Below are 68,500 nucleotides of genomic sequence, written 5' to 3'. Positions count from 1 at the left end.
AAATAACCCTGTGCTGGCTCTTTTCTGTTGCACAGGCCTTAAGAATTATTTTCATGGTGATGTTCTGTATTTATGCTCAGAATGTTAATATTTCCCATTTGTTTTTGCTCTTACTCATCCCTTAATTCTTGTAGATGCTGTTGTACAGTGCATTTTGAGTAGTTACTTCACAATGTAAATGACAATGAATTCTAGGAATTACTCTGAAGTGTTTAACCAGCAACCCTGCATATGTCAGTCCACCTCACATTGGTTTAGCCACAATCCCTGAGTTTAAGTATTGCTTACAACTATTTTTCAGTGTTGGTTTAGTATCCGAAAAGTTCTGCCTACTACAGAGTGGTACCTTCTGCCGTAAGTGCTTAGCCACTGTGAAAGTCTGGAGGTACTGAAGAGGTTTTGAACACATGCCATGTCTCTTGTTATATCAAGCAAATAAAATCCCAAGGGCAGTGACAAGATTTATTGTTGTAGTTTAACACTGTAGTTTCTTTGGTTCGAGTCTTTGTGTTAATGGAAACGTAGGATTTTACCACTCTGAAATTGTCTAGAAATGAAGTGAAAAAACTATGTCCCTTACTGAGCTTCTTTCTTTCTTAGAGTGACACAGTATACTATGAGCTCATGTAGTTTGTGTCTCTCCTCAGCAGAGCTTCTCAGGGGGCAAAAAAAACATTAGAGTTTCAATCCCTTACCAGCACTGGGACGAGTTCTCTCTACTCCCCCCTCCCCTTTCCGGGATCTGTTCATGCTTTTCATTTGGAAGATGCTCTTCAAATGAGCAAAGAGTTTCCAAAAGCTCAGTTAGGTAAGGCTGCTTTACCATACCACTCAGGTATAAAAACCGTAGAGGTGGCTGCTGGCTGGGGGTTAAATATTAACCACAACCTAGATATCCAGCACTCACCTCATTAGTCCATTTGAAACCATCTGTCATAAAAATATGCAATATGCCACATCACCTCTTCCCCCCCTTTGGCATCTGCCCATTAATTTTTAATCTCTGAAAAATGTGTTGTTAAACTCGGTGATGTTGTGGCCGTGCTTGTGTCAGTTTGGATATCTTGGCTAATATTAAGACTGCTTCTGTTCAAAGAGAATCCATTTGAAATCTTTTCTATATGGCAGTAGACAGTTCTTCCCCTGGTGTCACCCTTCCTTGCTGGGACAGGCTGTTCTGAACAGTAGCATGCCCAAAGCTGTGCTCCCCATGCTCTTGGGATCAGAAATGAGCAAAACAAATCCAGCCCATATGCTCCCTTCCTGTGCTAAATGTGTTCAGATTCCCACAGTGGTGTGGAGTGGGTGTGGAATGCAGTATTTTCAGTGTGCTGGGATCTGCCCGTGCATACTGTGCTCCATTCCTATAGGCATGGTCTTGGATGCAGACAGCACTAGGAGCTGTGAGCCTTTCAAAGTGGACATGGGGAATGGAAGATTGAGTGCTTCTGTGCTTTCTAAACTATTCAAGAGAGTAAGTCTGTATGCATTCCTAGGGCTACACACTGTTAGAGACTGAATGCCAGACTGTCTCTCTAAGAGTTTCAGTAGATGATAATTTCATCTGTTGTTACCTGTGGTGGTTTATGAAGACATGTACTAATGAGCTCTCAGAGGGCTCCTCAATACAAGAAAAACAAGGAGCTGCTGGAAATGGTGCAGCAGGGGCCACAAGGATATTTAGGGATCTGGAGCAGCCCTCTTATGGTGCCTGTTTAGCCTGGAGAAGAGTAGCCTGCGTGGGGATCTCATCAATGCAGATCAATAGCTCAAAGGCGGGTGCCAGGAGGATGGTGCCAGACTCTTTCCAGTGGTGCCCAGTGACAGGACGAGGAGCAATGACCATATACTGAAACACAACAAGTTTCACCTCAACATGAGTAAGAGCTGCTTTGCGTTGAGGGTCTCCCTCTCGGGAGCCGTACCAAACCCACCATGGACATGTTCCTGTGTGCCCTGCTCTGGGTGGCCCTGCCTTGGCAGGGGGTTGTACCGGATGATCTCCAGAGGGCCCTTCCAACACTGATCCTGTGATGCTGTGGTTTACATTGATGGGAATAGGTGTTGTTAGGAAGAGTGCTTGATGCACCATTATGGCTGCCTGAGCAGGGCACACTTAGATGTTTCAACATCCTTTCCTGACGTTCAATAGTATACTTAGATCTATGCTGACCCTTTTGCATAGCTCATCTGTTACTTTTTCTCATTGTGCTTTAAAGCTCTTGCTTGGTAAGAGAAGGCTGACATCAATGACAGTCTCCTGAAAGCTACATTTTTAGCAGAGCATTAACCAGCAGTATTGGTTTTCCTGCAGGTCACTGACACAAGCTTATTCAGCACTATAGACAGCCCAGTTTTGCTTTTGCAGATGGAAATAAAGAGATACTGTTTATATTTTGCCTTCAAATTCCTATGCCTATAATTGCAGTGATGATTTGCTAATTGCTTGCTTATTTTTTGGATCTACAAAAATAAGCAGTCAGAACCCAGAATATGTATCCTAAGAGAAGCTCTGAAATACGATTTCGTAAGAGGGAAGCAATATTTTAACCCTGTCAGTCCTTCTATTTTGATATCCCTCTTCTTTCAACTGTATAGCATCTATATTTGTGTTTCATTATAATAATGCTATAATAAAGCTGGATGGTTTCACCTTCATTGTCATGATCTTTTGACATAGTACAGCTTCTTATTTCTCTTATAATTGCTTAAAGGTGGTTTTTAATTGATGATCAGTCAGCAAACTGGTGGTTTAGTTTAGTAACCATTGTCTGCTCTGTGGAGAGGCTGAATTGAGTTAGCCTGCTAGAATTGAGTTAGCTTTACAGATAAGTGAGAAAGGCAAGTCTCCCTGATGAAAACCTTACAGTGACTTGCTTTTTCCTCAGGTGCTCACTGAAGCTTAGCCATGAAAAGAGCAGATTGACAGTGATTAGCATGAGCCCTCACAAAGACTTGCACTCACTTTTGAACACTGCACTAGGCTAAACAGCTTCCTTGGCTTTTGTTTGCCTTTGCACCAGATTGGTGGCATTGTTTGATTTCACTGAAGTGAAATAAGAACAAAAAACGTAGGGTAAATGGTTTCCTTTCAGCCAAGGAGTAGCCACGTGCTCCTCAGCCAAGCAGAAGAGTACTGCCCATGAGTGTGAATAATGCTTCTAGGCTCAGTGTTGCACAGTGCTCCCTGTTTATTTATTTAGGCAACCATGCAGAGTGAGTCTTCTGAAATGCAGTTCACAGAGATTACTTTATAAATGAATTTGACACTTTTGTCCCAGATTGGTTAAGAACTCTGAGATGGACATCCCTGATGAAATATGCAGGAGGGGTTTGGTTGGTCTGTGTAGTTCTCTCCTAGCCATTACCATGCGGTAGCTCTACAGAGACATAAAATACACTACAACCCGAGATTTTCTCACAGCACTGCACTGCTCCTTCTCTAGAGCTTATTTTACAGCAACTTGTGCAGAACCATTATGAATAAACATACTATGTATTCCTATATATACTATGTATTCCTACATATACTATGTATGCATCGTATATAGGCATCCTTGATGCCTACAAGGATGCTGGAGAGAGGGACTCTTCATCAGGGACAGTAGCGATAGGACAAGGGGTGATGGGTTCAAACCGAAACAGGGGAAGTTCAGGTTAGATCTAAGGCCAAAGCTCTTCCCTGTGAGGGTGCTGAGGCACTGGCACAGGGTGCCCAGAGAAGCTGTGGCTGCCCCATCCTTGGCAGTGTTCAAGGCCAGGTTGGACACAGGAGCTTGGAGCAACCTGCTCTAGTGGAAGGTGTCCCTGCCCGTGGCAGGGGGTTGGAACTGGATGAGCTTTAAGGTCCCTTCCAACCCAAACCGTCTGTGATTCTGTGATTCTGTGTGAGCAGGAAGAACGCTCTCTTGCTGGTCTAGTCAAGCTCCTTGATTTAAGGGAACAGTTTGGTGGTTCTGTAGTGCACAGGGTATAGACACACCTATTGCTGCAGGGTGCCAGTGCTGTTTGTAACCATAACAAAGAAGGGATAGAATGGTTCCAGACTGTAGTAGATGATACAACCATAGTGGAGAGGGGAGTACAACACTTGGACTCTGCCCATTTAAGATGCATTGTTAGAAAATGACTGGCTGAGAGTCAGATTTGCTTTTAATGCTTCTTTGTTTACATTTCAGATAACTAATTCTTGTTTTTTTGGGAGGGTTTGACTCCCTCTTCTGTTGGTTTAAACATTTGTGTTCTCAAAAATTGCTGTGATGTCTGATAAACCTGGCAATGAGAGCACATCCCTGGCAGGAGCAAAAATACAGTCTTCCAGTATCTGAAGGGGGCCTATGAGGATGCTGGGGAGGGACTCTTCATTAAGGACTGTAGTGGTAGGACAAGGGGTAACGGGTTAAAACTTAAAACAGGGGAAGTTTAGATTGGATATAAGGAGGAAGTTCTTTGCTGTAAGGGTGGTGAGGCACTGGAATGGTTTGCCCAGGGAGGTTGTGAATGCTCCATCCCTGGTGGTGTTCAAGGCCAGGTTGGACAGAGCCTTGGGTGACATGGTTTAGTGTGAGGTGTCCCTGCCCATGGCAGGGGGTTTGAACTAGATGATCTTATTGTCCTTTCCAACCCTAACTATTCTATGATTCCATGATTCTATAAAATGGCTTCTTACCAAGTTAAGTGTTGAATTTGTTTCTCTAGCTAAGGAATAACAACATTGATGCATGTAACAATATCAAGTGTTCTTTTTGTTTCTTAGTTGGCACATAACAGATTAGTTTTTAAGCACAGCATCTGTACTTCAGAATTCTTACTCCTCTGTAAATTTGGTACCCTGTTCACCAGGATTGAGGGATCAAATGACAGCTATGGTCAGGCCAGTAAAGTGCTGTGAGGGGTTATTCAGTTCAGTGCCTTCTGCTTGCTGCACGCTTCTCTGAGATTTCCCTTGATTTTCCTCAAAGCACACTGCATTTTGCTTCACTTGCTGTGGTTCTTTGTTAAAGCTGAGGATCTTTAACGTTACTTTGTCAAACTGTTAAGTTAAGCAGTGCCATAAAATCCTAGAGTCTGTTTTGAAATCCAGTAGCTGAATGACTTAACAAATGCAGCCTTCACAGAAGTTAATGAATTAAACCAGAGCTCTGTCTTGACTCTCACCTCTTAGCACTAAAAGTCAGTTGTCCATTTACTTGTTCTAGCTCATAGCTTAGCACTTTTCTGTCTTTGACCTGCAGAATGCTGAGCCACAGGACAAAATCTGAGTGAGAGGGTCAGTAGAGACTTAGCACTGAGAATGGTTTTTTTTTTGAGGGTATTTTTACATTCCTGCCAAAAAGTAAAGTAATATGTCACTTAAAATGCCTCCGAAGTGACAAATGAAGATCCCTGTGTTGTCTCTACAACAACCAGCACTATCTATCTAAATGCTTCTTTCTGATGCCCTGCAGTGGTCTTGCAAACAAAATCCCATCAGCTTTATTTATTTATTGAATCTCCCCTCTAGTTTTAGCACTATTTGTGTTCTTCCTCTTATTGGTCATATTTATATTTCTGAGGTTTTGAAAACTGTATCTTACACAACAAAGCCAGCTGGTTTCCTGTTAGTATTACAATGTGAATGGAGTGCTTTGTTCTCTCATCTTCAAAAGGGAGATTCTGTTGTTACTACTGTCACTAAACACTAGACATTAATATTCTAATGATTTAAGACATTTTGTCTTAACAGAGGTTTTAAAGTTCATCACTGTCTGCTGAATTATTTTCACTTGATGCAAAAATATTACCTAGAACAAAAAAGTAATGCAGTTAGAGAAATTTGATATATAACAATACATTGATTACACAAAGTTATGCAAGAGTGGGAAAGTAAAATGGTGAGATATATAAGCTCCACTCCAATGCATTTTAACTTGGGTTTGAGTTTTTGACTTCAAGATTTCTCTGAAACAGAATCTGGCTGATTTGGTGACAGCCTTCCCCCCAGTGCTTAGAGCAACTCTGAGCACCCAGAGTGCTCATGAGCGCTTAAGTGCCTGCAGGAAATAACATAGAATCATAAATAACAGAATGGCTTGGGTTGGAAAGACCTTAAGATCATCCAGGTCCAACCCCTGCCATGGGCAGGAAGACCTCACACTGGACTAGGTTGCTCCAAGCCCTGTCCAACCTGGTCTTGAGCACTAATCTTTGAGCATTTGTGAGTTCAATGGAAAAAACCTACAAAGATGCATCATATAAAAGAGACAAATTGTTTTCAAACAGAGGTTGTGAATCACATTTTCAAGGGCACAGCAGGAGTCTCATTCTCCCCACCTACTAATCTCAATATTGATGCATGTCACTGCACACGTAGCACATGTTGGACCATCTCTGCTTATTTGCCTTGTACACTTAAGTTCATTGTATGCACACATCAACACACCAGAGCAATGAGCAATGCAAATAGAAAATGGTAGTACAGTGGTAGCAAACAGCCCTCACCCTCTTCATCGTTTCAGTGGGAATAAAAATTGGGGGTAGAAGGTGTGCTCACTTCTTCGCATCCGGGCTTAGACCTGGATGCTGATGGTTTGGATGTGCTCAAATGGAGGTTTCTCATTCAGATCTTCAGCTCACTGCAATTACAGCACTGTCATCTCTCATTCTCATCTCTGCTGAGTTTTTTATGTTTTAATCTTACTCAATATGAAAAGCAGAAGCAAAGAAAAGCATCTGCTGAGGAGAAGATTCGGAATTGCAGTTCAGAGAGTTCCTGAATACTGTAGGCTTATCCCTTGTACAGAGCTGTGTAGGTAGCACACTGGCAAGACACACATGTAGGCAGCAGGGGGGGACTTCCCAGTGTGGAAATTTCTTCTAATGGCAGTGAAAAAATGAAGAAAAACCCCACCAAAACTGGAGGGCAGAGGCTTGATTTGGAGGGTGAGAATGGCATGTTGGGCACAAATTGCTGTATGAATTTAGGCAGATATGACGTGATTAAAAATCCATGTGCTTAATCCCCCAGGTCTTTATAGAGCTTGTTACCATTATGTGGGAAAATTCCATGGGCTGGTTTACAGGAGTAAGTATGAACTTACGGATCTCAGGGAACTGGCCTTTTTTTTTTTCAAAATCACAGGATCCCAGACTGGTTTGGGTTGGAAAGGACCTTAAGATCATCAAGTTCCAACCCTCTGCCATGGGCAGGGACACCTCACACTAGAGCAGGTTGCTCCAAGCTCCTGTGTCCAACCTGGCCTTGAACACTGCCAGGGATGGGGCAGCCACAGCTTCTCTGGGCACCCTGTGCCAGCGCCTCAGCACCCTCACAGGGAAGAGCTTCTGCCTTAGATCTAACCTGAACTTCCCCTGTTTTGGTTTGAACCCATCACCCCTTGTTGTATCGCTACTGTCCCTGATGAAGAGTCCCTCTCCAGCATCCACATCTGGCATTTAGATGCAAAATCTAAATTTATCATGCTGTTCCATGAACCAGGAAGGATTTGAAAACTCAGCTGTGCTTTTTCACTGGTAAAGCTGTGTGTTTTCTGATTCTCTTGGCTGTGTTTTCAGCTCTTTCATCAGTGCTTCTACCTGGCTTTGATGTTGCTGTGTCTACCAGCTGGGTCTCTAGCTAACTCTCAGGAAATATTAGAAGGAAGGGTTTGAGCAATGGGTGATTGGGCTGTACAAACTAAACTTTGTATGCTTGGGCAGAATATAAGAGATTACACTTGTTACCAGAGCACTCTTCTGATTTCCAGTGTAAGTGCCAGCTAGTATGTGTGTTCCAAAGCCCTGCCTGCCAAAGATGTTGTATTGGAGAACCTTTTTTCCTGCCAGTTGCTGTCATTTGGGTTGCCTATTATTACCCCCCTCAGCCCTTTTACAACGATTGTGCATCTTACACAAGTGCAGAAGTGAAGCTATTCAAGAGGCTGTTTTTGTGTTAAGATACTCTCCAGGCAAGTCACCTGCTGGAAATGAAACAATTCTGCATTTGTGACAATTTTCTCCCCTGCGCGTAGCATTTGTTCCACAAAAGGCATGATTATGGCTATAGAGTTCTTATTTGCTGAGCCATTAGTGAAAGTGAATGAAAACCTGATTCGTAGATGGTTTAAACCAAGCTGGGCAATTTTTAATGAAAGCAGTTTCTTTACAACAGGGCAGGAAATTGCTTTCCCATCCTGTAAATATTCACTATTTAAATACCTTCGTAACTGTAATGAAATTTGGACCCTAGGAAATAGTAACATAATTATGTTACGGGAAAAAAGTGCAGTCAAGAAAACTGAAACATTTAATTCAAATTCTTTTGGAAGATTTAGTTTCTCTCTTTATTACATATTGTAAATTCAGATGTTCAGCTATAAAAGGAAATTCTAACTCAAAATAGCATTTTGTATGATTTGGAGAGCCAGCATAAGCTATTTGGATGTCCAGAGAGATTTTCAATTGCTCTTCAACAAGGAATCTGTTCAAGTGTTTCTTTGCTGTTACATGTTTTAGCTCTGACATTATCATGGTTTTAATTGAAAACATGTAATTGAGTAACTCTCCTCTACCTCCAGTATAAGCTTTTGTATCCATTTCTGATCCAACCAAAGCTGGATTTAGTTACTTCAGTTTACTTGACAATATAGGACATTGGTCATACTTGAAATGACTTTAGGATTTCAAAACCAAGCAGAGCCAATGTGCTGTTGATCTTTGCAGCAGTTTAGTCACCAAAATATCATAACGAAAGCTTGTATAAGAGCTTTCACTGTGCTTAGTGATCTTGGACAGACTGTGACTATGCTGATAGTAGCTCTTCTGCTGAATACAGAAATGCTTGACACAGGTGAAGTGCTTTAGGGGTCAGAATGTAGCCCTGTCTGTCACAGAGGCCAGAGGGGCCCTCTACGCCATGATTTTGCTCCTGTAAATGTCTCACAAATAACTAAAAAGTGCTTAAAATTTGAATGGCAGATACGTCTCCAGATGAGCAACTTCCATGGCCAACGTGCCTTGCCAGGATAACTGAGCAACAAGGGGATACACACCCTAATCGACATTGACCACCTAATAGACCTGCCGGCTGAGCTGTTGCATCTCCACAGGCTCCTGGTATCATCCATGGAGAGAGGTCACATCTTCCAGGCAGTATGTTTGAGGCAGGAGGACTTCAGGGGCTCAGAATTGCTATTGGATAAACCTGCATTTTTCCATTGACTGTTAAAGTGTAGGATGACCTGACAGAGTAATTAGGAGCCCAGAGGTGGGGGAATGAATATACCTTACATGGATTAGCAAGCACACCTCCAAGAGAGCAGGGCCATGCAGCAGTCCCCTGCACATGTGATGCAATCTGGTTGCACTTAGTAGGTAACTTATGCAGTACAGGACCAGTTTCTCTGCATGTTCACTGTAGTTACTCTCTTGATGAGCTACTGCAGTATCCCTTACCTGAGACATGGGGCTATGAGATAACCCTTTTTCTCATGATTACAGTCTACAGCCTAGGCTTTGTGTTCTTCTAGATAGCTACTGGGATTGCTAGTTTAATTTTCAGATCCTTGCTAGTGGAAACAAAAGAGCCAGAATTATAGCTGTATTCTTTGTGTGTGTGGTGCAGTTATATCCTACAGCCTGCAACCTACCTACATACAGAAAGCCACCCACAAACTAACTCCAAAGTATCTGTTGTTCTGCCTGAGAAGATATTTCCACTAGTTCAGTTACTGAAGTCCATCAGCTGTCATCATTTTTTCATCGCATGTTCTTAAATTATAGTACTTCTAAGAAAAGTGAAGTTTCAGGCTGTTGCTGAAGTGTTCATGTAAAAAGCATCACTTAAGCATTTTGTAGGGGAGTGGTTGTGTGAAGTAGGGCAAGAAAGTGTCAAACATACCAAATGTGTTCTGCTTAGCTTAATAGTATGTTGTGTTTCGGAGGCACCAGTGCTTGGTTTGTGTGGCAGTGCTGAGTTCTAGCTGTCTCCCCTAGACTCACTTCTTACGGCACCCTCAGGCACTGCGCCATGATAATGCCATGCTGGTTGTGACAAGAGGGTGACTTCTTCGAGGTTGTTTTGGTGTCTTTGTGGAAGAACAGAAGCTCTTTGTCAGGTACCATGGGCTATAGTTTCAGTAGGTTCTCTTCAAAATACACTAGACCCATATGTGCCTTAAATTAGAGGTTTCCAGATTGATGTCAGATTTTCTGCCAAAGAATGATACCATAGCATGGGTAGTGGTTTGTAGGCCTGACAAATCCTGATCTTCAAATTCGTTAACTTTGCCTCATGGACACCACGGGGCAGAATTTGTTCCTCTTGGCTTGGAATTAAAATATTAAGGAGAAAATTTAATGAAAATCCTTCCAAATTCAAGGGTTTTAAAGATTTGAGTGAGCTCTGATTAGCATAAATCTTTCGGTCTCGGCTTTCTGGCCCCTCACAGCTGCCCATAGGTACCATCGTTTAGGTTACATGGTTCTCTGAGTAGCAAATCATAATCACTCAGGATTTGCCAAGCGCCTGGGGAACTCCTGCAATGGCAAAAGCTTGTAAAACCATTCTAATCCTTCCTTCTTTGTCTGATGCTTCCCAATTCAGATAATGCTGTCTGCTCTTTCTTAAGTGGAAGTTCATTATTTTCAAGGTTAATGCAAATTCAGGGATCTAAAGAAATAACTGAAGGGACTTCCAGTGCTTTCATAAAATTACATAGAAGGTGAAAGCATCCAGTGCTCTTGGAAATGAAGTTGGGTTTCATTGGAATTGGTAGCTAAAATGTAATTGCCTTTAGTTGAACTGTGAATTCCACCTGGTATTTAATTTTATGGCTGGTTTAAAATGACCATTTAATCCTAACTCTTTAAGACACAAAGGGTGCACACACATATATGTTCACACATAGGCACACAAAAAAAGCAATTGCTAGCATCTGTAAAAGTTTCAAAATTTAATTTGAATCATAGACTAAAATACAGTAATAATGTTTTTTCTTCTATTCTCATGAGAATCAGCGTCTCCATATTAAACAAATTGTTCATTTTGGTGCTTATAGAACCTAATATATATTAGGTATGTATTAGAGGAAAAAAGTAGGACTTCAGGACTTACAGCTGGCCTAAGTCATGTTTCTGCTGCTGTGGGTTTTGATCTTTCTTTACTTGTGACTTAGGTTACTTTTATTCTGTACACATACTGTTAGTGAAGATGTGATAAAAGGTAGTGGTGGTAAAGTGACATCATGGATAGATTGCTGGCTGTTTTTAGAATCCCAGACAGGTTTGGGTTGGAAAGGACCTTAAAGATCATCAAGTTCCAACCCTCTGCCATGGGCAGGGACACCTTCACTAGAGCAGGTTGCTCTGAGCCCCTGTGTCCAACGTGGCCTTGAACACTGCCAGGGATGGGGCAGCCACAGCTTCTCTGGGCACCCTGTGCCAGCGCCTCAGCACCCTCACAGGGAAGAGCTTCTGCCTTAGATCCAACCTGAACTTCCCCTGTTTCAGTGTGAACCCAGCACCCCTTGTCCTATCTCTACAGTCCCTGATGCAGAGTCCCTCTCCAGCATCCTTGTAGCCCCCTTCAGACACTGGAAGCTGCTCTGAGGTCTCCATCAGCTTCTCTTCTCCAGGCTGAACAGCCCCAGTGTTCTCAGCCTGTCTCCATACAGGAGGTGCTCCAGCCCCTCGTCATCCTCGTGGCCTCTGGACTTGCTCCGACAGCTCCATGTCCTTCTGATGTTGAGGACACTAGCACTGCACACAGTGCTTTTCTTCTAGGGAGCCAAGATTAAAAACTCTTGGCTGCAAAAGTGTGCCAAGTACACTCCTCTTCAACCCTAACCCCCCAACATGGGCTTATAGTTACTATTAGTGTTAATGTTGCTGCTGCTTCTGAACAGAAATCTTACCAGAATCATCATCAGTATTCCTATACCCTTGGTGGAGAGAATTTTGGATTAGCTCCATCTACTGTCTTAAGGAAGGATTTGACATCCCAGTCACAGCTCAAGTTTAGGAATGGGTACTTCAGTCTGTGACAGCTTAGACTGATGACAGCACTCCTCTTTAGCTACAACATCTTTCCTAGATTATCAGAGTGATCCTGTGCCCTCTGACCAGTGCCAGGAGGCTTTCTGTTACCTCTTGTATGGAAAAATGATCAAACCCACTGTATCTCAGTGCTAATATTGGGCAATTTGGCTGTTAAATTACATTTGACTTTCCACAGTGACTTGGACAGAAATTATCAAGTCTCTCGAGACATGCCAACCTAATATAGTATTACTTTAGCTCTGGTCACACCTGTGGTTATGAAGAAGAAAAGGAAAACACTTTGCAGGCTCTCAAAATCAGAAGGGAAAATGTTTTTTCATTGGAGTTCTGGCTATTTAAATGAATTGGAGATGTGTGCTGCAAAGAATTCTGTTTTAAGCAGCTCTTAGCATTAAGGGGTTTTTAATTACGTTTCCTTCTCCATGAGACATTTTAACATCACCAGGTGATTTGTAGAAATAGTGATTTTAGGCTGTGTCATGCTGGGTGGATGGATGAATATCTGTCATTGCCTGTGACAGGCATCTACTCTTACAGAGCTGTCAGCCTTGTGCTTTTAGTGCTATTGTTCCCCAGGAAGGCTGCTGCTGTTAGGAGACTCCTTGCAGCAAAAGGCAGCAGAGACAAGGTTCTAAGTATGCATAAAGCCACAATTTTTAGTGTTAATCTTTGGAGAGAAGTACTGAAGTATTGAAAGCCTTGATGTTCCCATTGATGCTGCATCTGCTTTGCTGTTATGTCGTACTTCTTGTAGTCATTTGTGCAAATTTCTTTCTAAATCTGTGGAGGTTACTTCTGAGAGCTTCTGGGTGATGGTGAGAGACTGTACCAAGTCTAGGGAAAAGGAGGATGACTTACGTTGTTTTTAGACACTGTATGGTATCCATGCCTTATTTCCTCATTCTGGTAATAGTTGGAATATGTTTAATATAGGGTTATTCAAACAAAAAGTAATCACAGAATCATAGAATCAGCCAGGTTGGAAAAGAGCTTTAAACTCATCCAGTCCAACCCTTACCCCAGCACTACCAAGGCCACCACTAACCCATGGCACTGAGGCCTCGTCTCCATGGTGTGTGAACACTTGCAGGGACGGTGACTCCAGCACTGCCCTGGGCAGCCTGTTCTAATGCCTGAACACCCTTTGGGGAAGGAATTGTTCCTCAGCTCCATCTAAACCTTCCCCTGGTGCAGCTTGAGGCCGTTTCCTCTTGTGCCATCCCTTGTTACCTGGGACACAAGCCCCCACCTCTTTATGTTTGGATCATGAAGTCCTAAACCAGTTTAAAGCTGAGTGTTGGATAAGAGCAGCTACATCCTGGGCACTGTAGTTTTCTGTCAGTGCTGCAAATTCTCACATTTAGGTGGCTTACTGTACGTTAATGACCACATGTGAGTAACACTCAGACAAAGGATAGTGAACAGCAGACTACAGCACTTCCAGATACTCAGCTCTGACCTGCACACCTGTTTTCAGGCCAGAATCAAAAGGGAGAGGTATCTAAATGATACCTTTGGTGGGCTGATGTTGTACTGGTGGAATACTGTCCTGGTCCTAGCCTGCCCTTCATGGCTGAGATCCATGGACATACATTCTGGAATCTGTGTGAGCCTCTGGAAGTGCTTATAAAGCTTTGTAAGTTAAATGTGGCATCTGGTTTGCCAAAGAGATAACTCACCTTAGTGAGTGTTCTTGTAGGTTTATATCATTAGGGATATGACAAAGCTTACAGAGGAATCTGTAGGTCTTCCTATATTATGCATGAGATCAGGCACGTGATGGGCATATAAGGCAAAAGCTCTTCCCTGTGAGGGTGCTGAGGCACTGGCACAGGGTGCCCAGAGAAGCTGTGGCTGCCCCATCCCTGGCAGTGTTCAAGGCCAGGTTGGACACAGGGGCTTGGAGCAACCTGCTCTAGTGGAAGGTGTCCCTGCCCATGGCAGGGGTTGGAGCTGGATGAGCTTTAAGGTCCTTTCCAACCCAAACCAGTCTGGGATTGTATGGTTCTATACTCCCTGTCCTCCCAGTGAGGAATTCAGATGTATTACCTTGGAGTTGCAAGCTGTTGATGTTCTCTGTTACTCCAGTGTAATTTTACTGACATATTGGACTTGAGGAGTGCAGTTACTAGTTGGTGTATTCTATAAGCATGTTTAGCACTGGTAACATAGCTAGAAATATGTGATTGGGATAGATTTCCAGACCCATGAAAGTTTTCTTAATAGAACTACCTGGATTCCTGGGAATTCTGTCTAATTTTGCAGGGAAATACTAGACAAGTTGTAGAAGGAAAGGAACTTGTTCTTTTCTTTAATTTGTGTAAGTTTCACATGTTAGTGATCATGGGAATGCCCAGTTTGTGTTTGCTTTTAATGGAGTTTATGTTTTGATGAAGCTCTTCCTTTTAAACAGTACCTGGTTGAAGCAATTTGCTTGTAAATCCTTTGTCAGGCACTCAACTGCTTTTAGTATCATTTTTCTGCTCCGGATGAGTTAAAAAAGCAGCTTTTTAATGTTTTGTGTTTCCCAAGTTGCCTTTTGGAGGCTTTCTGCAGGAGGATTTAAAAATAAGGTCTCATCTGCAACTAGAAAAGGGAAGTCAACATTAATATTGTGGTGCAAACCTAAAGCAGTCTGAATTTGTAATCATTGAGAGCTGTGCATTAGGACAGCCTAATGACAGCTTGGATGATTTTTATTCCTCATGTCTTTCTTCAGGGTGCTTTGCAGTTGCACTTTGGAGTGCAAGTGCTCGCCGGGGTAACGTGGTTCATCAGAAGTATCACAGAACATCTGTGTGAGTTTGTTCCTTTGTGACCGACATGGATGGAGAGAATGAACATGAAAATTAGGGCTTTATGCCACACTTGTCTATGGAGAGCTGCAAGGAGATATTTAAGGACAGCTATTTAATGAAGCCTTAATGGATTCATAGCAGCAGCGGCAGCAGTTTTCTTAGAACTGAATAGTAAGAATGCTGTATGTTTGGAATAAGAAAGTTTTATCATCTTCCCAACTGTGACCGAACAGTAGATGATAATAAATTGCATAGAAAATTTGAGGAAATTTCTTGGTAGATGCTCTTTCAAAGGCTCAAATCAGATATTAGGAAAAGTTGGCTCTGGTTTAGGGTATCACAGTCATTTAACAGTGCTGCATTAAATCCAGTTGGCATCAGGCCCCATGTATTACCACAAGGATATTGTTTGAGAACAATTGTTTATATCGTTTGATACTGCTAAGAAGGACATGGAGCTGCTGGAACAAGTCCAGAGGAGGCCACGAGGATGATGAGGGGCTGGAGCACCTCCTGTATGGAGACAGGCTGAGAACATTGGGGCTTGGTGAACCCAGAGAAGAGAAGGCTGCGTGGAGACCTCAGAGCAGCTTCCAGTGTCTGAGGGGGGCTACAAGGATGCTGGAGAGGGACTCTGCATCAGGGACTGTAGAGATAGGACAAGAGGTGATGGGTTCAAACTGAAACAGGGGAAGTTCAGGTTAGATCTAAGGCAGAAGCTCTTCCCTGTGAGGGTGCTGAGGTGCTGGCACAGGGTGCCCAGAGAAGCTGTGGCTGCCCCATCCCTGGCAGTGTTCAAGGCCAGGTTGGACACAGGGGCTTGGAGCACCCTGCTCTAGTGGAAGGTGTCCCTGCCCATGTCAGGGGCTTGGAACTTGATCATCTTTAAGGTCCTTTCCACCCCAAACCACTCTGGGATTCTGTGATTTTATCACCCTCTGAACTGTAGACAGTTGAGAAGTTGATGTTTTTCTCACATTATTGTACTGGTATTTATGCTGAATCTCTTATATACTCAGATACTTTTCTCCGTTGTCGTGGTTTAAACCCAGTCAGACAACTTGTTCACTCACTCCCCCCCCCCCCCCCCACTTCTTGCCCTCCCCCTGCTCCCGGAGGGACGGAGAGGAGAATCGAAAAGAATGCAACTCCCATGGTTTGAGATAAGAACAGTTTAGTAACTAAGGTATAACACAAATCAGTACTGCTACCACCAATGATAATAATGATAAAGGAAATAACAAGGGAAGAGAATACAACACCTCACCACCAGCCGACTGATAACTCACCCCCCCCAGCCTGACCAAGCACCGACCCATACCTCCTCCAACCCTGCAGTCTCCCAGCCCTTCCAGGTAACTCCCAGTTACATCCTGGGCATGACGTGCTGTGGTATGGAATAGCTCTTTGGTCAGTTTGGGTCAGGTGTCCTGTCTCTGCTTCCTCCTGGCTTCCCCTCCTCCCTGGCAGAGCATGAGCCTCACAAAGTCCTTGGCCAAACCAAAACATCATTGTTATCAGCTCTGTTCCCGAGCTGAAAGTCAAAACACTGCACTGCACCAGCTACCAAGAAGGAGAAAAATGACTGCTACTGCTGAACCCAGGACATCCGTCAAGCCATTCCAGCACAAATTCGTGCACCAAAACCACTTTAGTTTTTCACTTTGAGGCTCTGGTCAGGCCTCATTACATGATACATGAGCACGTAGGATTATTAGTCTTGAATGACTTTATAAATGTCAAGAAAACAGAATATGGTACCCTAGACATAGAATCAGAGAACCACAGAATGGTTTGGGTTGGATGGACCTTCGAAACACATCCAGTCCAACTCCCTGCAATGAGCAGGGACATCTTCACTAGATCAGGTTGCCCAGTACTACATCTAACCTGACCTGGAATGTCTTCAGGGATGGAGCATCCACCACCTCTCTGTGCAACCTATTCCAGTGTTTCACCACCCTCATTGTAAAGACTTTTTAACTCACATCCTCACATGCTGTGTATATCAGCCATGGATGATGGTAAAGATAGAATTTCTTAGGCTTTGCTTGGTTTACTGAATTAAATATGTGAAGAATGCTGAGGAGTGGCAGTAAGTAAAAGGAAGAGGTGAGTCCTGCATCTACAGAAGTGTTGATTCTTATCTGTGTCTTTAATAGCCAGCTGGTAATCACAAACTGTGGATGTGCTTCATGCCAGGCTTACATTTCATCTAAGACATCTATTAAAATGTGTTGGTACAATTGTAGGAGGATACATTTTAGTGGCTGGTTTTGTTTCATGCTGTTCTTTTAACTCAGAAATGGGTGTAATTGTTTCAGCTGTGAGATTCTGCTGTCAGCCAGGATGAGAGCCTTTCCTCTTTCAGAGGGGCCAGTCTGTTTCAGAAGTCACTTGCTTTTCCTCAGACCATGTTGTGAACATGCAGTAGATATTTCCCACCATCAAGCGAGCTTGTTGAGAAGGGAAAAGCTACTCCATGGCAGACTGTACTCATTTTGCTTTGATCTCGAGCAGAAATGAGCTTTTGTCAGGTTCAGCAAGCTTCATTTTCCACTACAGTGCACTGCAGTATTGCAAAAAAAGCCAGTTATCATGGGATTTTCTCTTTCCCTCTGACAAGCTGCCTTCCCAGGAGCCTTTTCCAGGAGTGAAATCTAGACATCTGCTGCTGTTTGGCGACACTGACACATTCAGCAGCTGCACTTGCATTTAGGGTAGTAGAACCTTCAAACCACTTTAGTACCACTTAGGCTGAGTTCAGGTTCAGGTCTGATCAGCTTCAGCACTTTCTTTGTGTGTGTTTCAGATGCTAAAGTTAGTAATAAACCTCAAGATGCCATGCAGTAATACCAGTGCTTTATTATCTTAGCCATATGGGGAGGTGCAGTAACTGATAACTTCATTTCAGCTGGATATTAGTGTTCATTATGACACAGGTTCTGCAGTGCTCTGTCCTGGTCTCTTGGATAGCCCCTGCACAGCATTGGTTAAAGCTCTGAGTTTCCATTTTGTGAAGGAAAGTGTGGTTTGATTTCCATTTAATTGAGAGCAAAGCAACTTTAATTTGGTTTTCTTACAGATTGGAAATTCTTAATATTTCAATTTTAGCATTTGATTTCAGGATCTTGAAAAGGTATTTCAACCTTTTTAGTATATCCTGAAATGATGGAGAGATAAAAGAATAACAACCTGAATCAGAAAACAAATTCAAGTCTAGCCAACAATTGAGAATATATATATATTTAATGATTTTTATCAGATCCTTTATTTTTCTAAACAGTTTTGACAGGAGAAATGAACTCATTTCGTACTCAAGTAACAAGTGAGCTGCTGATGGAAACACCCAGGTCAGAGGTTTGTTCTTTTGAATCCTGATGCCATTCCAAGTGAACATTTTAAGGCAAATGTAGCATACTCTGTTGCTGTCCTGTGTTTACAGCATGATAGTAGACTACCTACACAACTAAAACGTCTGAGTGCTTCAGAATAACCCTCAAGATTAATTCTGCATTATGTCTGCTAAATAAAATATGAAAATGTCACTTCTATGTTTATTTACATTGTCAAAAAAACATCAAAAATAGAGGTGTGCATTTCCCTTTTTAACGTTGCCTTGACATGGAGATGACATATTACCTTTCCTTGTGGCAAAGGAGACCTTGGCATCTGCCATCAAAACCACTGTTTCTTTGGGTTCAGCCTGTGAACCAGAGCAGTGGTAGAGTCACCAAACCCTGGAGGCATTTAAAAGACGTGTAGATGTGGTGCTTAGGGACATGGGTTCATGGTGGACTTGGCAGTGTTAGGTTTACACTTGGCCTCAATGATAATTCAGGGTCTTTCCAACCTGAGTGGTTCTGATTCTATAGCTATGTGGATATGATGGAGCCTGTGCTAGCTAGGTGTTAAATGTGATGTCTGATCATTTACAGGGGCTTGTGCTATCACTTGCTCTTCTTGCAGTTATCTCCTGTTTTCTCATGAACTTTAGTTAAGCCATTCAGAAAAGCTGAATATGGCTCTTTCTACAGCTCTTGCTGGCTATGAATCTTCTTTGTATTATAGGCAGTTATAATTGCATTGCGTTGTACGACAAGCAGCAGTCTGTTCTTGGTTTATAACTTTGTATTTTGCATACTAATGATATTTTGTATCACCAAAAAGTAGTATTCTCTGCTGGACCTTTTTATCTGCATGTGTTACAGAATGTTATATATATATATTTTATTTTGGGAATAAAATGGCAAGATGGACGTAGGCAGATCCCCACAGATGTGATCAACAAGATAACAGCAATGTCTCCACCAACTAATAAGAAAGAAACACAAGCTTTCTTGGGTGCTGTGGGGTTCCGGAGAATGCACAGTTTTATAGTTCGATTATAAGCCCTCTCTATCATGTGACCCGGAAGAAGAATGATTTTAAATGGGGCCCTGAGCAACAACAAGCCTTTGAGCAAATTAAACAAGAGACAGTTCATGCAGTGGCCCTTGGACCTGTCTGGACCGGACCAGATGTAAAAAATGTACTGTACACTGCAGCTGGGGAGAACGGTCCTACCTGGAGCCTCTGGCAGAAAGCTCCAGGGGAGACACGAGGTCGACCCCTCGGCTTTTGGAGTCGGGGATACAAAGGATCTGAGGCCAGGTATACCCCAACTGAGAAAGAGATACTGGCAGCGTATGAAGGGGTTCGAGCTGCTTCGGAAGTGATTGGCACTGAAGCACAGCTCCTCCTGGCACCCCGGCTGCCCGTGCTGGGCTGGATGTTCAAAGGCAGGGTCTCCTCTACACATCATGCAACTGATGCTACATGGAGTAAATGGGCTGCACTAATTACACAACGAACTCGAATAGGAAATCCCAGTCGTCCAGGCATTCTAGAAGTCATCATGGACTGGCCAGAGGGCAAAGATTTCGGAATGTCACCAGAGGAGGAGGCGGTGCGTGCTGAAGAGGCCCCACCATATAATAAACTGTCAGAAAGTGAAAAGCAGTATGCCTTGTTTACTGATGGCTCTTGCCGTATTGTGGGAAAGCATTGGAGATGGAAGGCAGCTGTATGGAGTCCTGGATGACAAGTTGCAGAAACTGCTGACGGAGAGGGTGAATCGAGTCAGTTTGCCGAGGTGAAAGCCATCCAGCTGGCCCTGGACATTGCCGAACGAGAAAAGTGGCCACTACTTTATACTGACTCATGGATGGTGGCAAATGCCCTGTGGGGGTGGTTGAAGCAATGGAAGCAGAGCAACTGGCAACGCAGAGGTAAACCCATCTGGGCTGCTGCACTGTGGAAAGATATTGCTGCCAGGGTGCAGAACCTGGTGGTGAAGGTACGTCATGTAGATGCCCATGTACCCAAGAGTCGGGCCACTGAGGAACACCAGAACAACCAACAAGTGGATAAAGCGGCTAAGATTGAAGTGGCTCAGATGGACTTAGATTGGCAACATAAAGGTGAATTATTTTTGGCCCGGTGGGCCCATGACACTTCAGGCCATCAGGGCAGAGATGCAACATACAGGTGGGCCCGTGATCGAGGGGTGGACTTAACAATGGACACTATTGCCCAGGTTATTCATGAGTGTGAAACGTGCTGCAATTAAACAAGCCAAGCGGTTAAAGCCTCTTTGGTATGGAGGACGATGGTTGAAGTATAAATATGGGGAGGCCTGGCAGATTGACTATATCACACTGCCACCAACCCGCCAAGGCAAGTGCCATGTGCTTACCATGGTGGAAGCAACCACCGGGTGGCTGGAAACATACGCTGTGCCCCATCCCACTGCCCGGAACACTATCCTGGGCCTTGAGAAACAGATTTTGTGGCGACACGGCACCCCAGAGAGAATTGAGTCAGACAATGGGACTCATTTCCGGAATAACCTTATAGATATTTGGGCGAAAGAGCATGGCATTGAGTGGGTATATCACATCCCCTACCATGGACCAGCCTCTGGGAAAATCGAACGGTACAATGGGCTGTTAAAAACTACACTGAGAGCGATGGGTGGGGGAACTTTCAAGCATTGGGATACACACTTACCAAAGGCCACCTGGTTGGTCAACACCAGAGGATCTGCCAACAGGGCCGGCCCAGCCCAGTCAGAACTTTTACATATTGTAGAGGGGGACAAAGTTCCTGTGGTGCATATGAAGAATTTGCTGAGGAAGACAGTCTGGGTTATTCCTGCTTCAGGTAAAGGCAAACCCACTCGTGGGATTGCTTTTGCTCAGGGACCTGGATATACTTAGGGGGAAATATGGGAAGATGGGGAAGTCCGATGTATACCTCAAGGGGATTTGATTAATTGTATGCTGTTGCCTGCTGTGTAATACTTTTATAGCCCATCAGCTAAATGTCTCCAGGTCATCAGCGACTGCCCTGACTTGCCTCCAACCATCATCCCAACAGAGAATGAACTTCGGTAGAACTGGATGAGTTCTGCAGTAAAGGAACGACCAGCATCAGCAGGCAACGATCCAATACCGCACACAGCCTTTCCTGCCCGGAAAGATTGTTACAAGAGATGGAACCTGACATCATGGACCGAATGGACTCAGCAGCATTATAGGGATTGGTCCATGCACGAAGAAAACGATCTCTTTCTCTTGGTCTGTGTGTATATGGATGTATGTATGTGGGAGAGCGATGGTGTATTGAAAATGTGGGATCTGAGCATGACGTGAATGGTATGGAATAAGGGGTGGATAATGTCCTGGGTTCAGCAGTCATTTTTCTCCTTCGTGGTAGCTGGTGCAGTGCTGTGATTTGACTTCTAGCCTGGGAACAGTCCTGGTGATACCAATGTTTTCGGTTGTTGCTAAGTGATGTTTACCCTGACCAAGGACTTTGTGAGGCTCATGCTCTGCCAGGGAGGAGGGGAAGCTGTGAGGAAGCAGAGACAGGGCGCCTGACTCGGGCTAGCTGGGGAGGTATTCCATACCACAGCACGTCATGGCCAGGGTGGGGGGTAACTGGGAGTTACCCGGAAGGACACGGGCTTCCGGGTGGGACTCGTTTCTTGGCCGGTGGTATTGTATTCTCTTCCCTTGTTATTTTCTCTTATCATTATTGTAGTTGATAGTAGCGGTGGTGATTTGTGTTGTACATTGGTTGCTGGACTGTTCTTGTCTCAACCTGTGGAAGTTGCACTCTTTTGATCCTCCTCCCCGTTCCTCAGGGAGCGGGGAAGGGGAGAGCCCTGGGCGGGGGGGGTGCCTCGATTGCTCTCAGGCTGGCACCACTCACTGGGAGTGAGTGAACAAGCTGTCTGGCTAGGGTTTAAACCATGACATAGTAACATGTCATTAGTAGACATTCTTGTTTACACTCATTGTATGTCACAGAAACATAAGGTAAAATGTTGCTGGAAGGAAATAGGTTGTTTGTAGTTTGCCAGTAGAATGTAATGAAGAGAAAATGAAGTAGGATCCGTTGAGGTGATTATTTTATGGGGGGACACAAAATTTATTTGCTCTTGTGTTAAATATTAGGTGTGCAGAGCTGCTTCTCTGGCAAAGAAACTACCTCAGGTTGTTCTTTTTGCTTTAAATGAGTAGAGACTCAAAAGTAAATGCCAATGATTTCAGGTAAAATAAAATAGAAGCATCTCAGGGAGATTAAAAGATGTCTGAACCCAAGACCAATTTACATCTGAATTTCTGCTTTTAACTGCAAAAAGTGGTAAAGTTTATTCAACTACATGACTTTTAACGACACATGTATAAGCTCTACACTAAAGACTCAAACATGGCTATAAAGAAGAATCTCCTGTAGTGCAGTAAAGACAGGGAACAGTTGGAAATTTCATTGAAACTGAGGAAAAAAAGAGAAGGTGCACATATAGGCTTTGGAAAGATGTATGGAAAAGGTTTAGGAGAGCAAATTGGATGCCCTTAATACCCAGTGTTGACAGAAGCCTGACTACAAAAAATGCTAATGACCTGCAGTTTACTTTTAGACAGGAAACAAATGTATATATGTATAAAGAGCTACTTTACAGGAATTAATGTCTAGCTATATAAAATTAAATAAAGCTATAAGATTTGATATAAGGAAGAAGTTCTGTACTGTAAGGGTGGTGAGGCACTGGAATGGGTTGCCCAGGGAAGTTGTGAATGCTCCATCCCTGGCAGTTGGACAGAGCCTTGGGTGACATGGTTTACTGTGAGGTGTCCCTGCCCATGGCAGGGGGATTGGAACTGGATGGTCTTAAGGTCCTTTCCAACCCTAACTATTCTATGATTCTGTGATTCTATAAAGTTTCATCAGCCCATTTTTCCTCCTGTACTTTCATAGAATCATAGAATGATTAGGATGAGAAAGGACCTTAAAGCTCACCCAGCTCCAACCCCTGCCACGGGCAGGGACACCTCACACTAGAGCAGGTTGCTCCAAGCCCCTGTGTCCAACCTGGCCTTGAACACTGCCAGGGATGGGGCAGCCACAGCTTCTCTGGGCACCCTGTGCCAGTGCCTCAGCACCCTCACGGGGAAGAGCTTCTGCCTTAGATCTAACCTGAACTTCCCCTGTTTAACTTTGAACCCGTCACCCCTTGTCCTGTCACTACAGTCCCTGATGAAGAGTCCCTCCCCAGCATCCTTGTAGCCTCTTTCAGACACTGGAAGCTGCTCTGAGGTCTCCACACAGCCTCTCTTCTCCAGGCTGAACACCCCCAGTGTTCTCAGCCTGTCTCTGTATGGGAGGTGCTCCAGCCCCTGCTCATCCTCATGGCCTCCTCTGGTCTTACTCCATCAGCTCCATGTCCTGCTGTTGTTGAGGACACCAGCACTGCACACAGTGCTGCAAGTGGGATCTCATGAGAGCAGAGTAGAGGGGCAGGATCACCTCCTTTGACCTGCTGGTCATGCTCCTGTTGATGCAGCCCAGCACATAACTGGCTTTCAGCTTATTGCAGGTGAGTGGAGGGCAGTTCCTTTGAATAGTAACTTCCATCTATAAAGCATATTACTGACGCCTACAAATGATATAAAATATACAGGGTCTTAATTACTTTTATTAATTTCAAGATCTTGCCCACAGTGTGTGTTTATTTACAACTGTAAGATCTTCTGTCCCTCCAAATCTTTTAAGAACGCTGCACCCTGCCTCCTCATTAGCTTACTGGTTTTAATTGCTTTTGTTTTACTGATGTTACAGAAAAGTGGCTTTTCAGTAAATAATAGTACTGACTGATTTCAAAGTTTGAGGACCTGGCCTAGATCCAGCCTCATTTTCCTCTTCAAGAACAGGTCACAGAAGTAGGGCGCATCAGACTGGGCTCCCAGTGGGGAGAGGAAAACATGCCATGACTTCTTTTAGGCAGTGCAAGCAGTGCCACCTGGCTCATTCAGCTCAGTTCTGTAGAATCAGGCACAGTAGAAGGTGACCTACCTCCAGGTTGTACATTCAGCTTTAATTCTTTCAAGAGCAGGCAAGTGTCTGCATTTGAAAGCAGTCATCTGATGTTTAGCTTCCTGACATCCCTGCAGGTGGCTGTGCTATAGAAGAGCTCTCAGAGGAGGCACAACCTGTTGGTATTCAGTGGTTGGCTTTTTCTGAGAGAGGAACGTTTCTGAATCATCCCAAACTTGTCATTTCAGTCTTCTACAAATGGCACTGCAGCAACTGAGACAGAGTTCTTCAGATGCCTTTCCCTTCCCTAGTTCTATCCACATAGTCCTAACATATTCAAGTGCTCCAGTGCCTACCTACTGTAAGGCAGAGGCATTTGTAGTGAATAATACTTTTTTGATAGGAATAATATGACATACGTAATGCTTAAGAAACCCTCAGACCATGTACAGAGTGGTCAGTTAATTCAGAAGTGGCAGCTGCCGTTTACCCTCGGATTTTCTTAGTTTTCTAGTATAACTTAGGGACTGTAGTGGTAGGACAAGGGGTGATGTGTTCAAACTGAACCAGGGGAAGTTCAGGTTAGATCTAAGGCAGAAGCTCTTCCCTGTGAGGGTGCTAAGGCGCTGGCACAGGGTGCCCAGAGAAGCTGTGGCTGCCCCATCCCTGGCAGTGTTCAAGGCCAGGTTGGACACAGGGGCTTGGAGCAACCTGCTCTAGTGTGAGGTGTCCCTGCCCGTGGCAGGGGGTTGGAACTGAGTGAGCTTTAAGGTCCCTTCCAAACCCAGGCTGGGATTCTATGAACTTTGGGGGACTGGGGGGAGGTGGTCTCTAATTTTCCCCCATTTCCCCACATATGCCCATGCAGAGGTTCCTGTTGCTGAATTCACAGTACCTGGCGCAGTGAATCTGAGGATCCTGCATTGTATTGACAGGTTATTGTGTTATTTCATCTGATTTCTTCAAAGACATGGAACAGAAGCCCCTAAAATGTGAAAGGAGAACACAGATTTCTTTTCTTCAGTGTGTTCTGATCCTGTTCCCATTTATTTCAGTGGCTTTAGATCAGGCCCTGTTGCTAATTTGCCAGTTTCCCTGGTAACGTTTTATTTTTAGCATCATTATTCTTCAGAGGTCTGGCATGGAGGGTTCAGTTTGAATGTGAACTATTATGATTTTATTTTTAAATGGTTCATTTTGTAGGCAAAAAGGAAAAAGAAAAACCCTAAGCTCTTCCACAAAATATCTGTAAATATCTGGAAAATGTGGCCATAGCACATAGTTAACACCTTGTTACTGCGGTTTTTTGTTTTCCATGGTTTCAGTGGAAGAGTTTTGGAAGACAGGTTGTTCTGCATTCATGGATTTTTAAATCTCTTAAAACCCAGGATCCTCCTGTACACGAGGGTTGTGTTACTCTGGTTTTCAGCTCTGATATCATAGCAGGCCCCTAATGCTCAACAGCACGGTGCCACTGAAAGGAATTGGTCTGGAGATAAAAGAGAAATACTTCTCTCATTCATCTTCAGTCACTTTCTTTCCCTGCACAGTGGCAAAGCAGAAGTAAAGAAGCTGTGGAGATTGCGTTTGTTTCCATTTTTAGGTTCTATTTAATGGCATACTAATTTCTTCAATAAGGAATGAGGAGAGCTGAAACTCTTAGTCTGGAGACTCCACCAATCATGACAGAATGGGATTCTAGCTGGAGACTGCACAATTGTTCTCCTTCTTTTGCTCCAGCATTACCTGATGATCCATTTGGAAACAACACAGTGACTCTGGGTAAAGAACAAATAGCACTTGGGAAGAAATATGGGGGTTCCTTTCTTGATTTAATGCATGAATGATGATTCATTTTAACCCTCTCTCTCAGCTTCCTGACAGAAAGCAGTCCTTGAGATCTGAGGCTGAATTTACTGGGAATGAAAATAATCCTATTAAATATTAATAGGGTAAAAAACGAAAAAACTGTACCAGCCAGCAACACCACCCCCCCCCCCCCCCCCCCCCCCAGTCCTATATCAGCGTGATGCATAGAGTTCAGTGGTGCTACCTCGCTGTCAAAGAGCATTTTAAAGCTTTCAGTGTTTTTCGGTAGTTTCTGGATGCAGGGTGGCAGGGTGCTGTTTGCCCATTAACAGATGAAGGATTTTCTAATTCTGTCTTTCACTCAAGTTGCAGAGGAAAGGTGATTTGCCAGAATTTATCAGAAGATGAAGAACTATTTATCCTCTTACGTAGGTTCCTATTTATAGTATTTGTCGAGCAAGTTCTCTCCTTGCGAGGGGTTATATGACCACTATGTGGTGTGATGAAAGCCTTCCCATACCTCAGGCTTTGTGAGCTCCTTTTATCTGAAATAATTGCCATAATAAGACATAAGGTCTAGAAAGCTCTTAGGGTTTTAACTGAAAGTCCTGCGCTATTCAGAAGATTCCTTGGTTACAAGCAGATGCTCCTATTTTCCAGCAATGCTGAAATCAAGGCTCTTCTCTAAGTGAAAAAGAGCCTCTCATTTTTTCTGTTGCTAGGGAAATGGTAAGAGAAAAATAATCCTTCCTCTTCCTTGAGAAAATGACCAATTCGTGTCATAAAACGTGTCAATCTCAGGACTTTTTAGGTCTGTAGCTTCATCTGTCCAAACAATCTTGGCTAGGGCTGAGATAAGAGTCTGCCAAGACCTAGGTGCTAATTGGGCCAGTAAGAGCTCATCACTGTCTCTTCAGAGGTTAAATCAGATGATGAGAGAGTGGCTAGTTATGGCCATTGGCCCATCCCAGCTGCCATAGCCAAGAGTTGTGCTAATGGGAGCCGATGGGTTGCTTTCTGCCAAATTGACTTGTTCTCTTCACACAGGCACATTTTTTGGCCTCTCACAGTGAGCAGGAATGAAGGGCTTTTGAAAAGAAGGAATTACTGGAGCTTCCTGAGTACAAAGGCTCATACACATTGCCAGTCAGTCCATTGGATTTGACAGGCAGGAAAGACACATCGGTGAGCAGGGGAGGGCTTGGACATTTGCTAGGGTCCAGCTAGAACATTTCTCATTTGGAGGTTCTGAATTTTCACACTCAACTGAATGCTGCTCCTTTCCTCTGTTAGTGTGGGTTAATAATTAGCCCCTGCTTGCACTGATGGTTTTGTTAGTGCTGATTATTTGATCTGCTTTGGAAGACGCTGTCCCGTTTTGAAAGCTACATGTGATGGTATTGCACATTATTTGCACTTCTCTTCATCAGAACCTTTTTATCCTTTCTTAGTAGGGGGAGAAGGAATGGAGAGCATTAAAAATAGATACCTTGAAGCATTATCAGTCTGTGAGGAGTGTATATAGGCACTTGATATTGGGTTATGTAGTGCTTTCCCTGGTGCCCTGACTGCTAGCATATAAATGCTTGGCAGAGGTTAGCCTCTGGGGTCACTTATGGCCATCTATATAGGTTACAACTGTGCTTTCTCACTGTGTAATAACACAGGGAGGGATTGTGCTTCCCAGAAAATGTTTGATCTAAGGAAAAAGAATGTCAAAATACGGCACACATATGAACATACAGAACCATGGAACAGTTTGGGTTGGAAGGGACCTTCAGAGCTCAACTAACCCAACCCCCTGCAGTGAGCAGGGACATTTTCACCTAGAGCAGGTTGCCAGATGCTCTGTTCTTAATATGACTGCATAGAACATGTGGCTTCACAGAGATTCAGTGCAGCCCTGGCTCTCCTTGTTTCAAAGCTGTGTGAGGCTTTGGGCTTTGAAAATGGTAGCAATAAGAGCCTACCAAATGACAGACCTGCAGTAGTAGTAGTATGGGTCAGTGGTCAACCAGCATGACAAGCAACAGAACAAAGACAAGGGGAAGACAAGGCCAGGGAGTTGGAACTAGGTGAATACCCAAGCCAGGCTGGGATTCTGTGATTCTGTAAGATTTTTTTTGCTAACTTGTATCTGAATTATTCTTGCATCATAAAAAAGGTCAGTGAGAGGAGTCTTTCATAAATCTCATGAAAATGAAAGCATTTGAAGAAACCTCTTCCAATGGTCTGCCATGGTTTAGCAGGTTAGACAAGTCTGCAATCTGTTAGGCATCCAGAGCTCACAAGCAGAGTGGGATATATAAAGTCCAAGCTGTCCTGAGTATTTAAATCACATGCCATTTTTCTGCTCATTATGCAAAAGTAGAAACCTTATGGTCTCTGATAGTAAACCAAGGCATTAAATTGGCATCAGACCCATGGTAGTTCTCAGGAAACTCACACTTAGAAGTGGCCAAAGCCTGCAACTCATCCCTTGCCAGGTTGGCACTGGCACTCTCCCACTCTCAGGGGTGGGAGATACAGGCTGCTGTAACCTCTTCTGTGGAAACTCTTCTCTCTACTAAGTATGGACATAATTGTCTCAGATTATATAGAAAAATCAGAAGTACCAGAGGAGACTGCAACACATACTACTTGGAGGTTTTAGCTAATGCTTCCTTTGGGCCTGGGAACAGATTTCCATCCCCTAGTGATGCTCTGATAAAAAGAAGTGTAGGCCTGGTAGGGCTGGCCCTCTGCTTAAGTATCCACACCTTTTCTGGTGTAAAGCAGGCAAGTTCCAGGGTGACTGCTCTCAAGGTGAATTACATAGCTCAGGCAATGAACATCACTTGAATATGTATATGAAAGAACACCAACAGAGTAGGTACTGAAGACTTCGATAAACATAGGCTGTACATTATAGCTAGTTTTAGGGACAATTCAGATACAGCTGCTGTTGGCAAAGCATTGATTATATTGTACTTTACAGGTTAGAATGAGCCAAGCTCCCAGCTGTGTGATGCTATTCTCCTAGCAGAGCTATTTTCAGGCTGCAGTGCGGTGTAGGAACAGACATCGTCATCAACAAGCTCAGTCTGAAGCAGGAACTTCTGAAGCAGCTCAGTCTGAAGCAGGAACTTTTCCGAGGGAAAGAATGGAATTCTCTTGATGTCATGGCACCCAGCTATGTTCCAGTCTCCTCAGAATGAACTGATCAGAGAGCAGAGCTTTCCCATATGCATCATTTAGTAGCTGCAGAGGCTCTACCAATCCATGTATCCCTATGGCTCTCACTTCTCTCTGAGCATCACTGGGAAAGTAATAGAGCTGGAAAAGCTGAATGACAGTTGGCCTTTGAAGGTAGGGAGACTTTTCCTCAAACAGAAGAGGTGCTTTCAGGGTCTGAGCTGGCTTCTCGAATTCTGGCTGACTTCTCATCTTAGTGCAAGTTTCTTATTACCCTTTATGGCAAAACCACTGGAGGAACAGATTTCTTCTACGGGAGGTACAACCAAATGATGTCTTTATGTATATTTGGAAAGAGATTACTGCAGGCAAAGCAGAAAACACAAGGCAAGTATTTGCAGCCTTGCACAACTTGTGCCTCCATTTGAATCATCTGTTTAGCTTTCTCTTTCTAAAGCCTGGCTTGAACATGCGAACTTTGAGTAAGCTCCCATGTGCCTTACTTGTGTTTTGAGCAAGCAGTACACAGACACTAGTTTTGTCCAATGCTTGATACGGTCTGTGATATAAAGGTTTGTGAGCAGATTCTAGCCATGATTTTATGAACAAGGGTTGTAATGTCTTGGGAAGGTTCCTGCCAAATTAGCTGTGTACTGCTCTGTCACATAAAAGGTCTTCATATGCCTATACCCAGCTGATTATGATACAAGCTTGTCTGATGTGGTTTCTGAAATCAAGGCCTCTGAAGCTCTTTTACAGTCCAGCACAAAATAGATTATGTTTTGGTTTAATCACTCATAGCTTTGAAAACTCCTTTGCTTGATTAGGTACAGCCATCAACCTGGATCCCTGTGAACTCTCTTAGTGACAGTGGTACTGTAGCCAGAATGGTCTAAGAGTAAGACAAGGTTTGTCAGTAGTTTCTCATCTTTAATCAAGCTTTATACTATAACCTGTACATCAAAGATACCCTTCAGAGGGGACTTCATTTTTAGCCTAACTTTAGATGTTTAAAATGTACCTTTTAAAATGTTTGAACTAATTGTCCAGACTCCTTTGTAGTCCATGGACTGGGCTGTTCACAGAGGAGAATTTATCAGATTTGGATGTGTTAGGCATCAGCTGCCAGTGGTCATACCCTAGCAGGAACTGGTTTACCCCCTTTCACTCCTTCCCATGGTCCCTAAGCCGTCACTGTCTGTAGCTTTCCCAGGCTACCAATACATGTCCTAAAGGGTGGGACACCACAACCTTGGTCCCCAGCCTTCCTGCTTCACATAGCCTCATTCAGACCAGTCATCTGCTGGGGCAGGTAACAGGATGCTGCACCAGCGTCTGCTGCTGGCTAAAGGAGAGGTCTCTGCTGAAACTGAGTACTCATGCAGAGGGGTCAGGACACTCTCCAGCCCCAGCCACAAGCAGGGTGCTCCTTCAGTCACTGCAGAGGGAGCAGTGTCACAACTGCTTGTAAACTTCCCTTTCTCTGAGAGCCAACAGACTCTTTTCCTGGTTCACTTTCGAATTGTCAGGGAAGTTCTGGGACAGGGATTGCCAAGTGAGGCACATCTGCACCACAGCTTGGTGTGACACCAGCTAGCTCCAGCATGTGTTTGCTGGGAGCATAGTGCATGGATGATGCTGTACCATGCAGCAGTGCAGCCCAGCAGTGCAGTCAGCTGCCCGGTCCCTCCACCATCCTATGTCCCCAGCTAGAAAGACATGCAACTACAAGGTGGCAGCCTGCATAAAGGTCCAGGGACACGTGGGAAAGCTTCCTGGAGGCAGTTTACTTTTCTGCCATGTATTGCAGGGGCCCTACTTGTTCCTGGGGTCCTTATGTCTGTGCACGCCTCATCTTCCATCCCAGGAACTCAAGGTGCTTCTGTTGCCATGTTTCAGGGTGTTCAAGACAGGTTTGGAGGCTGTTTTCTTTTACATACCTTGTGTGGCTTCTAGGCAACACTGTTCTTCACTGTTGCTAGACAAGGGCATATCAAAAGGAGCGTGACCAACAGGTTGAAGGATGGGATCCTGCCCCTCTACTCTCCCCTGATGAGACCACACTTGCAGCACTGTGTGCAGTGCTGGTGTCCTCAAGAACAGCAGGATATGGAGCTGTGTGGTCCAGAGGAGGACACGAGGAAGCTCAGGGGCTGGAGCACTTCCTGTATGGAGACAGGCTGAGAACATTGGGGCTGTTGAGCCTGGAGAAGAGAAGCTGCGTGGAGACCTCAGGGCAGCTTCCAGTGTCTGAAGGGGGCTACAAGGATGCTGGAGAAGGACTCTTCATCAGGGACTGTAGTGATAGGACAAGGGGTGATGGGTTCAGACTGAAACAGGGGAAGTTCAGGTTGGAGGTAAGGCAGAAGCTCTTCCCTGTGAGGGTGCTGAGGCGCTGGCACAGGGTGCCCAGAGAAGCTGTGGCTGCCCCATCCCTGACAGTGTTCAAGGCCAGGTTGGGCACAGGGGCTTGGAGCACCCTGCTCTAGTGGAAGGTGTCCTTGCCCATGGCAGGGGCTTGGAACTGGATGAGCTTTAAGGTCCTTTCCACCCCAAACCACTCTGGGATTCTATGTCACCTGATGATTCATGCATCCTCACTTCTCCTGGGAAGAGCCCTGCAGCTCTCCCCAGCACTAGCGAGGTGGTTCTAGAGGCATTAGGGTCTTAACAGTGCAGCTGGTCCTGCAGAGTGATCTAGCAGATGTGTCCTCAAATGGCCTGGATTTCCTAATTCACTTGCTTGCTTTGTGAAATGGTTTTTGGATGCAGACAAGCTTGTTTGGACACTGTTCCTCCTAACGTCTTACAACTCCACAAGGTTTTGATGTTTCCCCCACCAATGAGCACTTTTACGTGTCATGAAATAACCAGTATTGAAAATAAAAGGGGGGACTTTAGTGGTGGCCTTGGCAGTCCCAGGGTAAAGGTTGGACTTGATGATCTTAAAGGTCTTTTCCAACCTAGTTGATTCTGTGATTCTATGAATGAGACTTTGCTTCACCACAGAGATGACTGAACATCAATGAGGAGCTTGATCTTTATTTTCATGATGTTAGCACAATAAACTCACACAGTAGCATCGATCTGTACTTATTTAACAAAATACATTTATAGCAATTTACAAATTCTTTTCCATTTGAAAACATTGCATACCATTTTATTAAACACCATACTTTATATAGAGAATTCTCATTTAAAAACATAGGTTGAGTATTTTCTTTTCTCAGTAAAGCACAGCCTGACAAAGAAATGCGTGCCTGTTAGCAAGTAAGAAAATCAGAACACTAAGAAGATGTCACCTGTCAATTTATTTGATTAATTTGAAATTAAGGTATCAGTGGAATGTAAACAAAGAGTAATTTTACAAAAGGCTCCTTATCAAATATACATGCAGAGGTCTGAGTTCCAATGTCGATAGTATTACATTTCTGCTCTCTAACGGAATAGAATTTGGTAAGCCATTATTAAAAACAGTAGCCTTTGGCACTTGGAGTAAAAAAGAATATATCAATATTTATGTAAGAACACAATTTCAATGATTACACAAGAGCTTTAAAATCTTTTGTTAAGAAATAGGAAACCTTAGGAAAAATATCGTGCTGCACTTGAAAGAGTGCAGCGAGTTTTGAGTAATAAAAGCAACACATATGCCAATATATATCTGACTAAAACCAAGGAATAAAGAACAAACACTCCCACCAGGAATCCTGCTGTTTCCAAAACAGCTCAATTGCCAGAGGGAACATTTTCTAATCTTTGCTTTATTGCCATTATTCTCCATTTCAATTTTCCATTATTTCCAGGTTCATCTACTTATGTTCTTTGCCCTGCACTTACAAACTAACAAATGATTGCATCTTATTTCCCTGCATTGATAGGCCAACAGTGATTGTGTCTCACCCGTTCCTTTAAAGCTAATCCTACCGGCTTCATCATGTACCTACACTAAACTAAATCCAAAGGGTTTTCCTCATGACAGTCCAAGTGTTTGTAATTCCTAGGAATCATGTACAAAACTGGATATTAAATACCAAGGAATTAAAGATTCATCCTTTCAAAAAGAAAAGCCAAATCCTGACTTGTAAATACTAGAATCTGAGAATTTAATTCTAAAAAATTACTCTTTCTTTTTATATTCCCTGGCATCTACGATTATTTTTCCCAGCTAAATGCCTTTAACATACACAATATGCTGCAGCCCAACTTCCACGTCACCTGCAGAATACCTCCTCCCAATCATCAAATGTATGATGGGGTTTTCTTCTATTACTTAACAGGATGTGGTCATTTTTTTAACACCAGTGCTGTCCTGCAGCAGTGGGTGATGAGCAGGCATGGGAAGCATTGCTGACAGCACTCAGCTATGCCTGGAGCACCTTGTAACTGGGAAGGTATATAAAGCTTTCCATTGACTCCAAATCCCTTCTGTACAGATCGGCAAACGCCATCCTCACGCTTCTGAGATTTTTTAGGATTGGGATTGGGATTTTGGTTTGGTGTTGAGGGGGGGTTGTGGGTGGGGGCTTTTTGGTTGAGTTTTTGGTCTGTGTGTGTTGTGCTATTTATCGTCTTGGGATGGGATGGTTCTTCCTTCCACCTCCTATTTGGCTGGGCTAGGGCGAGCTTTTCCTCAGAGTTCTGTGGGGTAGGGTCTGTAGACAGGTTCTGACTAGGTAGTGTGTATCTGCTTCTTTGATACTCTAAAGCAGAAGAGGACTTAGAATGAATCACTGCTCTCAAGAAGCCAGAACAGACCTGATCTCCTACTGCTTACTCAGTGAGGGAACTGCTAAATCCTCCTTCTCCCTTCTACAATGAGAGCTGGGAGGTGCCTGACAGTAGTTCTCTTTCAGGTGAAAATCATCTAGGAGAGGATGAGGAGCTGCCCTGGGCGAGCACTACCCCTAGCTTCCTTGGTGGCTTAGGTTATTTAAGTCACAGCCAAATACAATGAGGCATTTCTCCCAGCATGCCCAGGACATGTTATGCTTCTTCCTTTCAGAGCTTATCCTTTCAACAGTGTTGGCAATGGAGAGATTTTTAGCAGGCAAGTTCTTTTGTTACGTTTGAAGCCCAATTTACTCAAATAATCCATATTCTCAAGTGGCAGTGGTGAGAAAAGAATCTGCTGCTTAAGAAGGCTCTGTAGGGTGTCTCATGGGATGTGAAGAGTAGCAGTGGCACAATGAAACACTCAGTGATCCTGCATTCTGAGGCAGGAATTCCAAGGCATTCAGTTTTTAAAGGGAAGCATAAATTCCCTGAATTGATCATGTTTGGGGTGAAACTTGTGACTTCTTACGGCATGCTAAGCAAGTGAGGTGAATGACTGCTTCTAAGTGTGAGCTAGGATATTAATTGCTGTCTCCCTGGAAGGTGGTCAGGAAAGTGTCTGTTTATCTGCTTATGGCTCACCTTTCACATTAGCACATCTCGCAATTATTTGTGTCCTGCATTCTGTGGTTAAAAACTAATAGAAAAATGGAAGGGTTGCTGGAGGGCAGAATCAGAGGTTTAAAATGCAAAATCTGAATGAGTTGTACTTTAAAAGACCCCTTAAAAAGAACAATTTCAAACAATTCTATGAGTTAGCCCACTAAGAAGCAGCCTCTTCATTAGTAGCACCTCTTCTTAAACAAAAGTTGAGCAGTAGCAGCAAAACTAGTCAAAAATAGATAGTTATTCCATTCTAGTGGAACGTTACCCACATGGGTTTTGTTGCAGTAGACATCTTAAAGAACTACACGAAACCTTTGCAATCTTTGAATGTGACAGATCCACTATAACAAAGCTGTAAATATTTCCTATGCTAAATGAATGCAGCCAGCATCATCAATAGTATTAGCAATAGTACTTTGAAAATAACCGCACATCAATATGTCATGTGTTTGCAGAGTCTAATAAGTATTGTTTGAAACATGTAAAGTTACCATCAGCACCATCCTGGATGAAAGATTTGGTGCAAATTCTGCAAAGGTGAATATATACCACTTGATACAGCCTTTGCTGTGAGAAATTCAGTCGATTTTGGACACATACAAAATAAAAAGTTGGCACATTCAGGAAATAACGTGTCTGTGTTCAAGACCGTTGTTTTGATTGACATCGTCACCCTCAGATAAATGCTTTGAGTCTGAAGAAACAAGCTGCTTGCAAATGTTTCACATTAGTTAGGTTCTGGCATTGTGCTTTCCCCCCACCACATACTTCCCACAGGCTCATGCATGTTGCACATCAGCAGCGTTCAACAGCAGTTGGGCTGCTGGGAAAGAATTTGGCACATCAAAAGTAAATATCAGCTCCAAACGAAGAGAGCAGAACCTGTGTCAAGATGTGATTGTGGTGGTACGGACCAGCTGATATGTCTCCTCTCATTCCTTGTACGCTCGTGTAGGGGATGTGCCCTTATAGAAGATGTTCCTGGTGTTCTCTGGACTGCTCCCTCTCTCGGGGATTAAAATGATGTTACCTTTCCTTCGAAGTGTTGAGTCCCGGCTAGAAGAAATGGACAGAGTCTCTGAGCCAATCTCGCTTCCCTCTACTGGTGTGACCCTTATTGTAGTGATCCCATGATGGTGATGCTCGCTGTTATCTATGTTGCTCCTTTTCCGGTCGCCTGACCCGTAACTGTCTTTTAAGGAGTCACAGCTCTCAGAGTCTCTGTTCAGATCATTTAGCTCATAGGTCTGACGAAGGGTGATTTTTTCAGGACCTTTCCATTTCCATGACCCACTCCCTTCACCTTCTGATGGCATCTGAATTACAGGTCTGTTATTCTCCGGATGGGCCTCAACTCTGACAATGCCGCTTGGCTCATGCTCTGTCAAGGTTTTGTATCTGATGGCTCCTGTGCAGGTGACTGTGCTTCCCTCTGAACCCTTTGGGCTGCTCTGAAGCACTCCTTGCTGCTTAGACATGGCTATTACTTGCATGATTCTTGGCTGGCTATTGCTTCTACATGCAACACTCTTCTCAGCAGCTTTCAGCCATTTAGCTCTAGCTGAACTAGTTTTGGGTGATGTGTTCACATTCTCCTGAGTCTCTTCAGGAATGTGGACTAGCTGGGAAGAACCAGGACGTGACTGAATAGAGACCCGTGGCCCACCGGAAAGACCTGTGTTGTTACAACCTGGTACGCTGCCAGGTTGAATTTTCAGGTATTGGCTAGTTGGGCCATGATGATCACCATTTACACCCACTCTGGAGGGTTCTGAGCTTGACCTCATCTCAATAGCCCTTGGTGGTGACTGGCCAGATTCAGTCTCTATGACTTGCAGAGACAACTTTCGACTCTCATTCTTGTTCTTCCACTGGGAAAGCAGCTGTTTGGAACGGGCAGAATCCATGGATGCATGTATTGTTGCATTTCGCCTTGCCTGGTCTTCCATGGATGGTGTGTTGACTCTTGGCAAAGTGTTGCTGAAGGTGACCATATTTTCCTTTCCCATTGGGCTTCGCGGTGTTATTATTTCTACATCGGCATTTGCTCTCTTGATATTGGTCAGAGACCCTGTATCTCTGTGGTTTCTGTTCAGGATACCTTCTGTACGATGAGAAACAATGCCATCACTGCTGCTTCCATTTTTACCTGGCAGGATCCTGTTGGCATCTTGACTGAGGTCTGTCAAAGACCTTAGAGGTTCTCTGTGAAAACTGGGCTGAAACACATTCTCATCACTTGGCAAGAAGTTCCCCACGGCATACAGGCCCTGGTATTGGAACAGAAGCATCAACAGTCAGTAAGGGGGGGGGGGCAGAGGGGAAGAGACTTTTAAAAATATTTTAATTATATTATGCTGCCTTTAAGTAAATATTGACTGATAGAATTAACAGCTTAACTGACAGGGTATGCTTGCTTTCCTTTCCTCCCCAGTATATCCTTATTCCACATTCTGTTCTTGGTCTGGTACATCTAGATATGTATGAAGTAGGATAATTGGGGCACAGAGCCCATGGCAACAAATAGTCGAGGAAAAGATTTAGCCTCCTTCAGTTTTCTTCCTTTTATAAAGCAACAGATACAGCTGAGGAGAGAATGCTTTGTTATGAAAAGAACAAAATCAATGTTTGCAGTCTTCCAGGCAATGCTATTTACTACTGTCTGCTCTGATTTACTGACTCTTGTTACAGCATGAGTTGTTCTCTGCTCTGTGATTCTGCCCTTTCTGCTGCATAATAACCGTGTAATGCAGTATCTACATGGTGGAATGATTTATCAACTTTAAATGAATTGCTTTCCAAGCTGCGCAGAGCTGTAACAAGATTTAGTAATACACTGTTTTCTTATTCAGCAGACTCACTGTAAAATGTTGCCTTCTTAAAGAGACTCCACTGAGGGAGGATATTCCATGAAAGGGTCAAATGCCTGACTCAATCATTTAGGTTCTTTGTTCTTCACACTCCTTTCAGAGATATTTGTAGTTTCACATCATTTCTCCTCCCCTTCCTTTTACTGATGTACAGTTCTTAGGGCAGGTTTACTGACTACTGGGTAGCCAGGACAATGCCCTCTCTGATGCAACAGTATATGGAGAAGACCAAACAAAGAGCATACTTGTTTGTGCATTTCAAACAGGGGAACAACAGCTCCATTTATGAGAGCCTACAACAGCTTAATCACTTGAAATAATATTCTCAAGAGAGTGCCCTTCTGCTCCCAGTGCATCATGGAAACTGGCTTTAGTAGCTCATGGGGTTTCTTATCTACTCTGCTTGCTCTTTCTTCTACCAGTGTGAAAGCCGTTTTTCCTTCATTCACCTTTGAGGACCACCTACATGTACCTCAGATCACCTCATCGCAGGAAAAAAGGTGGATAGGATATGAAGTTGTTTTAGAGCTATACTGAAATTCATCATTGACTTCTTGGGTATCAAAACCATCACACTGGCTGGCAAGACTCTGTTGTTCATCTGCCAACACTGGAGCAGAGCTGCTGTCAGGAAAAGCTCCTGAATGCTCACAGGTATCTGGGCTCACACAGTGCTCAACAGCTACAGCAGCAGCAGGTGTGGTGGTGACATACTGATGGCAGCAGCCAAGAGCAAAGGCTTCATGAGCTTCCTACTAATAGATACAATCAGGCCTATCCTAAAAACTCCTTTACAGGACCCTTCCAAGGTGCTCCATCTGTTTTAGCCCAATACGGAGGAAAGGCGTACGAATAACCTGGCTTTGGCATTCTATTTTCCCAAAAGCTCCAAAGACTCCCAAGGGTGTAGCATGGCCTTTGATTTCTTGCAGGTTCAGCAATTTACTCAGCTAGTTGCTCTGGGTTTTTTTGAGATCATAAAGCTAACATAGAGTTATACAATCATAGAACAGTTAGGGTTGGAAAGGACCTGAAGATCATCCAGTTCCAACCCCCCTGCCATGGGCAGGGACACCTCACACTAAACTATGTCACCCAAGGCTCTGTCCAACCTGGCAATATAAACTCAGGCTGGCAACAAATACCAATTAACCCAATGTTTCTCTTGCGTTATGCTTGTAAGTGTGGAGTAGAATGAGTATCTTTAAGTTTTTAATGAAGCACATAATGTTAGAGCTGTTTCTGTGTATGATACCGTATAATTATATACTAGTTTGTGCAGTCGATTTGAATACATATTTGCTTTTCCCTGTGAAGTTTTAAAGTGATTACCCCAACATCATCATCTTCAACACATTTTGACTACATTTTTAATTATGGCATGTGATCACAATGAAAGGTTTTCATAAAAACTACCAGTACTCTTATTACAGTTTTATTTCCTAAAATTTGACTACATGAATATGATATTTACCAAATAGAGAGCAATTCCTCCTCCTATGAGAAAGCCACAGTAAACGTCAACTGGATGGTTCTTATACTGGGTGATACGAGTCAGACCACATATAATTCCACAGATGATAAAAGCGAAGACCAAGAGTGGTTTCAGAAGCTTTGAGGAGTCTGTTAACGTAGAATTGAAGTACATCTTGAAAAAAGAAAGAAATGAAGAAGCAGTTGAAGAGATTTACCCAGGAGGATATTAATTTCTCACATTCAGTGTTTCTTTCACATGTAGATAACACAGTAATATTGAAAATAATCAGCCTAATTTTATTTTACAGCCCTGTTTAAATTTGCTTACTTACCAGAGGGAGATCTGAAATCCCAAGGAATGGATTTCCAAAAGCATACACAATGTTGTCTATTGACATCACAGAATCCCAGCCTGGCTTGGGTTGGAAGGGACCATAAAGCTCATCCAGTTCCAACCCCCTGCCACATGCAGGGACACCTCACACTAGAGCAGATTGCTCCAAGCCCCTGTGTCCAACCTGGCCTTGAACACTGCCAGGGATGGGGCAGCCACAGCTTCTCTGGGCACCCTGTGCCAGCAGGGAAGAGCTTCTGCCTTAGATCTAACCTGAACTTCCCCTGTTTCGGTTTGAACCCATCACCCCTTGTCCTATCACTACAGTCCCTGATGCAGAGTCCCTCTCCAGCATCCTTGTAGCCCCCTTCAGACACTGGAAGCTGCTCTGAGGTCTCCACGCAGCTTCTCTTCTCCAGGCTCAACAGCCCCAGTTTTCTCAGCCTGTCTTCATTAATTAGGATAAAGATTTTATGCCTAAATCCTGTTCACAGTCAGAGCCTAAATGTACTGTAAATGTGACTAAGGAGCCACTGCTTCTGAACTGCAGAAGCCAGATGTTACACCAGATGAAAGCAATAACCTGTTCTAACAGCAGCTACGACCAGATGCTTTAGAGAGCTATTGCTCAACTGGGGGCCATGATGTCAGGGAGGTCACAGAAATTAAGTGGAGGTGGTTCATCAGTGTTCCAAGTTTTGGCCTTTCCATAGGCAGAAAAAAATACTGGCAAACTCCCAGTTCATGCACAATTCCATTATCCAGGTTGAGTAACTGGTTGTTACTGTTGTTTTCCTCTGGTTTTTACAGGAGGAGTGATGGAATAACTTGTGGTTGCTCATACACGCATTCTAGCCCATACTGTAAAAATGTCACTGGTCAGATGTGGAAAATCAGCAGTGATTGCTGCAGCATGTCCTACGATTCCCTGCTAGTTACTGATGGGGTTTATTCACTTGCTTTGCAGTAGCACCTTGGAGGCCTCTGGGAGCGATTGTGCTAGTTCATCCATGCTGCAAATCTATGGAGGTCAAATGAAACTACATCACATCAGTGGCTGTTCCTTAATGCCTCAAGCTGAAAAGCAGCCAGTCAAGTGAAGACAGCAACAGAGAAAAAGCAGAACACATCATGGTTAATTTGAATGGTAAGTTAAAATATCACCCCATACGATGGATAAACACTGCATTTTACATGTGAATAATATGAGTTGAATAATCAGCTATACTTTAACGTTAAACTGTTTGTTGCTTCTTAGCAAAGGCTGTGAAGCAATTGAATCTTTTCTGTATTCTTAATAGAGCTGGATTTAGGTTAACTGTTAGCAGTTCCATTTTGCTTTCAGACTGGGAGGATAAAAACTTACATCCATGCAGGATATCAAGGAAACACATCACTTTACAAGCAAATGACTTTCTGGCTTTTGTCTTGTATAGATGAAAATGAACGGAGTTGGTTACTCACCGAAATGTACACTGCTGCAAAGGCTGCCAGGGTGGCATGTTGAGAAGGGAATGACTTTCTGCCAAGGAAGGACACTCAAATTATGCTTCTCAGTTCAAATACACTGTGCTAGTGTTCATGTGAAAAAAAACACTGGGTGGTACAGTCATTTTCAGTTTACACTTCCTAAGCAACATATCAGGAACATTTAATTTCTAACTTCTGTAATCTGTAGAAAGTACCAATGTTAATGAAATGCCTTTGTTTTGAAGTAAACATTTAGCATGAAATTATTTTTACATACTAAGAAATATATATTGAAAGAACAGTGGGAATGAGCTAAAGACTGAATGCTTGATTGACACAAATATTTATACATTTCTTTCTCTACATATATTCCCATAATAACTTTTCAGTGAGCATAAATGCATGAGCATTGATAGTATATTCATAGAATGGTTTGGGTAGGAAAGGACCTTAAAGCTCATCCAGTCCCAACCACCTGCCATGGGCAAGGACACATTCCACTAGAGCAGGTTGCTCCAAGCCTCCTGGCCTTGAACACTGCCAGGGATGGGGCAGCCACAGCTTCTCTGGGCACCCTGTGCCAGCGCCTCAGCACCCTCACAGGGAAGAGCTTCTGCCTTAGATCTAACCTGAACTTCCCCTGTTTCACTTTGAACCCATCACCCCTTGCCTGTCACTACAGTCCCTGATGAAGAGTCCCTCTCCAGCATCCTTGTAGCCCCCTTCAGACACTGGAAGCTGCTCTGAGGTCTCCACGCAGCTTCTCTTCTCCAGGCTGAACAGCCCCAATGTTCTCAGCCTGTCTCCATACAGGAGCTGCTCCAGTCCCTGATCATCCTCGTGGCCTCCTCTGGACTTGTTCCAACAGCTCCATGTCCTTCTGATGTTGATCTAATGATTATTTTCTCAGTGACTTCACTTGGACTCTTTTCAAAGTAAGGACTCATACGCTTCAATAGTCAGGCCCTAACTTCAGCAACAGAATTCATCATCTTTGTGCTCTTGCTTTGTTGCTCTAGCAACAGTGGGACATTCTGCTCAGGGAGAGGCAAACAACATCTCTATTTGCTGCGTCTTCTGATTTAGTTTTGTTAATTTTTAAAAATTCTAACATGAATGGAGGGAATGGGCTACAGGAACATGGAGAGGGCATTTTAGGAGTTACCAGATTCCTTCTTGAAGCCCAGACCAAGTTGGTAAATGAAAATATGTCCACACTGTGTAAGGCAGTAGGCTCAGGGCTCCCATGGAAAGCCTGGGGACTTGAATGATGCGGCCTGGGTCTCAAGTCAGAAACAACAGGTATGGAAATTAGAAGTGACAGCTTAGCTTCTACTTCTCTGTCCAAGAAAAGGAGATTTTGCTCAAGTAGCAGCTACACAGAACCATCCCGTGAGGTTCTCTATCATTTCAACATGCTTCTTATATACCCATTCCATCAGTGGTGGGAACATTAAGGAGTATTGTTCGCTTTACACAGCAAAGGGAAAAGCTTGGCTGGGGGTGGATTCAGTAACACCTATTCTACCTAGTACACAGCTTGCAGAATCCCAAAAACTCTTTTATGACCTCTGAGCTCTAGAAGGGAGTAAGATGCCATGAAAATGTACAACAGTTTATACCTGTGCATTTCTGTCCTTCAAAGGGCATGGACACATCATGTGCTGGCTGTTTTGGTGAAGAAGGGTGTGTCTATCTTGCAGCCACTTTCACCTGAGAAAGCTCAGCTTGGGATAATCCTTAAACACTCACTGGGCTTTCAATCCCAACGGGGCTCCATGTCCAGCCATGGTCCTGGCAGCCCCTGAGTGAGCCAGGATAAAATAGCAATGGCTGGAATACAGCCCTTTACCTTTAGACAGAGACATTGCCAAGCAGCAGTCTGCTTTCTGAATTTGTTTCCTGTGCATTTGACTTTATCTGTTTGAAATAATTCATTGGCAATTCAATGTGTGCATGTAGTTGAATGTGAATCTGTGATCTGAATTGAAGCCCGTGGCTGCAGCAGGTTCATGGCTCTGGCCAAGATGAAATCAGCACGATCCCTTTTCTGTTTCTAAAGACATTTGCACCTAAATTATTTTTCTTTCCTTCTTCCCCCCTGTTTCTTTTCCCCTTTTTTTTCTTTCTCCTCCCCCTGAACAAGCCTTTCACCAATAGTATCCCTGGGTAACAAGTTCAGGCTGGAGGACAGGAGGATAAAGACATGAACAAAATGGGAATGTTTGTAATGGGTAATCACCTTCTTTACCCTGGCCAGGTTTTAGTGGAAGCATGGATCTACTTGCAGTCTCTGTGGAGCTAATGTGTAGATTTGATTCTTTAGTACCAGTCAGAACTTACCCTTCACTTAAAGGCATTTTTAGAGTATAAAGAGTGTCACTATGCTACAGTCAATTTCTATTCTCTTTTCTATTAGCATGCTTTCAGGGCAAGCACAGTATGTTGCAGCCTAGATGTGCTCTGTGTAATGGTGCCACTGCTTTTGTTCCCCTATTTGTTATCTTTTCATTAAAATGAAAATAGTTCAAGCCAAAAATATGTAGCATTTTTGCACAGCTCTGTATTGAAAAGGTGAACAAAGGTCTCAAAGAAAACATATCCTGGACTTGGGTGACAGTGTATCACTAAATGCTCATGCAGGAGGATGTGTAGAGGGGGAACAACAATGAGAAAGAGTCATGCTGAGAGTCATACTGAGTGAGAACATCCAAAATGATAGGGAATCATCAGGAGAAGTTGCTGGAAATCTGAACAGAAATGACTGAAAAGGCTTTCTGAAGGTAAAGAAGGAAAAGATGGACAAAGAAGGCTCCTGGATATTTGGGATGTTGCAGAAAATGATTTTATATAATCAGCTGGATAATTATGTTCTTCTCTGTAATTTCCATTGGGTGGAAATTTCTGGAGACAAGTTTCTGGGGAGTACAACTGAAGAATGAAGGCCATTAGCAACCTCAGCCCCTTACAGGCTGAAATCACTGAAGTAAATTAACCTCCTGGGCTGGACAAGTTATACCATAACTCCTATAGTAGATGACTGAAGGAAGTATTGAATCAGTAGCAAGTGCTGAGCGCTTTGGTAGAGTTGAGACAGACATAAGGAAGCAACAATTTAATAAGGCAAAATACAATAAAATTGAAGTAAGGAGAAGCTGAGGGTGATGGCAGAGTATTATGGATCACCAAATGTATCCTCTATGATAGGAATAAATTTGGGATACCAATACATAGTCATCTTCTTATAGAAATAGAAACACACCAAAAAAAAGGTTGTTGAGTCTTAATATTTTACAACTGATTTTGCTGGGTTTTGGAAGTGATGATATTTAAACTTAGGATTGATCAGCATTTTTATCATGGCTACAGGCAGTCAGTTCAGAGCAGTAGCTCTTTCATCAGAGGTGATGAAATGAAGGAGATGAAATCATTGAAGTTTTTCTGCCTGCTCACATGTAAAGCTCCACTGATTTCCCTGGGATACCACATAGGTGCAAGATACTGCTTGTGAGCATTGGGCTTCAATGGCAGCATCCCAGTAACAGCAATTGGTCATGGGAAAACAGACAGTGAGGTGAAGGCTGATAAAGCAATTCTGGTTATGCCTTTCACCAAAATTACTGTCACCCAATTATTAGGGCCAATACAACCCTTTATTCCAGCTCTGGATCATGCCCACATACATCCAATGAAAAGATATGGCAAATTAATCAGTGCTAATTATTCTTATCCCACTAGATATATTTAAAACCAAATGCGTCAAATAATTAAGGGTCTTTAAACATCAGTGAAACTGGCTTGTCCCAGTGAAAGGAGACAGATGACAAGCATGGCTGGAAGATACAAAGTGAATGATTTCATGATTCTCAAGTGTGTCGACCAGTGAAATAAGAGGAAAAAAAGACAAACAGGGCAAGAGTTGGCTTTATACATGGACAGATCATTTAACCAATATCCATGTGACAAAAAGGTAATGCAGTGAGACATAAAGTTAAAAGAGAAGCATTTGGGGCTGCCTACGGAACAAGAAAGGAGTGAAAAGCTTTAGTGAAGTAGGTGTGCCAGTAACACAACTTCGTGTCTATGAATCAGGTACACAGAGCAGCAATGTAGCTAAGTCAGAGACAGAAGTTGTCATCATTTCAAACACTCTATAATTATACTGTAACTTGTTTTGAGAATAGGAGGTTTTAAAAAGCACCAAGATTTTGAAGAACTGCAAAAGCATTCAAACATTCCATGACTAACAGGCAATAAAGGTTAACTTGTTGCGGAAAAGAGAGCTATTGCATTCAGTGAAGTTTCATGATTTCCCAGTACTGTAGTGCTTACATTTAGGACAGTTCATGCTAATAAAGCCCTTGAACTAACAAGTAGCAGATGCTTTGGAACAGTGCAACTTACTGACCTACACCTTCAGATTCCTGTTTAAATTTATGACCTGTCCCATCAGTAGTTGAATTATCACTATTTTATCACATCAAGCTTGTTTAAAATAAGATATATAGTCTGGTTTATAGCTCAACTTGACTGAAAGGCATGGCCAAAACCTGCTGTTATAAAGAATACTAATTTCTCTGCTGGTATCTAAGGAGGCCAAAGACGAAATGATCAAGGTTACACCACCAGTTAAAATACCATGAAAGAAAAGTTTGGAAGCACACAGATTTGTGCTGTTGGGGCCTAATAAAGGAATTTTTTCAATGCTGTCAATATAAAAAACTTAATCAAGTAAAGATACAGAAAACAAATAAACTCCTCCAACACATCTCAAAACAAAGCCTCACAAACTAAGACCAAAAAGCCAGCACAGTAATGTATGTCAGACAGAGGTCTCTGATAAAGTACTGGGTGACTTCTGCCACTGCCTGTTATGGGAAACTTACCCACATCCCACTGGGAGAAGCCACAGAAGCTATAGATATTAATAATTGTATGGGAAATTGTCTCCTTTGAAGGAGGGAAAATAAACAGTTACTAATGCCTGTGCTTTGGAATCTGCCAGAGTCTTCCAAAGCCCACTGTTGGCATATTTTTATAGAGAAAATGGCACATTGCTAAACAGACACTTCTGTTTTCACCTTTGTTAGAAAAAAACTGAAAGGAATCATTGCAATTTTAGCCAGAAACAAACTAAATCTTGAAACTGGGGCAGAAAATAACAAATAAAATGAAAACTTAAAAATGTACACAAGGAAAGAGAGAACCAACCTTCCAGCATTGATAATACTGAGATCAGCTCCTGAGCAAATATCTTCCACAACGTAGGAATTCTCTGAGCAGGATACATTTAAGGATGTATAGTTAGGCTTGCAAACAGTCAGGAAATATGGTGCCTGATATCCTGTCGATAGCTGTATAATGTCAGTAACGAGAGCAGTAGAACAAAGACCAAACACATGAACACCTAGGAAAGAAATCAGTAGTTTCTTAACTTCATTATATGCAGAAATTAGATTAATGCATTCTGACAAAATACATTCAATGGAATTCTAGTGGCTTGTGCAGTCGGACTTGAGAGAACTGAGCTGAAGATGACGATGGGCTGTTTTAAGAGAGCTTATTGCAAAGTTGAATTCTTTAGTGTTAAAAAAGAAGCTTATTTATGCTTGTTTTCTTCCTGTTAATACCTAACATTTTGATGGCTCGGTGTCCTCCAACATCTTTCCATGAAAGTGAACTACACTGGAGCTGCTTTGGCTTAGAGAGCAGCCTTCTGAACTGCCTACAGGACAGTCAACTGTTTGAGGAGGGTATATATGCTCATCCTGACCTTGGCCCACTGGGATACAGGCTTTTAATAGCACGGAGACCTGACCATTAGATCACTGCTTTGAGGGACCTGTTCTGTCTTTACCAGCAGGTACTCCTCAGCTGGCAATAATTTTGACCACCTTCATGCCTCTGATGTTTCTTGAGTAACAAGTTGTTGCCACGAGTCCAAATACTGAAGTTGTTCTGGTAACTGATCAGTATTTCTGTCTGGTTAATAATTCCAAATTCAGAGTTTGTAAATGAAGTTATTTTACTGAGCATTTTCAACTGCTTTTCCCCTAAAGATTAACACGAATTCCCTACTGCTGTCCATATAAATCTGTTTTTCATCTTAAAATGGAAGAATGCGAAAGTCATTTGAATCTGAAAGAAACTGCAAATTCCAGGTATGAATCAAGAATGAAATTCATGCATCTTTGAGTTTGTCTTTTTTGGTGATGGAATTGGATGCCATACAGGAGGAGAAGCAGAGAGCATGAGGTATCTTTACAGTTGTCCTTGCTGATGTTGTGATGTACCACCCCTCTGCTCACTTCCTCGCTGCTAATCTTAAGAGGATGCTTTACTGGTCATAGTAGAAGCTCTCCTGTTACCTCCCTGCTTGCCAGACAACAAGTACTTAGTGTGTAGTCCTCCTAGAGGGTTTTCAGCCTGCTGTCCTGCACACTGTCTTTGCCCAGGCTGCCCTCTCTAGTGCAAGATTCCTGGAACAGAAAATCTTTCCTTCAGCTACTCATTGGTAGAGGAAATTAGCTGTAAGAAGGGAAACAAAGTCCAGTTTTCATAACTGACAATTACAGTAAACCAGACCGATTCAACATGTTCCTCTCTAGCATTAGGTTACCAGATCCTAACCTTTTTTCAAGAAGTAGATAAACACATCCCAGCATAAGAATGTCAGTTCTACTGAGAGCTTCTAACACAGTTTTTTACTGTCTGAATACTGTGTCAGGTGGGTTGAATCTTTACGATGCACTGAAGACAGGCAGGGGAAACTATACACTGAAACCATTAAATGGGAGCCAGCTCAATGTGGGCAGAGCAGGAAAACCAAATTATTCTTTTAGAAACACTGACAGGAGAGGAAAGGGAAAACAGAGAGTGTAGATGCTGCATTCCTGAGGCTGGATGAGGCTGCTCTGTTGCTGCATTTGACAGCTTCTTCTCGCATGTTGTGGCAGAGGAAGATCTATGCCAGTGACAGCCCTGCGCTGTTCTGAAAGGCTGCTTCAGAGAAGGAAACCTGCATGGTGATAACTGAATGTGCATGGAACGCTCTTCTTTGTGACTAACATTTGAAACCCACCAACAAATCTGACAGCTCTTCTGAGAAAAGAATTGAAGTTGCATCCTCCTGCATTAATATTGGCCTCCGTTCCAATCCCATTTCTTCTTTTGGACAGGCAACAGTAGAGTATTCCTTCTCCTATCATTATCTGCAATAACAAAGGAGCCATTAAATTAAATGCAGCAGTTACTCAGAAGACACTGATTGAATTTAAAGGCTGAAATGTAACTATCCCACAACCAGTTGACACTGGTCATGGGCACGTATTCTGCTTTGAAAGGTTTGTATCAATATATAAGTGTTCAGTAATTATGCAACTTAGCCTGTATGAGGGCAGGCAAGGAAGTGGCAGTGAAATGAAATGCAAGTGGCACACAGTATACAGTGCTCAGTGGGATCAGGGGTCAGAGCCACAGCCTAAATGTGATGATTCTATAAAATGAATCTTGCCTCTAAAATAATCCAGAGCCACTGCAATAACCCAGTGCTCCTGAGGTGGTTTTAGCACTCAGGCTTGGCCTTGAGCCTAGCAATCCCTAGCAGCTTCTAATTATGTGGCAGTTTGCTCTTCTGTGTTTGTTTAATTTGGCTTATTTTTTAACCAGATCCACAGCAGCAGAAAAAGTTCTGTCTTTATGGTCCCTCTGAACACATCAAGCAAAACAGATTATGGCTGAAGCCCTAGAAAAAGGTTTATAAAGAGAAGAATATAAATGACAAATGGTGTTACTTGCTGGAAAATCCAGGGCCATTTATACATGTTCAGTCTTAGGTTTGATGGGCTTCCCGTAGTGCAGCAACTTGGAGATCTGGACAGGCCTTGTGCAGAGTTCAGAATAAGGATTGGGTTGGTACACTAAAATTAATGAGGCAGTCCTCATCACTGAGAGATTCACTTTGGCCAGCCACAGATGCACTAGAAACTGGTACTTGCAATGCACAAAGCTTACAATGCAATGTAAAGCATCTGAATGATGCTGAACGTTTGTGCATGCTAAGACCCCTCACCCTAGGAGATGGGAGATACAATGGCCAAGCTTAGTCTAACTCTTTCTTAGCTAAAGCTTTGCTAAATTGAAATGTTACTTCTTTGCCAGAAAAACGGCAGTAGAGAAGGTTGTCTCATTACATGGAAAAGTCATTGGTAAGGGTTATCTAAGGCATTTTAATTAGATGAGAACCATGGTCACTATTATCTGTCTCCATTTGATCACTTTACAGCTGAAACTTCCCAGAGAAATCAGTAGTATTTCGACCTTAAACCAGAGGAACTCTAGTAGTTTTTATCCAAGCTCTAGGGACGGTCTGGCACAGGTTAAAACACCAGAGAGATGGATTAGTTGGTGTGATAGAGGAGAAAATTGGGAAACAGCGAGGCCTATGTCAAGGAAAATTTGGAGGCTAGTATTTCCAAGGAAACCAACTCCCACAGCAGAAGAAGCAGCAGGACTGAAACTGCCAGCAGTGAATATCTCTCCTTGCAAACTGATTTCCCAAATCAATGTGATCTAATTTCTTGGTGATCTCTGTTAGAAAGCACATTGTTACCTTTAAGTAGGTTTTCAGTCAGTGGCTGGTAAGGGTTTGAACCTACACTGATACGGTTAAATAACTGGTCCTAACATTTTGCAGTGAATAACTAGAGAGAAACTATGGCAGAGGATCAAATTCAGAGCTCTTAGAAACCAGCAGAAGTCACAGTGCAATTCACATATGTGTCTATTAAAGGTATAAAATATCCATGTTGATAATGTCACACAAATCCAGTTGTTCTGCACTGAAGTCTCCTGTGGTTTATGAATGCATACAGAAAAATTCATATATGCCACATGCTGTAAGACATGTGAAAATATTACAGGTAGTAATAATTTTCTGTAGCACTTCAGGGCTTCATAACAGATCTGGTTAAAAGCACTTGTAGCTCACTAACAATGAGCAAAAAAAAAGGAAAGGGAAAACCCACAAGCCATAAAGCCCCAAACCCAAATACAGACCCTCTGTATTAATGGCTTGGGAAAAGAAATTACAACATACTAGGTCTGTGGTGAAGAAAGTTTACTATAAAGTGAATAGATTTAAGATGTACTCCAGTATTGGATAAAACTGAGTATAGAAACAATAATAATACAGAAAAGCAGTTAAGTCCTATGCTAGTATTTATATAAGGCTTTAAGGAGGGATTGAGACTGGAATTTGCTTGTGTTCTTTCCCTCACATGGAAGACCTTCTGCCTAAGAGCTCATCTCAGTCTCCCCTGTTCTGGCAGGTTAAAGCCATTCCCCTTGGCCTGTACCTACAGGCCCTTGTCCAAAGCCCCTCTCCAGGTTTCCTGGAGCCCCTTTAGGCACTGGAGCTGCTCTAAGGTCTCTCCTTAAGGAGCCTTCTCTCCTCCAGGCTGACCCAGCCCAGCTCTCTCAGCCTGGCTCCATAAGAGATGTTACCGGAGATCCTCAATTCCTCATACAGCTCATGCTTTCTTTTCTAGATTTTTACAGATTTTATAAAGTAATTCATTGACATTTTAATGCAAATTAAATCATAAAATGCTAAACTCTGCAAGATGACAGTGGCACAGTTGTGATCTTTTTACATTGAGCTTCATTGGCCTATTTTTTCCAAAGAAAAAGGGAATAATTGGACAACCCCTCATGTAATTTCTTATTTCAGATAAATAGCTGATGCTCTACACCATCTTCAGTGTCTTTAATAAAAGGAAGTTGTGTATTCTGCACTACCAGAGACCATTCTCCATCTAATACAAGCATTACCTTTATGCTTACACTAATAAAAATGATCTAGACCTTTCTAAGGCTTGCAGCTTTTAAGTAGTCGTAATTTGAAGCTTCAGGATTTACTTTCTTTACTGATCTTAGGTTTGGTAGGTGTGCTCCCGTGTGGGCATGGTTGGGCTTAGTTGTCTGTACTGCTGCTAGGAGGATGACTGAAGCAAGAGCAACATTTCCTATTGCATAATTTCATGCAACACTCAAATAATTCATCTGTAATCAAAGCCCTTAATGAATGCTCTGTAATGAACTGATCATCTTTCATCTCAGTTGAAGGTTTCTGATATTACCTAGGCTTGAAATAAAACTCTCTGAAGTAAAAATCAGCTTTTACCTCTCTATTGTGGTCAGTGAGCCCATGTAGATTACTTTTATGGTTGTTTTGGGAAAGTCCACGTTGGTGTTATCAGACACACTACCTAGACTGAAGAAAACCAGCCAGACTGCAGTACCAACAAGTTCTGGATTTATCAGAGTATCTGATGTTTGCTGCAAGTATCTGCACCAGGACCACTGAGAGTCTTAGCTCCCAGTTCCCAAACGAGTACAACTTTTAGTCTGATGGCTGTGCAAAATCCCTCAAAAATTGTTTTACAGCAACCAGAAGTCAAACAGAGCAAGAAGAGCTTGGTTAGAACAGAAGGACAAATAAACTAAAATCGTCCTGGAAGGTAGGGAGGGAATGGCACATGGTGGTTTTTATATGGGCATTCGCATTTTATGGGTTTTATAATTGCAAGTTGGCTGGTATTAGAAAACAAAGGAACTGGTTGGATTTAAGGGAATTCAGAGGAGCTGGCAGCAGAGATGCATCTGCAGCTGGCCTTAGAGAAGTGTCTACCCAAGACGCACAGTCACTGTTGTCCAGGGAGAGAAGAGACCCTTTCAGAAAGTTGATTCAGCTTTTTAGGTGCCTGGAATCACCCACTCCAGGTGAATTTCTCTCTCCATTTACCAAACTGGAGTGCTGTAAGCATAAGGCTCCTATCTGAGCTGCCTAAAATCACACACAATGAATTCCCTCCTGTATATATATATAGAGAGAGAGAGGTAAAGCCTTCAGATTTCATTTGATGCAGCAATTCCAGCAAAGACAGTATTCACCTCTATCAGACAATTTGTGTATGTGTTTTTCTGTAAAACAGTGACCAGACTGCTCATACTGTGACAGGACATTAGTGTTCTGCTGAAATCATCTTCTCCCTTTGCGTGAGTGATTTAACCAGCTTCCTTTTGCCTGCTTTTAATGACTACCTCAGAATTTAGAGGAGCCCCAGTGCTATTTTGGAGATTTCACTGATTTCACTGACATGATTGCTATACCTTCTCACTGAAGAAAGCTAGTTCTTGCACAGGTGGCTGTAAATGGGAGGCTTCCCTTTCCAACACAAGCTTGAATTGTTGGTGTATCTCAGAGCATGGAGATGCCCTGCCTGTAATAGTTCACGTATTTGCATAGCATAACAGAATGATTCAAGCTATTCTCACCCAACTGTGAATGCTGTTTCTTAACATTAATGTCCACTGTCAGGATCACAGAATCATAGGATCAGCGTGGTTGGAAAAGACCCTTAACATCACCAAGTCCAACTGAAAGAGCTACAGGGACTCTTTTAAGGAAAAAGTCTGGTTCTGTTATAGACGAATAAAAGATGATTTGAAAATCCTAAGGTAATTGGCCTGGATGACACTCTGCACCCTAACTGAAACCAAAGGAGCTATTTTGTATTTTTTATATGTAGATTATATATTTATATAATTTATTTATATTTTGTTTATATATTCTATGATTCTGTGATTTTCTTTATGCCACCTGAAACTCTGTTCAAAATCTTTCGTAAGTGACAGTGGCACCTTAAACTTACTGTAATTGATGGTCCAGCAAAAACCAGACTAAGCAACATCAGGAAGGGAACAGACTCTTGTGTAGGTTCAATGTATGGCATACTCAGACTCTTGTCATAGCAATTAAATCCAGCGTGAACTGGCTTGAAGACATCAGTAAGTTCAAGGAAGTAGAGGCTAACAACAGAGGATGCCAATATGGGTAACTGCAAGAGAAGAAAGCAACAAATTACTGTTTGCAAATGGAACAGCAATGCTTTTGCAAAGACAACATAGCCTGTTAATAAGTCCCTGTGATGTTTGCTATTTACATCTCACTGCTCCCTGTCATATGCATTTTGCCATCTTTAAGTAATGAATTCTCTAGAGATACGATACTGTTCAGCTGAGGGCGAATAACCCTGTTGTCTACCAGGCTACTCAAAACACCCAGTCCAACCTTCAGCTCACATAATTTGGACTTTTCATCTATGAAACATTAATAGACAAACTTCCATTTTATTTAATTGGGTTTTTTTCTTCAAAAGGGATGCTGTGTCCCATGTGAGGCTTCAGTGTGCTGCTGTTATCAGCACCCTTTTTGGTGCTTTAGCAACTCTGTCATGCATATGACAGTGCTTATATCAAAGCCAGTTTGCGTTACATTTCAAAGTAATGAAATACTGTATCCAGTGCTTCCCTGGAATCTAAATACGTGCTAATACAGTGTTTTGCCTTTGCACATTCATTGTGTAATTCTATCAAAAAAGCAATTAACTTTGGCAAGATGTGGTCTGTTTAGAACCATAATGACTCTGGTTCACAAGTCTTTTATCCTCCAGCTCTTTAGTGATTTTACTCCTCGCAATTACTGGCAGTAATTTATGAAGAGGGAAGCTGGCCCCTCTGGGGATGAATTCCACCAGCTCCTGAAAGCACAGATTGAACCACGAGGCCTCTGTGGAAGGCATTGTTTGAGAGAAGAAGTAGCAAAAAGGCATTTTGAAACCATTGGTTTCTAAGTGAGCAGAGCATGGGGGCACTCAGAGGTGACCAGCAGCGTGTGATTGTTCTGTGTATCCTTCTTGTAAGTGCTCAGAAACTGGTTTTGTTTGTTATTTCCTAGAGTCCTCACTGAATACCACTAGAACAACTGCCTGCTCCTCCATTGAGATGCAATGGTTCCTTCCCTGTGACTCTACTGCAATGGAGGTACCTATGGATAATATAATGTGACTGCCTATCTGCTTCCTATTCTTTCTGAGTTGGCTATGACATTAACTTCTCCTCGCTGTTAGCTGCAGCTGAAAAGCAAAAGCTTGCAACTACTAAATAGACTCATTTAGGTAAAATCACAAAAATCTGATAAGGCTCTTGAGAAGAAAACTCTTACATCCAGCACCTCACATTATGAGAAATAGGGATTGTCCTAACATCATTTCAGGCATATTTAGATTATAGTATTCTTGCAATGTTTAGTACTCATTTACAAAAGTAATTGATTGATTAAAATCAGTGTCATTCATTTCATTCTACAGTGGAATAAAAAAGCAGAGGTAAACTGGATAAAATATCTATATTGGGTAAATGATGGACAAAAACTGCTGTATATGGCAGAGGCACAATGGTTTCTTGCAGTAACTGGTCTTTTTCAGTTTTTCAAACCTTGGGCTTTTAAAATTCAGACTTTTTTTTGTGCATAAAGATGTAATTCTGGGTGATAAAAGGAGGGTTCTAGCAAAATGTCACTGAAACATCTTTTACTATAACTTAGTTTTTGTTCGAAAAGAACATCTTACCTCTGATGTCCTGAAGGACAAATTGGAAGAGGGTGAGTTGTGTCTTAATTATAAGGAAGAATAAAGTGGAGAATGGAAGAATTTTGCCTGTCTGGTTGTCGATGTGCATGTTGATTGCACTGTCGTGTCACATAGTGTAGAGGCTGTGATGGTGTAGAATGGGAGGGAAGGTGCATTGGCATCCCTAAGTGCTAGGAGCATTACAAAAATAACACCAGGCATCTGGTAAGTTTGCTTCAGTAAGCTGTGTTTGTGTACTTGTATATGTATAAATGGATATCTGCACTCATATACAGTATTACAGACACAGACTGTGCATAGCACATAACATACACAATATGTAATACATATAGTATGAATATATAACTGGGATGTAATCTGACATATCATATGCATGGAATAATTATATACTGTGTAACTAAACTCAGTCATGCTTCCTGTCCATCACAGGGAGAATTGCACCTCTTTAGCTGGTTGCACTAAATAGCACTGTTCCTCACTTCCTGGTGTATTGCAGTCCCTGAGTGACTATAAGGCAAGCATGCAAAATTAGTCAACACAGGCTAGACTGTTTCTACTCATTTTACAGATGTGCAGGGATCATAGAATGGTTTGGGTTGGAAAGCACCCATCCAACCTGGCCTTGGATGCTGGGCCAGCCAAGGAGCTGCTTGAGCAACTCCAGAGGAGGCCGCGAGGATGATGAGGGACTGGAGCAGCTCCCGTATGGAGACAGGCTGAGAACATTTGGGCTGTTCAGCCTGGAGAAGAGAATCTGCGTGGAGACCTCAGAGCAGCTTCCAGTGTCTGAAGGGGGCTGCAAGGATGCTGGAGAGGGACTCTGCATCAGGGACTGCAGCAACAGGACAAGGGGTGATGGGTTCAAACTGAAACAGGGGAAGTTCAGGTTAGATCTAAGGCAGAGGCTCTTCCTTGCGAGGGTGCTGAGGCACTGGCCTCTGGGCTGAGGGTGCCCAGAGAAGCTGTGGATGCCCCATCCCTGGCCAGGCTGGATGGGGCTTAGAGCAACCTCCGCTAGTGGAAGGTGTCGCTGCCCGTGGCAGGGGTTGGAACTGGATGATCTTAAGGTCCTTTTGAACCCACACCATTCTGTGATTCAATGATTCTTTGATTAAGTAGTTGAAAGTTATACCTAATGACTTAGCCAGGGTGCAGGTACCATGGGACAAAGCATCTTAGAACACAAACCTATTCCAGTGAGCTAAATGGACACAATAAGCAAAGTGCCTATTGCTCTTCTCAGAAATCATGCCCTTTTATCTAGATGTGTAGATGGTTCATTCTAGAATGGAAACACAGAGCAGGCAGGCTCATGGAGCACCTTGCACTCCCGAGTTTCGTCTTCATTCTATGTCCTTCCGTTTCTCCAATGTCAAGAAAGGGAGGCCTCTCCTTAAACAACAGGCTCTGCATTGCTCACAGGTCCACCTCTACTTTGATTATGGTATTCTTAAGCAGGCAACTGTTTTAAATGGCAATATTGAACTATTAAAAACAGGCAAAATATGAAGTGCTATTTTATTGTGAGACACTAAAATAAAAGATGTGGATAACTTCTTTTTAAAGTACTGCACTAATCATTAATTACAAAATCAAGGAATTATAAGAATTGCATTTTCCTGTCTTCTGACTTCCCTACAGGACTCCCATATTATTTCTGACTGTAATTACCCATTCTGCTAAAAGAAAAGAAATTATTCCAAAGGACTATGAAACATAACTGTATCTAATACTAATGAATAGGTTTCTAGTCAATTTACTATACGTCAGATCCCATGGGATGTTTTTCTTCCCATCTCTTTAAAACTACAGATATAAAATGCTTGCTCTAAAAGTCGAGGCTTCTAAAGAAATAACGTTTCTAAAATCTTCTAAACAGTCTAAGTGGCTATTTAATACATGAATATTTATGGCTTATTCTGCTTGAGGCAGAAGTAGTTCTGTAATTATAGACTTCAGCTCCCAACACCTTGAAAATGTCAAATGTAATTAGATGGTAGAATGTGTATTGTTTTAATTACAAAATGGAATAGGAATTTTCCTGTTCCTAATTAGAATAATAACTCCCCCCCCCCCCCACCTCAGTTCATGTATCTTGACTAATAAGTCTTTATATTTTCTTCCTTGTCTGATGGAGAAAGATCCCTGTTTAGCTTGTAGATTAGACCTGTAAATGTAGGGTTTGACCACAGTGATCAAACTGTTTTGTTTAGAGTCTGAAAGTTAGTACCACAGTCAGCACGGCTGCTGAAAGTGTTTTATTTGGGGTTTTACTTACTTAAAAGAACAAAGTTTTTCTTTGTCCTCCTGTTATTTTCTTAAGCTGGAAGTTAAGGGCCTTTATTAAGCCATAGGACTCCTCTGAACTGGTAACAAATCTTCCTGCTGGCTAACAGCTACCAGACATGTATCACGTGTTGCAGAGGACTGAAAGAATCAGAGATGCACATTACCCCTTGCCCTAGCCTAAACAAGAAGAGATTGGTAAAAAAGAAGAGATGGCTGTGAGAGGAGGTCAGAAGTGGGATGTACCAGTTCTTCAGGTTGCCCATCCCTCTCCTGTGGGCCATGCAGTGATTGCTCCTCGTGCAGTTTCAGGGTGCTCCTGATTTACTTGTGAGGATTAAGATTATCCAGGACCCACAGTGCCAGCGCAATTTGTTACTGGTTATGTGATACAGCGTGTGCATGGGAGCCCCACTGGTCCTGCCCAAAACCCAGTTGCTATGCCTTAACCACCAAACTTGCTGGAGCACCCCTGGGTAGATGGAAACGCTTCTGTTAAACTTCCCTATGTTTAGTTTTCCATGGCTTTGAGTGTATGGAAAGAGGAGCCTGTAGAGCTGTAGTCCACTAAATACAGTATTGTCATTGCTACTAACTCAGTACTGAGTTTGTAAAGACTCAGGACTGGGGCTTCTCAAACATGTTTTGTCTGTATTTGTCTTGACCTGCCTGGAGCTTTGTTTTGATTTGTTTTAATTGTAACAGCAGTTTTCCCAGGCACGTTAGAAATCAGGCAATGCGAAATTTGTTTTACTTTCACGTTATCTGTGTATAGTATAGCTCTGCATGGATTTTGTATCTAGATCTAGTAGTAACAAGTAGTTATTCTGTATAAAATGAGCTATTTATGACTCTAGTGTATCACAACTCAGATCCTTTGTCAGGAGCAGTATGATGATGATGGTGATTCTTCCTCACCCTAGGAAGCACTTGGGTTCATTTTTACATTTGCTAATGTGCTTTTAACACCTTGCTCTTTATCTTTTGGTCTTTCCCTTCATGTTACATCCCAGTTTACTCTATGTGGCATGGTTGACACATGTTGGATGATGTTCTTTGTGCTCTTCGTTACCCCTAAGCCCAGTTTTGCCAGCTGCAGTTCTGTATTCCTTTATGTGACCACTGAGTGAGTTGTTTGTAGCCTTGAGGTCTCCAGTACCAGCATATGCCCCATCTCTTCTACATCTGCAAGTCCTCCACATTGCACCCTCTAAGGCAGGAATGGAGGTCTGGCATGATAGCAGAGGTTCTTGCAACTGCGGCAGTGTGGAAGGCCAAGCCTTAGCAGGAAAATCTCACCGGAGTGGATGAATAAAGAGCACAAGTTTGTCCTTTGGATAGCTGAGCATCTGGGTCGCTGACTTCCATCAAGCACAAAACCCGTTCTTCTGAAGGAAACATTGAACTGCTTGCTCTTGAGTTAATGTGTAGGACCTTTAACTTTTCTATTCCACAGGGTCTCTGCAGAGCCCTATATTTCTAATTCAGGGTGCTCCCTCCCCTTGGAGAATTTCCAAATCATCAAAGCTTCACTAAAACCACTTTCTCTCTGCAGGCGTCACAGCCAACTCAATGGCAGTCAGATATTGATGGGTTCTAAATGACACCATGGAGACAGCGAGGCTCAAACCAAAGAAAGGTAACAAGAATGCACACACACTCTGCAGTTCCTATCTTCCCTTGAAAGGAGATGCAATTGGATGCATACATAATTCAGAACTCTCTGGGAATCAGTAGCTGCTGCAAATTCCCTTTCTCTAAAGCTGTACATTGGTAGTTATCTATCCAACTCCTATATCTGCCAGTATTTAACTAAGTAAAGGGCCCCTATTTATCTTCACAAGAATAGCATCTTAAAATCCGTGGGCTTTGCACATACTTAAACGTCTGAACCTGCTTCTTAGGTAGCAGTTCTGTGACCTGTCTTTGCTTTGTTAGAATGCACTACAAGCCTTATCTCTTATCATGAACTCATGGGCACATCCTGTGGTGGTGGTGGTGGTGTATTGGGCTGTGCTGGTGGCTACTGGCAGACTCCAGTAAACTCTTTAAACATGAGCTACAACAGTGATTAGCCTGAGCTATATTTCAGTCTGTCTAAGTGTGTGTGCATGGGGGAATGAAATGCCTCTCTTGTAATTATAGTGGAATATTGAAGTCCCTGCTCAGTGAGCTGGCTAGAATGACTTCTTTTCCTTGAGACTGGATGCAAATATAAAGGATGTGGAATTGTTTTGTGGGTTAATTTTGCCTATATAAAAGATAGGTAGAAAACAGAGAAGCCATATGCATATAGCTTTCAGAGGAAGCCAAGGCATGATTAGTCAGATGAGGAATAAGGCTAGTATGACTAGCCCACATGTCAGAAATGGTTAAGGAATGCCTGATACACTATTGGGATCTTTCATATGCTGTAAATAATTAACTAGCCAGGAAATTCTCAGATCCTTAGGTCTTTCTGCAGCCTTTCCATAGCACTGAGGAGTTCCCGAGCATGGGGCCTGCCTCCTGGTGTTTCTCTTGTTTACTGGGAATCTTTGTAAGCAACCAAGTAAACAAACAGGATTGCCTCAAAGAGGTGTCTAATGAATGCCTGCGCTTTCTCCTCATAGAAAAAATACCATCCAAGTGCTTGGGAGAAGAATGGTCTATTTAATGACAGCACTGTGTTCACACTGCAAGGCTGTGGCATCATGGAAGATGCTGTTAAAATATATCAGAAATGCCAGTCTTTGTGCCAGAGAATTCATGGGCTAAATGACAAGGCACAACAGATGGATGAGCCAAAAAAGAGAGCTGTGGTGGGCTGGAGGAGACAAGGTATTCTTAGCCAACTACCAGCAGTGATTGCAGCTTTCACCCACCATGGATCTTGTCCTGTTGTGCTGTGCTGGGAGTGTCCCTAATTCTGCCATTTTCTCTTGTTGTTTAGAATCCATGGCTCCTGCTGAGCTCCACCAGTGCTGTACCTTTACCCTCAGCGAGGCTGCTGTGCAGGGCTGGGGCTACCCCCAAGCTCAAATGCATTGCACACTGGGCCGTCAGAAGGACTCTTGAGGGATGGTGCTAAGCACAGGATGGCTGTAGACTCACTTGGCCTAAATATCAGCTTTGTAGATTATTTTATGTTCTAAAGTTAATTCTTCACTGCACAAGGCTTATAAGAGAAGGAATTCAAGCTTTTCAGAACTCTGAGATTGGCATCTATAGAAAGACTTTTTGCTTTTCTCTCTGCACTCGAGTTTCTGCTGCTTCTTGTCCTTTTTCTGGATGCAGGTTTCACCTGGCCCAAAGCTGTAAGGAACTGATCTTTTCGGTGAAGGATTTTTACCTCACCATTGTCTAAGCTTTGTGGAAATCAGTTGTAGAGCCGTGATATGAGGGTCTTTCTTCTCCTAGATTTAACACTATCGGATTTAATTTCAACTTGGATTCATTTCAAACCCCAGCTGTCACTGAAACCTATTATTGTTGCCATTTGGGAAAATTGAGTTATCCTTACTTCTAGCATTGATTTCAGAGTTTAATTCAATTGTTTGGTGGCTGTCAATTAGAGTCTAGCTTTAAAAATATATCATATATCATCATGCAGCTCCTCAAACCTCTTGATCTTTTGCCAAATGCTAATAGAAAACCTTTCACAAAACAATCCCAGCCTGGTTTGATTTCAAAAGGACCTTAAAGCTCATTCAGCTCCAACCTCTGCCACGGGCAGGGACACCTTCCACTAACAGCAGGTTGCTCCAAGCCCCTGTGTCCAACCTGGCCTTGAACACTGCCAGGGATGGGGCAGCCACAGCTTCTCTGGGCACCTTGTGCCAGTGCCTCATCACCCTCACAGGGAAGAGCTTCTGCTGATGATAAAGCTGATGATACATCATTGATAAAATTCCTATTTATGTCAGAAATCTCAGTGCACAGTAACCCTGAAAGTGCTGGTTTCACAGGGAGAAACCAGCAAAATGAAAGTGTTTAATTCTCAGGTAGGAACAACCTAAAACTACCTTAAAAAAATTCTATTGAATTAAGTGGATGTTCATTAAAGAGGATGCAAATCCTTAGGCAAAAGTTTCGTAACACAAAAAGTACTATGAATGCATTTCTTTTCAGTGTGACTTTAAACATAATTGATGATACCTTATATTATTATTACAGTTATATGATTACATTATGATATGATTTAATATTAATCAATATTTAATTAATATTGATTTATTAAATCAATGATTAGTTATAATCAACAAACACCTCCAAACAATTAGATTTGGGATATTGCGTTTACTGTTGATGATGAAACTTATTTTATGCTCCTGGTGCTGGGTTGTGGTAAATCACAAGTTTTAAAGGCAGTACTTCAGAAAAAGGCATTTTGTTTTCGGTCAGAGTATTCCCAAAGTTCAGCTCAAAGCTTCCTCAAAATCTCTATGGGACAAAGCTGCCCATCCCTACACAACACTGCAATTTATTGTACTCCATGTGTACAAAAGGGTGCCAGCCTTTCTCTGTGGTTACTCCCGCGCTGAGCACCCTTCCTACCAGCTGAGCTTTCAAGTGATGGGATCATCAGCAGGATACACTGTTTGTACCAGCTCGGCTCCTGTGTAGCTCAGGGTTCATAATAAGCTCTTCTTTATTCATTTTGGCTGATGACACAGAGCTACTACATGCTGCTACATGCAACTACATGCTGCTATATGCCACATGCCACAATATGCATGCCTGCAAGACAGTGTCTTGGGGTAGCCACATGCGACTACATGCCACATGCTGCTACATGACACACACAGCCACACACAACTACATGCTGCTACACACAGCTACCTGCAGCTACATGCCACTACACGCTACATGGCACTGCATGGTACATGCCACAAGCCACTGCATGCCACATGCCACTGCATGCATGCCTGCAGGACTGTGTCTTGGGGTAGCCACACACCACTATATGCCACGTGCCACACACAATTACATGCCGCATACAACTACACAACATGTGCCATGCACTGCCTCATGCCACTACACACCACAAACCAGTACACGCCACACGTTGCTATGTGCCACACGCCACTACAGCCTACATGCCACTACATGCCACACTCTGCTATACGCTACTGCACACTGCTACATGCAACTACACACTGCTACATGTAGCTACATGCCACATGCCACTCCATACCACATGTCACTACATGCATGCCTGCAGGACTGTGTCCTGGGGTAGCCACAAGCCACTACACACTACATGCCACTAAATGCCACACGCAGCTTTTACTGCTGGGGTACTAGGTCAGGAGAATGGTGCAGGACTGAAAAGGGAGCAGGGCCTTGTTTCCCCATGAACTACTCAAACTCTACAGTGACCAAGCAAGTAGCCAAAACCAGAGGGAGATCTAACCTGTGGCACTTGCACTTTAAATCCCAGGACAGCCTTTGCACAGGCCTGACACCCGCCTTTTAGCAGAAGATGGCCCTTTTCTGGTCATCTTCTGCTAAGACCTGAAACTATGCAGGCTGTACAGCTCTTCTGTAAGCACAGAAGTGATGTGCAGCATGTAGCGTCAGTGATTCCAACAATGAATTACAGAGCTGCTTTGAATGCGTAGGAGCATCCTCAGGCCTCAGACAGCCCCTTAATATCTGGGGGATGCTGGTGCCTAATGCAGTGTTCTAACCAAGTGTGACATCAGTCCTCTGTGAGTCAGCCACATGACAAGGGCAGCTCAATGAGCAGACTGCTAAGTGTGGTTCTTCTCCTTCCCCTCACACATGGTTGGCTCCTTTGAGAGAAAAAGTAGTGTATTTGAAAGTATTGTGCTGCTTGCACAGTATGGGTATAATGACAGCTTCTGGGGTTTTCTACTGTTTTTTTCCCCCCCTAAGGCTAATTCAAGCATAACAGAAAATCACTCTAGAGAGAAATGTGGCTACACTGGGTCTCCAACACACAGTGGTACAGTTTCATCCTTACACTAGACCCAAACATCCTGTTCTGAGGAAGAAACATTTAGCCTTATAGCCTACTCTCTCTGCACTCAGTTTTCTAATCACTGCACTCCCTTGGCTTTTACCCTGGTGTCTCTCACACCTCTGCATGACTTGCAGGTAACGAAGTGCATAATTTAAATGTGGTAGCTCATGCATGGCTGAATAGCTGGGAAAAAATCCAGATGTGACCAAGAAGTAGCACTGAGCCACCAAGTGATATGTACATACACTTTGTGTTTCAAACCCAGCTCTGTCAGTATATGGTAGAAACAAAACCTAAAGCATCTGGTGCTGAGACACAGTGAACATTCTCCACATGCATTTATTTCAATGGAAGCTGATGACTTCCTGTGTTTTGCAGCCTGCAGTCCTACAGTTATAACAGATCTTTGTGCTTTCTGCTGGTGAGGATTCCAGCTCCCTTGGGGAACAAGAAAAAGAAGTGGTCTTCCAGTACTGAAAGAAGCATTCCCAAACAATCCTACCATGGTTAACTCCTGGCTCTGCTCTGGAAAATGAAGGAAAAGAAGCAACCTGTATCTGTATGCATGCATCATATACAAGAGTCTAGCAGACAACGTAAGGAAAACATTTAACTATACAAAGGATGTTGTTCTCATCGTCCAAAATATCTCTGATTTTAATGTCTCACCATCTGAAATGTCTCTGATTTTAGTATCTCACTGTCTGAAAGGTCTCTGATTTTAGCTGCTGGAAGTTAAGCAACCAACAGATGAAGGCTGTGCCACAGGAGCACAATTTAGCTGTAGAGTAAGTGCATCAAGTTACTCAGGTTGACAACACCTTGGCCTTTTGCATTCCCACATTAATGGATGAAGCAATAGTGGCACTGAGGTCAAAGGCAAAATTCATAGCGACTTCTGTGAAACCAGGATTTAAACTGGGAGGTTTGGAAGTGGGTGAAGACAGTCTTTTTCCTTCACCAAGAAGAAATGTGTCTGTCTGTGCTGCCTCTAAACTCTGACCATTCTGCCAGGAATAGAAACTACATAAGCCAGGAATTTTTCCAGATTTCATATTAACCCACTGCCATATTTCTTCTGCAAGTGACTATCATTATGATACAGCCTGAATATGCTGAAAGTCGGTTAGCAAAAAGCAAAATGTATTCCAGGAACGCTCACTTTCAGTATCCCCCAGAGGTACGTAGACTTTTTACTATGAAAATTAATTCCTTCTTGACCTATGAATTTGCATTGGCAAGTTTTGTCTTTCTCAGGTGTGCAGATGAAGCTCAGATAACCCATTCAGGCTACAGAACCCTCAGATGCCACCAGTATGATTAGGAATAAAACAGGCCAAACTGCCTGGCAGTGCTGATTACCATGTGCTTCAGGTAAACGTGATGCGCAAGGCAATCTAAACCTCTCCATCTCACAGGGGTGTGTGCTGATCAGAGGCTCTGCTAAGCAGAACTCTCACCAGTATCTTAAAATAACCTCTAAAACATTCTTCTGAGACACAGGATACATCATCATGTTATTTTATGAATCGCAAAACTGGAAAATATGTAACTGAAACTGTTAAGATTTGCTTTGTAATGGTCATTGGTTTGCCCCTGTTTAGAGAATGACCCATCCACTTCCTTCAGAAGCACCATCTCTTCATTTCAATTCCTTTTCATTTCTATGTCTCCCAAAGCTTTAGCCTGGTTCTCCTTTTGCTGTTCCTGAGTAAATGAAGTGATACCACTCATCTGCAGAGGGGCATCTTGCTTTCATGCTTTAACTCTGGCATTGCTCAAATCTGCTACTTTGAATTACTCTGAATTGCACTGAAACCAGAATCAGGCCCAGTATTTCTTGTGCAGTGACCTGCATGCATTCTGTGTAACCAGGTTTCATCCAGTCCTGAAAGCTGCTGCCACCAAACACATGTGTTGGCAGGAGTCAGTCTCATTCATAACAGGAATTCTTAAGGTTCTTCATAGCAGAAAATCCTCAGTGTCGGAACTGTATTTGCTGCTATTTCTAAAGATAAAGTCGTTCTCTCTTCATTTGTTCTGCACGCTCGAATTATAGTAGGTATTACAGTATACAGTATATATAGTATCGCCTTTTCACTGTGTATTTCATTTGTGTGATACAAACCCATCCCTTTACTGCCACTTTGGAATTTTGACTTCCTCCCTGACCTACTATTGTTTTTCCACGTCTTCCCTGTCTAGAGAGAAAAAACAGCACTTTTAGGTGATGCAATTCCTAAACAATCTGCTCTTCCTTTGGCCTACACCTCCCATGTCTTGATGCAAAGTGGATGACAGCAAACCCCAGTTTTCCTGGTAAGCAACGTGCTACGGATATGGTATTTTTTCTGCAATTTAGGATGGGGAGGGACTGTCTGCTGGGAATGGGACAGGGAAAATTAAAGTAAATGAGTGGCAGAAATAAACAGGTTGGAATCCTGTTTCCCATCATCCATTCAACCACCATTCATGAAAGTAATAGCTTTAAAATTCAGAGAGCCTTAGTTAAATTGGATGAGTTTTGTTTTTAAATAGTTGGCTGTTGTTGGGTTGCATTAAGAACTTCCCTCCTGCTTACAAACAAAATCCATATCACATAATGATGCCAGTCAACCACACTGCGCAACTCCTCTATCCTTTATACTTGCAACCTTCTCATTGCAACTAAACTATATTGGATTAACTCCTCTTTATGAGGTACAACTCAATCTTTGGTTCTCCTTAAGCCAGGCACAATGGAAGAATCTAAACCATCAGGTCCTTTTTCTGTTGCTGTTGAAGTGCTGTGGCTGTGCTACAAAGCTCGAGAAAGGCATTTTCAGTAGTCTGAATAGAATTAGGGCACATGTGGGTAACTGCAGGGTGGGTGGACACAAGTAACACATGCTAAGGGTTTCTTTCTAAATACCATATGATTTGTTGTCAGTCTTTCCCTCAGGTGATTTCAGCGCTCAGCTAAAATATGGGAAATGGTTTCAAATCCTCCTGCTGGGTAATGGGAGAGCTGAGAACTCACCAAAGGGATTCTTAATCAATGTTTAGGCTCTCATGCATTGCAGTCAGTCTTTTTCCTTGATATTGCTTTTCCTTGTACTGAATATCTACAGGTTCATCAGGTCAAAGGGAGCCATAGATCTGTAGTTCAATAATGAGAACTCACTCATTAGGGCCCACACAGGCTCTAGGCTGTGCTCCTGTGATTGAATAACATAGAAGTCCTAAAAGTTGCTTAGGAGACCATTCTGTTAAGAGAGCAGCTGGGTGGTGAAGACATCTTCACCTCCTTTTAGATCTAGCTGTAAATGACCTGCTGAAGGTCTTAAATGTCCACGCCAGAAGGAGAACTTGCCTGCTTCATATGGCAAGACAGAGCTCAGTCAAGGTTCTCCATTGCTTGCAGAATCCTTTGCCTTATTCCTTGTAACAGCTCCAGGGAGCTTCTAGGGGAGCTACAAGTAGGCAGTTAATATTACAGCAGGCAACTTTTTTGAGCTCTGTACTTCATCCCATCTTGCCGTAGGCCAAGGCACAGTTGTGCCCACCAAAAGGCACAGTTCTGTTGTGTCTTGCAGGATCTCTATATTGTCCATGAATTAAAGTTATCTGCTAGGTGAGGTCCAGCAATCTCCCTTCCTGGTTGGATTCCCAAAGCAACAAAGGGAGCACAGAGAGCGAGGGAGCCCCTGTCTTCTTCTAGGGGCTTCTCCAAGCTTAACCTCTCTCTCCTATACAAAGCTAATGTAAGTGTATGGCACAGCAAGTGCCTCCGTCAAAGGGCTTTTCAGGAGCAGGCCTAATTCCACAGGTGGGATGTGCCTGATGCTTCCATCTCACCAGCCTCTGCCAAGCTTTCAGGCTGGTGTGGCTTATTTTGGGTAGCCGGGGAGTGCAGGGAACAGGGACATTCTGTTATCACCTAAATCCCTTCTCAACCCAACCCCTTGTAGCTCCTAGAGAATCTCCAAAGCCCTGCAAGTGCACGTGAAAGAAAACACTTTTTGTTTTCTATTTTACCCAATGTTTATATGTTAATATTTCCTATGTTAAGAATTATGTGTATATTTATGCTTTTATTTAGTTACCATTGACTTTCATCTTATTTTGCCATTAAGTTCTTCACATTATTTCCACAATCTCTCTCCGAGGTAAGTTACATGGTGCCTCAAAGAACCTTGGTCACCTCCCCGACACCCTTTGCTCAATCCATAAACCATTTTTACCTCCCTCTTACTGCTGTGCCATTAAACACATCCTCATCACACCAGTTCCCTTAAGCTTAACCTGTGTATGCTCCCGATCTTCCAGAAGCACCAAAGTGACTCTGCTTTCCAGGAAGCTAGATGTCTCCAAGTGACACACCAAGCAGCTAGTGCCTCTGCAACTCCACCTGCTCCCAGCCAAGCAGCCATAGCAGGGTTTGCCCTGTAAGATGTGCCGAGACCCGCATTCTGTTTCCAGACCAGGCATTTTTAGCTCTGTGGGAGGAAGCACGTAATCCAGGGCTTGGTAAAAGCATCACTGCTGATCACTGTGAGGACGTTTCCCAAGCATTCCCTCATGGATGTGATTTTTATTCTAGCCAAGCGGCGTTCGCCTAGCAGCCAGCCCTTCTTGAACATGTCCTCCTCCTGCAGGGTTCCTCTGCACACAACATGCTTTAGTTGCCCAAATCTTCCCTTTTCCGAGCAATTCCTAGCCAACAATTCCTCGTGACCAGGCTGCAAGAAGACGTTCATTACGCCGCCCCTTCTGGGGGGCTCTAATTTCGGAACGGCAAAGCATCACGTAGGGATCTGCACCCCGCGGTGCGGCAGCATCCCCCGCGCCCGCGCCACTCACCTCCACGAAGTAGAAGCAGGGCAGGAGCGTGACGCTGTCCTTGGTCACTTTGCCCTTGGGCCGCTCCTTGGCGGACATGCTGCCGGCGCTGCGCCGCCCGCCGCAGCCGCGCTCCGCTCCGCGCCGCTCCGCCCGCAGCCCTGTGCCCGGCTCCGCACCGGCTGTGAGCGCGTCCCCGCCGCCGAGCGAGCGCGGGGCTGACGTCAGGAGGCTGCGGGCTGCGGGGTCCCGGACGCTTTAACTGCTTCGCAGCCAGGATGCACTGGGGCACAGGGATGCGCTGGGACACGGGAATGTGCTGGGATATAGGGAAGCGCTGGGGCTCAGGGATGTGCTGGGATGCGGGGATGTGCTGGGACACGCAGATGCACTGGCTGCAGTAGGCGGCTATGCAACCTGTGCCAGCGCCGCAGCACCCTCACAGGGAAGAGCTTCTGCCTTATCTCCAGCCTGAACTTCCCCTGTTTCAGTGTGAACCCATCACCCCTTGTCCTATCGCTACAGTCCCTGATGAAGAGTCCCTCTCCAGCATCCTTGTGGCCCCCCTTCAGACACTGGAAGCTGCTCTGAGATCTCCACGCAGCTTCTCTTCTCCAGGCTGAACAGCCCCAACTTTCTTAGCCTGTCTCCATATGGGGGCTGCTCCAGCCCCTGATCATCCTCATGGTCTCCTCTGGACTTGCTCCAACAGCTCCATGTCCTTCTCATCTCAAGGATGTAGCAGGTCTGCTTTGCACTAGTCTAAAAATGATAGTGATGGCCAAGTCCGGACATGGCTATGGTGCATTTCCCGCCTTCTCTCTAGGCTTTCAACTTGTTCTCTGTTGGGACTCAGCTATAGGAGCCACTTTCTCAAATTAAGGAACCAAGATACAGCTAAGGTGCTACTCCATCATTTGTCCTTTGCTGTGCTGCCTGCAGTGCAGTCCTAGCTTCTGCCTTACCTGCCCAAGCTTCAGCGGGTAGCACCTGACATTCTCCATGCAGAGGGTCTGTATCTCACTTGATCTCCTGATATCCAGAGAGGGCTGCACTCATTTGGACCTTTTATCCTGACCTAACATAATGGAGTAAGAGTATTTCTTCTCTGCTCAAGACTGACATCTAGGTTCCTGTGTGTCCTCTGTAGAGCTCATGAA

At 43.2% G+C, this 68,500-nt stretch overlaps 1 protein-coding gene across 1 annotated transcript; it reads right to left on the bottom strand.

Moving 5' to 3' along the window:
• Positions 1-33,535: 33,535 nt before the first annotated feature.
• On the bottom strand, positions 33,536-67,502 carry PLPPR4 (phospholipid phosphatase related 4). Its single transcript, XM_057402785.1, has 7 exons — positions 67,362-67,502; positions 52,487-52,672; positions 47,854-47,983; positions 45,984-46,179; positions 40,767-40,824; positions 38,967-39,140; positions 33,536-36,892 (listed from the first exon to the last, which is right to left on the bottom strand). The coding sequence occupies exons 1-7, from the start codon at positions 67,437-67,439 to the stop codon at positions 35,555-35,557; spliced, it is 2,160 nt and encodes a 719-aa protein (XP_057258768.1). The 5' UTR covers positions 67,440-67,502; the 3' UTR covers positions 33,536-35,554.
• Positions 67,503-68,500: the final 998 nt, after the last annotated feature.

This window comes from Pezoporus wallicus, unplaced genomic scaffold (assembly GCF_028554395.1).
Source record: "Pezoporus wallicus isolate ANWC-B61680 ecotype Strahan unplaced genomic scaffold, APGP_CSIRO_Pwel_v1 contig_8333, whole genome shotgun sequence".
In the NCBI taxonomy this organism is placed as follows: domain Eukaryota; kingdom Metazoa; phylum Chordata; class Aves; order Psittaciformes; family Psittacidae; genus Pezoporus; species Pezoporus wallicus.
This window is presented reverse-complemented; position numbering and strand designations above follow the sequence as displayed.

What these genes read in the sequence shown, in the direction of transcription:
- PLPPR4 (XM_057402785.1), bottom strand. Translation starts at nt 67,439, where the DNA reads ATGTCCGCCAAGGAGCGGCCCAAGGGCAAAGTGACCAAGGACAGCGTC. An exon ending in TTGCTGGACCATCAATTACA is followed by an intron (nt 47,984 to 52,486) that starts GTAAGTTTAAGG and finishes TTGTTATTGCAG; the next exon opens with ATAATGATAGGAGAAGGAAT. An exon ending in AAGAGCTGTCAGATTTGTTG is followed by an intron (nt 46,180 to 47,853) that starts GTGGGTTTCAAA and finishes TTTCTTTCCTAG; the next exon opens with GTGTTCATGTGTTTGGTCTT.